Genomic DNA, 72089 nt, shown 5'->3' on the forward strand with positions numbered 1-72089 from the left:
AACTGCATATTTTAGAGTTGCTTTTTATTGCCCCCCAGCACAAGGTGCACCTCTGTAATGGTCATCCTGTTTAATCAGCTTCTTGATATGCCACACCTCTCAGTTGGATGGATGATCTTGGCAAAGGAGAAATGCTCACTGACAGGGATGTAAACAAATTTGTGCACAAAATTTGATTGAAATCAGCTTTTAGCGCATATGGAACATTTCTGTGATCTTTTATTTCAACTCATGAAACGTTGGACCAACACTTTACACACTGAACAAAAATATAAACACAACATGTAAAGTTATATATTGTATATTATATAATGTAGAGTTAGGACTTTATACTGTATATTATATTGTGTAAAGTAAGGCTCTGATATACTGTATATTATATAGTGTAAAGTTAGGCCCTGATATATTGTATATTATATAATGTTAAGTTAGGCCCTGATATACTGTATATGATATCATGTAAAGTTAGGCCTTTATACTGTATATTATATAGTGTAAAGTAAGGCCCTGATATATCATATAAGATATAGTGTAAAGTTAGGTCTTTATACTGTATACTATATAGTGTAAAGTAAGGCCCTGATGTACTGTATATTATATAGTGTAAAGTAAGGCCCTGATGTACTGTATATTATATAGTGTAAAGTTAGGCCCTGATATATTGTATATTATATAATGTAAAGTTAGGTCCTGATATACTGTATATGATATCATGTAAAGTTAGGCCTTTATACTGTATATTATATAGTGTAAAGTAAGGCCCTGATGTACTGTATATTATATAGTGTAAAATTAGGCCCTGATATACTGTATATTATATAGTGTAAAGTTAGGCCTTGATATATTTTATTGTGTAAAGTTAGGCCCTGTTAAGCAATAAGGCCCGAGGAGGGTGTGGTAAATGGCTAATATACCATGGCAAAGTGCTGTTCCAATGCACGACGCAACGCGGAGTGCCTGGATACAGCCCTTAGCAGTCGTATATTGGCCATATATCACAAACCCCAGAGGTGCCTTATTGCTAGTATAAACTGGTTACCAATGTAATTAGAGCAATAAAAATAAATGTTTTGTCAAATCCATGGTAAATGGTCTGATATACCACGGCTGTCAGCCAATCAGCATTTAGGGCTTGAACCACCAAGTGTATAATGTATATTGTAGCATGTAAAATTAGGCCCTTATATACTGTATATTATAAAATTGTAAGTTAGGTCTTTATACTGTATATTTTATAGTGTATATACTGTGTATTATATAGTGTAAAGTAAGGCCCTGATATACTGTATATTATATAGTGTAAAGTAAGGCCCTGATATACTGTATATTATATAGTGTAAAGTAAGGCCCAGATATACTGTATATTTTATAGTGTATATACTGTGTATTATATTGTGTAAAGTAAGGCCCTGATATACTGTATATTATATAGTGTAAAGTAAGGCCCTGATATACTGTATATTATATAGTGTAAAGTAAGGCCCTGATATACTGTATATTTTATAGTGTATATACTGTGTATTATATAGTGTAAAGTAAGGCCCTGATATACTGTATATTATATAGTGTAAAGTAAGGCCCTGATATACTGTATATTATATAGTGTAAAGTAAGGCCCAGATATACTGTATATTTTATAGTGTATATACTGTGTATTATATTGTGTAAAGTAAGGCCCTGATATACTGTATATTATATAGTGTAAAGTAAGGCCCTGATATACTGTATATTTTATAGTGTATATACTGTGTATCATATTGTGTAAAGTAAGGCCCTGATATACTGTATATTATATTGTGTAAAGTAAGGCCCTGATATACTGTATATTTTATAGTGTATATACTGTGTATTATATTGTGTAAAGTAAGGCCCTGATATACTGTATATTTTATAGTGTATATACTGTGTATTATATTGTGTAAAGTTAGGCCCTGATATACTGTATATTATATAGTGTAAAGTAAGGCCCTGATATACTGTATATTATATACTGTAAAGTAAGGCCCTGATATACTGTATATTTTATAGTCTATATACTGTGTATTATATTGTGTAAAGTAAGGCCCTGATATACTGTATATTTTATAGTGTATATACTGTGTATTATATTGTGTAAAGTAAGGCCCTGATATACTGTATATTTTATAGTGTATATACTGTGTATTATATTGTGTAAAGTAAGGCCTTGATATACTGTATATTTTATAGTGTATATACTGTGTATTATATTGTGTAAAGTAAGGCCCTGATATACTGTATATTTTATAGTGTATATACTGTGTATTATATTGTGTAAAGTAATTACATGGGTAACCAGTTTATAATAGCAATAAGGCACCTACCTCTGGGGTTTGTGGTATATGGCCAATATACCACAGCTAAGGGTTGTATCCGGGCTGTGCGGCGTTGCATCTTACATATGAGCAGCCTTTAGCCGTGGTATATTGGCCATATACCACTTCACCTCAAGCCTTATTCGTTAGTTATATAGGGTGCGTTTGTAAATTCACTCTGGCCATATACTCCGATTTCAGAGCACTCTTGTCTGAGTGTGCCAGAGCACAGAATAACTGAGGAGGAATTTCAGAATGTGCAACACCTGTTGAATATGACCTGAGTCAATAAACTTTGGCAAAAAAAAAAAAAACGTTATTAAATTCCTGCCAGCAGCACAATTACAGTCACCAGCGCTCTAGATCACATAAAAAATCTGCCTGACCAGCTCTGCTAGGTCGAGTAAAATAATCAGATTGAGGTATTCTCGTATTTGTGTCTAGAAGTAGCTAGCCAACTTTAGTCAAGTTAGCTTGAGTGCTTGTGAGATCAAACCTACTCCTCTATGCCAAAGAGAATTTGAGTGTTCTAGTTCCTGAAAAGCTATTGTATGGTTCTGGTCTACACGTGCAGTTAGCCTAGATGAGAGGGGGTTTGTTGTGTGTGTGTGTATTGTGTGTGTATGTATTGTAGCCTATTGTGCTGTGCTGTGGTTTTTTTCCCCCCATTGTGATGTCACTGTAGAACGTTGCGATGGACGGCCAACGGCCATTGTTGTTGGGAGGGTTCTTTCTGTAGAATGTTGTGTGAAGTGAGTTCCATTGTGAATGCTTCCGTAGAATGTTGCTCCATTGTGATGCTTCCGTAGAATGTTGTGTGAGATCCAACCCATTATGACGTCATAGTGGAGTAGAATGGTTGTGTGAGCTGGGCTGAGTTCTGTTGTCACGTGTCATAGTAGCCTTAGTGCCTATAGTCTACAGCTGCTCTGGAAAATATCATCATTCATTCATTCATTCATTCCAGAGTTTCCCTGGACTTCTAAGTTGTTGTGTGGATAAATGTGTTGAGTAGGCTAATGCTGCTATATTATGGATCAGGGCCTTACTTTACACTATATAGTATAAAGTATAAAGACCTAACTTTACACTATATCTTATATGATATATCAGGGCCTTACTTTACACTATATAATATACAGTATAAAGGCCTAATTTTACATTATATCATATACAGTATATCAGGGCCTAACTTAACATTATATAATCAATGAATCTGTGTTTCAACTTGGCAGTCATATATATATATATATACTATAAATACATGGATATTGCATTGATAAATAGACAATAAAAACATTCAAGTTAAAAATACAAGTGGAAAAACATGACAAAATGTACATTTATATTTGGGGATACTCAAACGAGTTGTGGTGAATAAGTGGCTAAAGTAAGTAATGGGTGAATGTTTGTATTGTTCAGTCCTGGCCTTTGACATATTTCATGTAAAGTGATAACATAGACAGTGTGTGAGAAATAACACCGCTTTATTGACTTTTGATCATACTGTGGAAGATGTGGCAATATTGATTGTTGAATATAGCTGCTCTATCAATGTTTGCCTTATTGATTGATAATGATTGATATTGTGTTTATAACACAGCCCTTATTGATTGATAATGATTGATAGTGTTTGAACTTCCATTTAGACTGCTATAAGTCTCATTCTTCTGGCCTGTTCCCTGCCAGCTGGAAAAAAGTTGGACTCGAAACCCGAGGACAGTCAGACCCGACCCGAATGGACTCAATATTATTATTATTTTTAAATGGAAACTCGAAAGGACCCTGAGAAAAACCAGACCCGAACCCAAATGGACCCGAAGACTACTCAACCTAGACCCAACCCATATCCTAATAGGTCCAGGTCCAGACCAGACCTGATTAGACCCGAGTGACAAAAAAAATATATAGATCAGCCAAGTTGCTCTTCTGGTTAACAAATGGGTCCTTATATGTTGGCTAGGACTTCTATAAGTCAATAAATTCATCTTATTAGCTTAAAATAAATATCTGGTCTGGTCCATTTAGGTCCTAACTGTAGTTATATAGACTCGATGACAATCAAACAGAACCCAACCCGGACCTGAGGGTCAAATTACAATTTCAGACCCGAAAGCAAATTGTGCCCAGGTCGGGCCTCGAGTATACTGGGTCCACGCAGACCCGTAAAGACCTTTACTTTCAGCATAGACCCAGAACAACTTAAAACCCTATCACCTTTCTATTGGTCTCTCTTCCCTTCTCTTCTCTTCTCTTCTCTTCTCTTCTCTTCTCTTCTCTTCTCTTCTCTTCTCTTCTCTTCTCTTCTCTTCTCTTCTCTTCTCTTCCTCCCTTCCCTTCTCTTCTCTCCTCTTCTCTTCTCTTCTCTTCTCTTCTCTTCTCTTCTCTTCTCTTCTCTTCTCTTCTCTTCTCTTCTCTTCCTCCCTTCCCTTCTCTTCTCTTCTCTTCTCTTCTCTTCTCTTCTCTTCTCTTCTCTTCCTCCCTTCTCCTCTCTTCTCTTCTCTTCTCTCCTCTCCTCTTCTCTTCTCTTCTCTTCTCTTCTCTTCTCTTCTCTTCTCTTCTCTTCTCTTCTCTTCTCTTCTCTTCTCTTCTCTTCTCTTCTCTTCTCTGTTCTCTCTTTCTTTCAACCTACACATCTGGCCATCACCATGGAGAGAGGCCATGATTTGCTTACAAAGAGTGCGTAGCCAATCAGACGAGCCATAGGATCCCTATTCTCAAGCTTCAACCAATGTGCATAGCGGTGATATTTGCATACAGGGGGCTTGACCAATCCCTTGTCACTACAGGAGCTGGGTTTTGCGTGTTCTGGCCAATGGGCGTGCGGGATGCAGAGATAAAGGTCTGCATATGATTACCATGTGGTTATAGAAGGTGTTTAGTATCGATCCAGTATCTGCTGGGTAGGTTACTTCTAAACTCGCGCTGTGGACCTGCAGGGTGGACTATCTGATCCTTTGTGACGGGAATAGTATCTCTGTAACAACATGCCTAAAAGGAAGGTGAGTCGCTCTGTTTTAAAAAAATATATAAAGATCTAAACCCGTCGTATCTGTGAGAGGAGACAGGATAAACGGTGCGTGTCTCCTAGCAGGTGAGCTGATGCGAAAGTTTCCAAACCGGAGCACCGCCTGTTAGAACGGTTCAGCTGGGACCTTTTCGGTCTGATGGGAGTCTAGAGGGGATGTACGGGACATGTCAGCGGTCCTGCATGTTATTCGGTGTGTTTTCTGTCGAAGCCCCTGCTCTCTCTCTCTCTCTCTCTCTGTGTGTCTCTTCATGGCCGGTGTGTCTTCCCTGTTCACCCATACCGGACTGTCTGTCACCACGCAGTGCACAGATCGCGCTCCGGAATGCCGCCCGGTAAGATTACCGCCCGCTGGCGGTTTGAAGTGGCCGCTTTATCCCCGTCGTGACTGCTTGGAGATTATTGTGCCTTTGGTGTATTTTAACGTGTTAGTGTGCCGACCTGTCTACCGGTAGGGATTTAAATCTGTCGATGGAAGAAGGATTTCAGATTTTTTTTCTCCCTCTAGAAGGACAGCCTCTTCCTCTTCCTCTCTCTCTCTCTCTCTCTCATTTTGTTTGCCCTAAAAATTAAAAAAGATCCGTTTGCAAACAATAAATAAATGTGATCCTTGAGTTGATAAAGATGCATAGAAGCCTGTTCTGTTGGGTAAGGCAGCAGGCGTTTGAGCCCCGCACAGTGCTTTCTGTGGTGGATGGGTGGAGGAGCAGCCAGCGAGGCAACAAGCATAGGCGTTGGTCATTCTCTCTTCCTATGTGGTGATTGGCTCAGTGTTCCGTCACTCATGGGGACACTGTCACCGCAGAATCTCCAGGGAGAGCAAGGCACTTCAAGCCCCTTTAGGGTGCTGCCATAGATTTACATTTTAGTCATTTAGCAGACGCTCTTATCCAGAGCGACGTACAGTAGTGAATGCATACATTTCATTTCATGCATTTATTTATTTTTTAAACACTGGCCCCTCTGTGGGAATCGAACCCACAACCCTGGCGTTGCAAACACCATGCTCTACCAACTGAGCCACAGGGAATACTACCTAAGAAGTACCTGTCCAAGAAGGCTCAAGATCATTGGCCACAGATAAAATTACCTTAAATCACGTTATTTCTACCGTAGCTTTAATTGGATTGATCATGTCAACAGCATACTTTAAAAAGCTTGGCTAACAAGCTAGCTAGCTAGACTAAACTGTCATTATCATGAATCACGTTAACGTTCTACTGGCAAATCCTTTTCAATCCTTGTCGTATTCAGAGAAATTAGAAATATAACGTATCGGTGCTCATCGACCATTGGACGTTACACAACAAGTCGGAAATCACAAATTGAACAATGAGTGGGTTTGGAAGGAATCAGTGGCTAACTGCGATGCAAAGCTATCGCGATTTAGCTTCCTCTGCCCGCTATTCGGGTAAACCACTTCTCCAATCTTTTTGGAACTATAACAAAGAACAAACAGCAAAAACGTGTTGATTGTATCCTCAATGAAATGATAAAATATACAAATACACAAATTCCAATAAGCTATACTTAAACTGATTAACATCATCCTCAGCTCTGGCATCTTCCCCAATATGAGGAACCAAGGACTGATCACCCCAATTCACAAAAGTGGAGACAAATTTGACCCCAATAACTACTGTGGGATATGAGTCAACAGCAACCTTGGGAAAATCCTCTGCATTATCATTAACAGCAGACTCGTACATTTCCTCTGTGAAAACAATGTACTGAGCAAATGTCAAATTAGCTTTTTAGCAAGTTACCGTACGACAGACCACGTATTCACCCTGCACACCCTAATTAACAAACAAACAAACCAAAACAAAGGCAAAGTCTTCTCATGCTTTGTTGATTTAAAAAAAAGCTTTTGACTCAATTTGGCCTGAGGGTCTGAGGGTCTGAGGGTCTGCTATACACATTGATGGAAAGTGCTGTTGGGGGGAAAACATATGACATTATTAAATCCATGTACACAAACAACAGGTGTGCGGTTAAAATGGCCAAAAAACGCACACATTTCTTCCCACAGGGCCGTGGGGTCAGACAGGGATGCAGCTTGAGCCCCACCCTCTTCAACATATATATCAATGAATTGGCGAGGGCACTAGAGCAGTCCGCAGCACCCTGCCTCACCCTACTAGAATCTGAAGTCAAATGTCTACTGTTTGCTGATGATCTGGTGCTTCTGTCCCCAACCAAGGAGGACCTACAGCAGCACCTAGATCTTCTGCACAGATTCTGTCAGACCTGGACCCTGACAGACCTGGGCCCTGACAGACCTGGGCCCTGACAGACCTGGGCCCTGACAGTAAATCTCAGTAAGACAAAAATAATGGTGTTCCAAAAAAGGTCCAGTCGCCAGGACCACAAATACAAATTCCATCTAGACACCGTTGCCCTAGAGCACACAAAAAACTATACATACCTCGGCCTAAACATCAGCTCTATAGGTAACTTCCACAAAGCTGTGAACGAGCTGAGAGACAAGGCAAGAAGGGCCTTCTATGCCATCAAAAGGAACATAAAATCTGACATCCCAATTAGGATCTGGCTAAAAATACTCTAATCAGCTATATAACCCATTGCCCTTTATGGTTGTGAGGTCTGGGGTCCGCTCACCAACCAAGAAGACACTAAATGGGACAAACACCAAACTGAAGCTCCGCATGGTGATTTCTGCAACAATATCCTCTGTGTACAACGTAAAACACCAAATAATCCATACTGAGCATAATTAGGCCGATACCCGCTAATTATCAAAATCCAGAAAAGAGCTGTTAAATTCTATAACCACCTAAAAGGAAGCGATTCCCAAACCTTCCATAACAAAGCCATCACCTACAGAGAGATGAACCTGGAGAAGAGTCCCCTAAGCAAGCTGGTCCTGGGGCTCTGTTCACAAACACAAACAGACCCCACAGAGCCCCAGGACAGCAACACAAACAGACCCCACAGAGACCCAGGACAGCAACACAATTAGACCCAACCAAATCATGAGAAAACAAAAAAGATAATTACTTGACACATTGGAAAGAATTAACAAAAAAAACAGAGCAAACTAGAATACTATTTGTCCCTAAACAGAGAGGACACAGTGGCAGAATAGCAGACCACTGTGACTGACCCAAACTTAAGGAAAGCTTTGACTATATACAGACTCAGTGAGCATAGCCTTGCTATTGAGAAAGGCCACCGTAGGCAGACCTGGCTCTCAAGAGAAGACAGGCTATGTGCAACACTGCCCACAATATGAGGTGGAAACTGAGCTGCACTTCCTAACCTCCTGCCCAATGTATGACCATATTAGAGACACATATTTCCCTCAGATTACACAGATACACAAAGAATTCAAAAACAAACCCAATTTTGATAAACTCCCATATCTACTGGGTGAAATACCACAGTGTTCCATCACAGCAGCAAGATGTGTGACCTGTTGCCACAAGAAAAGGGCAACCAGTGAAGAACAAACACCTTTATAAATACAACCCATATTTATGTTTATTTATTTTACCTTTTGTACTTTAACTATTTGCACATAATACAACATTTGTAATGTCTTTATTCTTTTGAAATTTTTGTGAGTGTAATGTTTACTGTTAATTTTATATTGTTTATTTCACTATAGTTTATTATCTACATCACTTGCTTTGGCAATGTAAACATGTAAAGCCCTTAAATTGAATTGAGAGGGAGGGGGCGTATGAAGAGAGAGGCAGAGAGAGAGGGGGCATGGAAAGTGAGGCAGAGAGAGAGAGGGCATGGAAAGTGAGGCAGAGAGAGAGGGGGCATGGAAAGTGAGGCAGAGAGAGAGAGAGAGAGAGAGAAAGGGGGGTCATGGAGAGAGAGGCAGAGATAGAGAGGGTGGGGGGCATGCAGAGAAGGGGGGATAGAGAGTGAGGCAGAGAGAGATAGGGGGCATGGAGAGAGAGGCAGAGAGGCAGAGAGAGGGGGGTCATGGAGAGAGAGGCAGAGAGAGAGAGAGAGGAGGGGGCATGGAGAGAGAGGCAGAGAGAGAGAGAGAGGAGGGGGCATGGAGAGAGAGGCAGAGAGAGAGAGAGAGGAGGGGGCATGGAGAGAGAGAGAGAGGAGTGGGCATGGAGAGTGAAGAGAGCGAGAGAGGAGGGGGCATGGAGAGAGAGAGAGAGGAGGGGGCATGGAGAGAGAGGCAGAGAGAGAGAGGGAAGGGGGCATGGAGAGAGAGGCAGAGAGAGAGAGAGAGGAGGGGGCATGGAGAGAGAGGCAGAGAGAGAGAGAGAGAGGAGGGGGCATGGAGAGAGGCAGAGAGAGGAGTGGGCATGGAGAGTGAAGAGAGCGAGAGAGGAGGGGGCATGGAGAGAGGCAGAGAGAGAGAGAGAGAGAGGAGGGGGCATGGAGAGTGAAGAGAGAGAGAGGTTGTTGCTATGTAAATTATGTCCTCTGGCTAAACCATCAGGGTGTTTGCCTGTTTTAGAGGAAGACCCTAGATAGGCTAGCTAAACACCCACCTATCTACCTGTCTACCTGTCTGCCTGTCTACCTGTCTACCTGTCTACCTACCAGCCTGTTTTAGAGGAAGACCCTAGATAGGCTAGCTAAACACCCACCTATCTACCTGTCTACCTGTCTACCTACCAGCCTGTTTTAGAGGAAGACCCTAGATAGGCTAGCTAAACACCCACCTATCTACCTGTCTACCTGTCTGCCTGTCTACCTGTCTACCTGTCTACCTACCAGCCTGTTTTAGAGGAAGACCCTAGATAGGCTAGCTAAACACCCACCTATCTACCTGTCTACCTGTCTACCTGTCTACCTACCAGCCTGTTTTAGAGGAAGACCCTAGATAGGCTAGCTAAACACCCACCTATCTACCTGTCTACCTGTCTACCTGTCTACCTACCAGCCTGTTTTAGAGGAAGACCCTAGATAGGCTAGCTAAACACCTACCTATCTACCTGTCTACCTGTCTACCTGCCTACCTGTCTACCTACCAGCCTGTTTTAGAGGAAGACCCTAGATAGGCTAGCTAAACACCCACCTATCTACCTGTCTACCTGTCTACCTGTCTACCTACCAGCCTGTTTTAGAGGAAGACCCTAGATAGGCTAGCTAAACACCCACCTATCTACCTGTCTACCTGTCTACCTACCAGCCTGTTTTAGAGGAAGACCCTAGATAGGCTAGCTAAACACCCACCTATCTACCTGTCTACCTGTTTACCTGCCTACCCGTCTACCTGCCTACCTGTCTACCTACCAGCCTGTCTACCTGCCTACTGTTTATTATGGATCCCTATTAGTTCCTGCCAAGGCAGCAGCTACTCTTCCTGGGGTTTATTATGGATCCCCATTAGTTCCTGCCAAGGCAGCGGCTACTCTTCCTGGGGTTTATTATGGATCCCCATTAGTTCCTGTCAAGGCAGCAGCTACTCTTCCTGGGGTTTATTATGGATCCCCATTAGTTCCTGTCAAGGCAGCAGCTACTCTTCCTGGGGTTTATTATGGATCCCCATTAGTTCCTGCCAAGGCAGCAGCTACTCTTCCTGGGGTTTATTATGGATCCCCGTTAGTTCCTGTCAAGGCAGCAGCTACTCTTCCTGGGGTTTATTATGGATCCCCATTAGTTCCTTCCAAGGCAGCAGCTACTCTTCCTGGGGTTTATTATGGATCCCCATTAGTTCCTGTCAAGGCAGCAGCTACTCTTCCTGGGGTTTATTATGGATCCCCATTAGTTCCTGCCAAGGCAGCAGCTACTCTTCCTGGGGTTTATTATGGATCCCCGTTAGTTCCTGTCAAGGCAGCAGCTACTCTTCCTGGGGTTTATTATGGATCCCCATTAGTTCCTGCCAAGGCAGCAGCTACTCTTCCTGGGGTTTATTATGGATCCCCATTAGTTCCTGTCAAGGCAGCAGCTACTCTTCCTGGGGTTTATTATGGATCCCCATTAGTTCCTGCCAAGGCAGCAGCTACTCTTCCTGGGGTTTATTATGGATCCCCATTAGTTCCTGCCAAGGCAGCAGCTACTCTTCCTGGGGTTTATTATGGATCCCCATTAGTTCCTGCCAAGGCAGCAGCTACTCTTCCTGGGGTTTATTATGGATCCCCATTAGTTCCTGCCAAGGCAGCAGCTACTCTTCCTGGGGTTTATTATGGATCCCCATTAGTTCCTGCCAAGGCAGCAGCTACTCTTCCTGGGGTCCAGCAAAATTAAGGCAGTTTATACAATTTTAAAAACATTACAATACATTCACAGATTTCACAACACACTGTGTGCCCTCAGGCCCCTACTCCACCACTACCACATATCTACAGTACTGAATACATGTGTGTATTGTGTGTATGTTATCTTGTGTGTGTTTGCATGTGTCTATGTGTGTGTCTCTTCACAGTCTCCGCTGATCCAGAAGGTGTATTTGTACCTGTTTTTTAAAATCTGATTCTCCTGCTGCATCAGTTACCTGATGTGGAATAGAGTTCCATGTAGTCATGGCTCTATGTAGTACTGTGCTCCTCCCATAGTCTGTTCTGGACTTGGGGACTGTGAAGAGACCTCTGGTGGCACTGTCCCTGAGGCTGAGAGATAGTATCTGCTGATTGTCATGATCTCTAGTCCACTCATCTCCTCTCCAGTCATAATTACTATTAGTCATGAAACTTCCTGATTCTTCAGGTCCACAGATTAAGTCCTGGAGTAAAAAAAAAAACTCCTGAGATTGTCCTTGTAAAGTGTTGTTTCGTCCAGGACGAGGTTTTATAGTAATCTGTGTCTGGTGTCTTAGTGAGGTGGTGTTTCTGAGAGATTTAATATTGCTAACTCTAAGATGGTAATATAAAGCCAAGATTCTGTTAGATTTTAGCAGTCCTTTTTAAACCTTTTAATCCTAAATATGAGGAACACATTAAGTACAGCGAATCAGTTAAACATTTTGCTTTAAGTCTTTGCCAGTGCACTCTAACCCCCCCACCCCCTCCTAAAATGTATATTTTCACAAAATGATGTGACTGCCAGGTAGTCTCAATCTTAAGAGTACATTTCTATATTTCAATAGCGTTGTATTGAGATTGTCCTTGTAAAGTGTTGTTTCGTCCAGGACGAGGTTTTATAGTATTCTGTGTCTGGTGTCTTAGTGAGGTTTGTGTTTCTGAGAGATTTCGTTCATTTTCATTAGTGTTCTATGATCAAATGGAGGTTTGGAGGTCCTTGAGCGATCTGGGGTCGACCGATTTAATCAACACACAAACACACTCATACACCGGTGGAGGCTCGTCAGAGGAAGAAGGGTAGGACCATCCTCCTCAGTAAATTTCAGAACAAATGTAAATAGTGAAACATTAAAAAAGTTATCCTTTTTTAGATAAAAACTATACTAAATATATTCACATGTAACCAAATAATTAATTAAAACACACTGTTTTGTAATGAAGGTTTACAGTAGCCTCAACATCACTCTGTAGGTTAGCACCATGGAGAAGCCGGAGGACAGCTTGCTTCCGTCTTCCTCTGGGTACATTGACTACAATACAAAACCTAGGAGGCTCATGGTTCTCACCCACTTCCATAGACTTACACAATAATTATGAGAACGTCCGGAGGACGTACTCTAACATATCAGAGGTCTTGCAGCGTGAACTGACATGTTGTCCAACCAAATCAAAGGATCAGAGAATGAATCTAGTACTGAAAGCATAAGCTACAGCTAGGATAGCACTGCAGTGTATAAAACGTGGTGAGTAGTTGATTAAAGAGAGAACGGCAATAGTTAAACAGTTTTCAACAACTTAATTTCTTCCAAAATTAAGGAGAAGCAGAGAGAGGGAGAGCTATCATAGAATATTTATATATTTACTTTCACTTACTTAGCTGGTGTCAAATGCAGCTAGCTAGTTTAGTCTACGCGGCAGGTTAGAGCGTTGGGCCAGTAACCGAAAGGTTGCTGGATCGAATCCCCGAGCGGACAAGGTAAAAATCTGTTGTTCTGCCCCTGAACAAGACAGTTAACCCCACTGTTCCCTGGTAGGCCGTCATTGTAAATAAAGGTTAAATCAAAAAGAAAAACACCTAGCTCAGAGAGAGATTCTATATTAGCTAGCTGGCTATGGCTGACTATCCAACACAGGAACTCTTCCAAGGTAGGCTTCTGGTTTTATTAATTTATTGCCACCGGGGCCCGCGAGTGTAACCGCTCAAATGTACTGCATGATTGTAGCGGGTTTAATAACGTGTTAGTTCTTTCTTGACTATGACTGACAATCGACGTAGGCTGTGATTCGCGGTCATGATATGAAGGTTTGGCTTGGAACGTTTTTTTTTATCCCTCTGGCCACAGTGTCACGTCCTGACCAGCAGAGGGAGTAATTGTATTACTATTTGGTCAGGACTTGGCAGAAGGGTATTTGTTTTATGTGGTCCGGGGGTTATGTGTAGTGTTAGAGGGGTGTTATATTTATGTGTTCCGGGGTTTGGGTGTATGTTCTGGTTTTTGGTTGTCTAGGGGTTTTCTAGTTTGTCTATTTCTGTGTGGCTCCCGATCAGGAACAGCTGTACGTCGTTGTTCCTGATTGGGAGTCATATATTAGTTGCGTGTTTTCACCTGGGGATTTGTGGGTAGTTGTATTTCGCACTGCTAGTGATTATTGTCACCTGTCGTTCTTTGTTTATTGTTTTTCCGTGTTCACATTTTAATAAATAATAATAATGATGAGCACGCAACCCGCTGCGCCTTGGTCCTCTCTCTCCTACGACAGCCGCGACACACAGACAGCTGTTGTGTTGTGCGCTGACGTCCACAAGCGAAGGGAAAAAGGTGAGAGTAGGAGAGCAGTACACTAGATAGATGCGAGAAGGAATTATATATATATACAACGAGCAAAGTGATCATGCTGTTTGTATGTGTCTGCTATGAAAGTGAACTGTTTGCCTGTGATTAGGAGTGTATTCATTGCGACGATTCTGTTGAAAAACGTTTCTTAAACGTAAGCAAAAAAAAAAAAACGAAACGAGGATAAACATGAATTCATTTTGTCCAATAGAAACTCTAATTTGTTGGGACTAATGATTTACACACTAGATCAGCTAGATGCTGTTTCGCTGTCTGTCACCTTGATTGTTCAATTCTCTCGACCTGTACACCTACTCCGTAAACTTCCATTCGTAGGCCAGGTTGTAGCAACCTCATGATGGGTATTAATGTGCCACCGACCTCCTGTGCCCAGCGGTTTTATTGTTATTATTAGCAGTTCGTCGTGTCTATTTAAATATAGAGGAATATTTCACTTTTCTCAGGTCATAAGGTACAACATGAATTTGTGCATGAGGGAGATGTGGTGCGACTCGAGTTTCGCCTCCCTCCCTCCCTCCCTCCCTCCCTCCCTCCCTCCCTCCCTCCCTCCCTCCCTCCCTCCCTCCCTCCCTCCCTCCCTCCCTCTCTCTCTCTCCCTCTCTCTCTCTCTCCCTCCCTCCCTCCCTCTCTCTCTCTCTCTCTCTCTCCCTCTCTCCCTCTCTCCCTCCCTCCCTCCCTCCATCCCTCCCTCCCTCCCTCCGCTGAGACTAATGCTGTGTTCAAAGCAACTGGGAACTCGGGAAATCTCAGACTTCAGTGCGTTCAAGAACTGGGAAACTAAGGAGAAAAAAAACGAGATCCTACTAGGAAAAATAGTTTTGAACGGTCATCTAACTCGGAAATACCAAGTCGGAAACTCTGACGTCATGATTTGACCTCGTTTTTTTCCCCCCAGAGTTCCCAGTTGTCTTGAAAGCACCATCATGCAGATGTCACATACCATCAGTCCAGTAAAATAAAAAATACAATTATTACCTCGATTTATGCTCAGCTGTGCCTCGCAATTGCTACACCAACTGATCTATTTTGTTATCAAAGCTTGAGTGTTGAAATATAATATTTTCTGAGTTTATTGATATTGGCAGACCAGGCATATAGCCAATATGAGTTAATAATGTATTAGGTCTACTGCACAAAACCTCATTTCTACACAACTGTTTATATTAGCTTCATGTTTTAAGTCGTGATTAAAATTAAATCTGAGCAATAGATCTCGGCTGGTTTTCTGACTGTGAAAGTGATCTTGACTGTATAAACAGACATCTCAGCCTTTCATTAGCCGTGGATTTACCAGGTGTGTTGTGTTTTCACTCTTCTCTCGGTTGCTTCTAGTCTGCCGAAGGGGCCGGTACCAAGGACGCCTCGAAAGTGACTAAGCAGGAGGTCGCTAAGCAGGAGGTCGCTAAGCAGGAGGTCGCTAAGCAGGAGGTCGCTAAGCAGGAGGTAGGTGCTCTGTGTGTGTGTGCAGTGTGTGTGAGTGTGCAGTGTGTGTGTGTGCAGTGTGTGTGTGCAGTGTGTGTGTGTTTTACACAACCGCAAACACGCTCATTATGTACCGCAGTCACCACACACACACACACACACACACACACACACACACACACACACACACACACACTCTATCCACACTACCCCTAGTACACTACCCCTAGTATACTACCCCTAGTACACTACCCCTAGTACACTACCCCTAGTACACTACCCCTAGTATAGTACCCCTAGTATACTACCCCTAGTACACTACCCCTAGTACACTACCCCTAGTACACTACCCCTAGTACAGTACCCCTAGTACACTACCCCTAGTATACTACCCCTAGTACACTACCCCTAGTACACTACCCCTAGTATACAACCCCTAGTATACAACCCCTAGTACACTACCCCTAGTATACTACCCCTAGTATACTACCCCTAGTACACTGCCCCTAGTACACTGCACCTAGTACACTACCCCTAGTACACTACCCCTAGTACACTACCCCTAGTATACTACAACTAGTACACTACCCCTAGTACACTACCCCTAGTACACTACCCCTAGTACACTACCCCTAGAACACTACCCCTAGTATACTACCCCTAGTACACTACCCCTAGTACACTACCCCTAATATACTACCCCTAGTACACTACCCCTAGTACACTACCCCTAGTACACTACCCCTAGTACACTACCCCTAGTACACTACTCCTAGTACAGTACCCCTAGTACACTACCCCTAGTACACTACCCCTAGTATACTTCCCCTAGTACACTACCCCTAGTACACTACCCCTAGTACAGTACCCCTAGTATACTACCCCTAGTACACTACCCCTAGTACACTACCCCTAGTATACTACCCCTAGTACACTACCCCTAGCACACTACCCCTAGTACACTACCCCTAGTACACTACCCCTAGTGCACTACCCCTAGTATTCTACCCCTAGTATACTACCCCTAGTACACTACCCCTAGTACACTACCCCTAGTACACTACCCCTAGTACACTACCCCTAATATACTACCCCTAGTAAACTACCCCTAGTACACTACCCCTAATATACTACCCCTAGTACACTACCCCTAGTACACTACCCCTAGTATACTACCCCTAGTACACTACCCCTAGTATACTACCCCTAGTACACTACCCCTAGTATACTACCCCTAGTATACTACCCCTAGTACACTGCCCCTAGTACACTGCACCTAGTACACTACCCCTAGTACACTACCCCTAGTACACTACCCCTAGTATACTACAACTAGTACACTACCCCTAGTACACTACCCCTAGTACACTACCCCTAGTACACTACCCCTAGAACACTACCCCTAGTATACTACCCCTAGTACACTACCCCTAGTACACTACCCCTAATATACTACCCCTAGTACACTACCCCTAGTACACTACCCCTAGTACACTACCCCTAGTACACTACCCCTAGTACACTACTCCTAGTACAGTACCCCTAGTACACTACCCCTAGTACACTACCCCTAGTATACTTCCCCTAGTACACTACCCCTAGTACACTACCCCTAGTACAGTACCCCTAGTATACTACCCCTAGTACACTACCCCTAGTACACTACCCCTAGTATACTACCCCTAGTACACTACCCCTAGCACACTACCCCTAGTACACTACCCCTAGTACACTACCCCTAGTGCACTACCCCTAGTATTCTACACCTAGTATACTACCCCTAGTACACTACCCCTAGTACAGTACCCCTAGTACACTACCCCTAGTACACTACCCCTAGTACACTACCCCTAGTACACTACCCCTAATATACTACCCCTAGTAAACTACCCCTAGTACACTACCCCTAATATACTACCCCTAGTACACTACCCCTAGTACACTACCCCTAGTATACTACCCCTAGTACACTACCCCTAGTATACTACCCCTAGTACACTACCCCTAGTATACTACCCCTAGTATACTACCCCTAATACACTACCCCTAGTACACTACCCCTAATATACTACCCCTAATATACTATCAGACCCTCAGCACACAACTGATATGCCCCCTGTCCCCTCTCCTCCTCTCCCCCCTCTCTCCCCTCTCTCTCTCCCCCGTCTCTCACTCTCTCTCTCTCCCCTGTCTCTCACTCTCTCTCTCTCTCCCCTCTCTCTCTCCCCCGTCTCTCACTCTCTCTCTCTCTCTCTCTCTCTCTCTCCCCTCTCTCTCTCCCCCGTCTCTCACTCTCTCTCTCCCCCTCTCTCTCTCCCCCGCTCTCTTTCTGTCTCTCTCTCTCCCTCTCTCTCTCCCCCTCTCTCTCTCCCCCTTTCTGTGTCTCTCTCTCCCCCTCCCTCTCTCCCCCTCTCTCTCTCTGTAGCCCACCAGACGGTCAGAGAGGTTGTCATCGGTAAGTTTAATCATCCCCTCTTCCTCCCTCCTCTCCTTCCTCCCTCCTCTCCTCTCCTCTCCTTCCTCCCTCTTCTCCTCTCCTTCCTCCCTCTCTCTCTCGTCGTTGCTCCACCAGAAGCAGTCTGTGGGTCATAGTTTCTCACTGCCACCAGATATGATATTAGGATCTGAAATCATAACTACTACAGTGTTATAGTCAGTAGATATTCAGACTGTTATAAAGGAGCGTTCTATTCAGACTGTTATAAAGGAGCGTTCTATTCAGACTGTTATAAAGGAGGGTTCTATTCAGACTGTTATAAAGGAGCGTTCTATTCAGACTGTTATAAAGGAGCGTTCTATTCAGACTGTTGTAAAGGAGCGTTCTATTCAGACTGTTATAAAGCAGCATTCTATTCAGACTGTTGTAAAGGAGCGTTCTATTCAGACTGTTATAAAGGAGCGTTCTATTCAGACTGTTGTAAAGGAGCGTTCTATTCAGACTGTTATAAAGCAGCATTCTATTCAGACTGTTGTAAAGGAGCGTTCTATTCAGACTGTTATAAAGGAGCGTTCTATTCAGACTGTTATAAAGGAGCGTTCTATTCAGACTGTTATAAAGGAGGGTTCTATTCAGACTGTTGTAAAGGAGCGTTCTATTCAGACTGTTATAAAGGAGCGTTCTATTCAGACTGTGTTATAAAGGAGCGTTCTATTCAGACTGTTGTAAAGGAGCGTTCTATTCAGACTGTTATAAAGGAGCGTTCTATTCAGACTGTGTTATAAAGGAGCGTTCTATTCAGACTGTTATAAAGGAGCGTTCTATTCAGACTGTGTTATAAAGGAGCGTTCTATTCAGACTGTTATAAAGGAGTGTTCTATTCAGACTGTTATAAAGGAGCGTTCTATTCAGACTGTTGTAAAGGAGCGTTCTATTCAGACTGTGTTATAAAGGAGCGTTCTATTCAGACTGTTATAAAGGAGCGTTCTATTCAGACTGTGTTATAAAGGAGCGTTCTATTCAGACTGTTGTAAAGGAGCGTTCTATTCAGACTGTGTTATAAAGGAGCGTTCTTTTCAGACTGTTATAAAGGAGCGTTCTATTCAGACTGTGTTATAAAGGAGCGTTCTATTCAGACTGTTGTAAAGGAGCGTTCTATTCAGACTGTGTTATAAAGGAGCGTTCTATTCAGACTGTTATAAAGGAGCGTTCTATTCAGACTGTGTTATAAAGGAGCGTTCTATTCAGACTGTTATAAAGGAGCGTTCTATTCAGACTGTTGTAAAGGAGCGTTCTATTCAGACTGTTGTAAAGGAGCGTTCTATTCAGACTGTGTTATAAAGGAGCGTTCTATTCAGACTGTTATAAAGGAGCGTTCTATTCAGACTGTGTTATAAAGGAGCGTTCTATTCAGACTGTTATAAAGGAGCGTTCTATTCAGACTGTGTTATAAAGGAGCATTCTAAAATAATAGGGAAAATCTTCTCGCTATAATTTATTCACCAAGGTTTGGACAGCAAGCTGTCTTCGTCAGGGTACCATGACAGAATTCAGTGTTCTAAAGGTGGTGGTGGGAAAAGGTCCCTGCAGGTTCCTTCTGGTCCTGCGCTTGCTTTTTTCTCTCTCTCGTCCTCATTTCCTTTACAAGACCTGATGTCTATTTGTTCTGTTCATCCTCTGTCTGTCGTGATTTCACTGTCTTCAAGCATGGCACACAAGGTCTGGATCTCAAACTGCACCATATTCCCTTAGTAGTGCACTATTTTTGACCCCATAATGAATAGTGTTTCATTTGGGACACATTGTCAAGGTAACTTCAGCTTGTTGTAAACGTTAGCACTTTATTATTATCATGTTTATATGCCTATAACACATTATTACAGCCATATTTATATAACACATTATTACAGTAATGTTTATATAACACATTATTACAGTAATGTTTATATGCCTATAACACATTATTACAGCCATATTTATATAACACATTATTACAGTAATGTTTATATAACACATTATTACAGTAATATTTATATAACACATTATTACAGTAATGTTTACATGCCTTTAACACATTTTTACAGTCATGTTTATATAACACATTATTACAGTAGTGTTTATATGCCAATAACACATTATTACAGTAATGTTTATATGCCTTTAACACATTATTACAGCCATGTTTATATAACACATTATTACAGTAATGTTTATATGCCTATAACACATTATTACAGTAATGTTTATATAACACATTATTACAGTAATGTTTATATAACACATTATTACAGTAATGTTTATATAACACATTATTACAGTAATGTTTATATAACACATTATTACAGTAATTTTTATATACCACATTATTACATTAATGTTTATATAACACATTATTACAGTCATGTTTATATAACACATTATTACAGTAATGTTTATATAACACATTATTACAGTCATGTTTATATAACACATTATTACAGTAATGTTTATATAACACATTATTACATGTTTATATAACACATTATTACAGTAATGTTTATATGCCTATAACACATTATTACAGTCATGTTTATATAACACATTATTACAGTAATGTTTATATAACACATTATTACAGTAATGTTTATATAACAGTAATGTTTATATAATACATTATTACAGTAATGTTTATATAACAGTAATGTTTATATAATACATTATTACAGTAATGTTTAAATAACACATTATTACAGTAATGTTTATATGCCTATAACACATTATTACAGTCATGTTTATATAACACATTATTACAGTAATGTTTATATAACACATTATTACAGTCATTGTTTATTTAACACATTATTACAGTAATGTTTATATAACACATTATTACAGTAATGTTTATATAACACATTATTACAGTAATGTTTATATAACAGTAATGTTTATATAACACATTATTACAGTAATGTTTATATAACACATTATTACAGTAATGTTTATATAACACATTATTACAGTAATGTTTATATAACACATTATTACAGTAATGTTTTATAACAGTAATGTTTATATAACACATTATTACAGTAATGTTTATATAACACATTATTACAGTAATGTTTATATAACACATTATTACAGTAATGTTTATAGAAAAGTAATGTTTATATAACACATTATTACAGTAATGTTTATAGAACAGTAATGTTTATATAACACATTATTACAGTAATGTTTATATAACACATTATTACAGTAATGTTTATATAACACATTATTACAGTAATGTTTATATAACACATTATTATGTGATTACGTTATTATTATTATTATTCTCATATTATTAACCCACAGGTTCTCACGGCTCTATTTCAGTCATTTTAATAAAGAATTTTAATAAAGAATGGATCCAGTGATTGCCTTCCCTGTTTACATAATGAGGATTTAAAGATACATGTTAAATATACTGTTAAGTTAAATATGTTAAATATACTTTTAAGTTTGCATTGATTAAGCTGTGTGTACGTCCGTTCAGCTGAGGTGTTGCCCTCTACTAGTGTGTGTGGCCTCACCTATAGCCCACAATACACTATTGTTCAGGTTATACATATATTCCTATGCTAAGCTATTTCTATGGTATTTTCCCATTGTCTTTGCTAAGCTAAGTTTATAGAAATGCCCCATTCACTCAGCTAAGCTAATTCCATTGAAATGTCCAATTCACTCAGCTAAGCTAATTCTATAGAAATGCCCCATTCTAAACTAAGATAATTGCATGGTGTTTCCCACTCTCTGTGCTAGGCTAAGCTAAACTAGTTCTATAGCGTTTCCCCACTCTTTAAGCTAGGCTAATGCTAAAGCTAATGGCTCTCTCTCTCTCTCTGACCTACAGAAACCAGCTCCTCCCAAACCGGTTGAGGTCAAGCCTAAGAAGGCTATCGCCAAGGTAATGCCATCGAGCATTCACACAAACTGTCCATAAATGCATATTGTGTTTGTTTTATTAAAGTCTCAACATTTTTGTCCATTTGAATGGTTCTCAGAGCTGGTTTTTATTGGTTGTTTCTTGTCCTCTGTTGGGATTGGTAGTCTCTGTTTTTTATGCTGTGTTCTGATTGGCTCTGTCTGCCTAGAAGCCGGTGGACAAGGACATGAAGGGAAAGAAAGGAGGAGCTAAGGTGAAGAGGGAAGATGGCCCCTCCCATAACCGACAGACCATGACAGAGGTACGTCAGGTCGCACCTCCGTCAGAGGATGGAGAGAATGTAGAAGGAGAGGAGGTACGTCAGGTCTCACCTCCGTCAGAGGATGGAGAGAATGTAGAAGGAGAGGAGGTCGCACCTCCATCAGAGGATGGAGAGAATGTAGAAGGAGAGGAGGTCGCACCTCCGTCAGGGGATGGAGAGAATGTAGAAGGAGAGGAGGTCGCACCTCCGTCAGAGGATGGAGAGAATGTAGAAGGAGAGGAGAGAAGGAGTAGGGGGGGCTGGTGGTGGGATTATAATCATCTAACATGTCTTCCTTCAATGTTCTCCCTGTCTCAATATCTGTCTCTCTCTCTCACACACACACACACACACACACACACACACACACACACACACACACACACACACACACACACACACACACACACACACACACACACACACACACACACACACACACACACACAGATCTGTGTGTCTCGTTCCAGTGTCAGTGTGACCTACTACAGAAGTCTTGCTCCCTACTCCATGTCTGTCAGAGGACAGAGTGAGACAGTCCGAGTGAACGGTATGACAGACCGACCGACAGAGTGCTGTGGATTTGAACCAGAGTTGTTAGGGGGTCTCCCAAATGGCACTCTATTCCCTCCGTGCATTACCCAGCCATAGACCTAGCCATAGACCTAGCCATAGACCTAGCCATAGACCCAGCCATAGACCCAGCCATAGACCCAGCCATAGACCCAGCCATAGACCCAGCCATAGACCCAGCCATAGACCCAGCCATAGACCCAGCCATAGACCTAGCCATAGACCCAGCCATAGACCCAGCCATAGACCTAGCCATAGACCCAGCCATAGACCCAGCCATAGACCTAGCCATAGACCCAGCCATAGACCCAGCCATAGACCCAGCCATAGACCCAGCCATAGACCCAGCCATAGACCCAGCCATAGACCTAGCCATAGACCCAGCCATAGACCTAGCCATAGACCCAGCCATAGACCCAGCCATAGACCTAGCCATAGACCTAGCCATAGACCTAGCCATAGACCCAGCCATAGACCCAGCCATAGACCTAGCCATAGACCCAGCCAAAGACCCAGCCATAGACCCAGCCATAGACCTAGCCATAGACCCAGCCATAGACCTAGCCATAGACCCAGCCATAGACCCAGCCATAGACCTAGGGAATAGAGTGCGATTTGGGATGCAGTTTGTGTGATTTAACCAGTGAGTGTGTGATTTAACCACTGAGTGTGTGGGTACTAACATTGTGTTACTACACAGTAATTGTATGAAATGTGTGTGTGTGTGTGCTCACCCCTTCAGTATGTACAGTGTGTTAACACATCAGGACTACTAGTGATACTGCTAACTAGCTAGCAGGACCACCCTTCAGTATATACAGTGTCAGGACTACTAGTGATACTACTAACTAGCTTGCAGGACCAGCCTTCAGTATGTTAACACATCAGGACTACTAGTGATACTGCTAACTAGCCAGTAGGACTAGCCGTCTATTCCTCGGCCTTGGAACTCGGTTGTCAATAGTTAATAAGAATGAATAATAATATAATAATAATAATAATAAATAATATCACAGTGTAATGTGATGTTTTACTGGGTCAGTCATACGGACAATATCGTAAAAATTCATGAAAAAAAAAATTTGCTTTTTGGTCTTAATTTAAGGTTAGTGTTAGGCATGCAGTTAGCAGTGTAGTTAGGGTTAGGTTTAAAATCAGATTTTAATTGGATAATTTGTATAAATAGGCGGGGTTTAGCCATAATGATGACTTTGTGGCTGTGGTAACTAGTGACGACCATGGAACCATGGATGGGTACTTCCTGGTCCCTTTGTGACATCATGGTGCGTTTATGCATAGAGATCCTATTAAATAACTAGAAGGTCTATGGCAGCCATATTGGTCAGGGAGAAATACAAGCCGGTCTAATTGGAATGAATGGGAGTAGAGTTATAATCTTGATTTTACTTAATAAAAGTAAGACATGTGATATATCAGAAATTATAAAACTGGGTGGTTTGAGCCCCGATTGCTGATTGGCTGACAGCCGTGGTATATCGAACGGTACACCCACGCGAATTGACAAAAACATTTATTTTATTACTTTTCTAATTACATTGGTAACCAGTTTATAATAGCAATAAAGCACCTCAGGGGGTTTTGTGGTATATTGCCAATATACCACGGCTAAGGGCTGTATCCAGACACTTTGCGTCGTGCACAAGAACAGCCCTTAGCCGTGGTATATTGGCCATATACCACACCTCCTCAGGCCTTATTTCTTAATTGTGTGAATTGTCAACCTAAAATATTGTCAGATAATTATGAATACAGTTGATACAGGTTTTATATAAATTTTTCTGTATAAATAGCCTCTAAAATATTTAAGTATAGTGTCGGTGGTAAGCCGGTGTTTGGAGGATATATTGGCACTGGTGTTTGGCCCGAGAAGGAAAACCTTGCCAAGATATATATATATATATAGTATATATACTCCAAACACTATCTTCGTGGGCCTTATCCCTTTTATACAATGGGTTACTAACATATTCAAATAATGATTGACATATTTTAATTAAAAAGTTATTTTGATGGAAGTTCTTCATAACATTTCATCCTGCCACCAGACATAGTCCCGACACGAATCTAGGGTTGCTACCCGAGCCGGCTGGACATTTGTTCTATCGGGTTCGGATGCCAGAGACGCGACCCAGTCGTTCAGTATCTGTGGACCCAGTCGTTCTGTATCTATGGACCCAGTCGTTCTGTATCTATGGACCCAGTCGTTCTGTATCTATGGACCCGACCCAGTCGTTCTGTATCTATGGACCCAGTCGTTCTGTATCTATGGACCCAGTCGTTCTGTATCTATGGACCTGACCCAGTCGTTCTGTATCTATGGACCCGACCCAGTCGTTCAGTATCTATGGACCCAGTCGTTCTGTATCTATGGACCCGACCCAGTCGTTCTGTATCTATGGACCCAGTCGTTCAGTATCTATGGACCCGACCCAGTCGTTCAGTATCTATGGACGCGACCCAGTCGTTCTGTATCTATGGACCCAGTCGTTCTGTATCTATGGACCCAGTCGTTCAGTATCTATGGACCTGACCCAGTCGTTCTGTATCTATGGACCCGACCCAGTCGTTCAGTATCTATGGACCCAGTCGTTCTGTATCTATGGACCCGACCCAGTCGTTCTGTATCTATGGACCCAGTCGTTCAGTATCTATGGACCCGACCCAGTCGTTCAGTATCTATGGACGCGACCCAGTCGTTCTGTATCTATGGACCCAGTCGTTCTGTATCTATGGACCCAGTCGTTCTGTATCTATGGACCCGACCCAGTCGTTCTGTATCTATGGACCCGACCCAGTCGTTCTGTATCTATGGACCCAGTCGTTCAGTATCTATGGACGCGACCCAGTCGTTCTGTATCTATGGACCCAGTCGTTCAGCATCTATGGACCCAACCCAGTCGTTCAGTATCTATGGACGCGACCCAGTCGTTCAGTATCTATGGACCCAGTCGTTCAGTATCTATGGACCCAGTCGTTCAGTATCTATGGACCCAGTCGTTCTGTATCTATGGACGCGACCCAGTCGTTCAGTATCTATGGACGCGACCCAGTCGTTCTGTATCTATGAACCCAGTCGTTCAGTATCTATGGACCCAGTCGTTCGGTATCTATGGACCCGACCCAGTCGTTCAGTATCTATGGACGCGACCCAGTCGTTCTGTATCTATGGACGCGACCCAGTCGTTCAGTATCTATGGACGCGACCCAGTCGTTCAGTATCTATGGACCCAGTCGTACTGTATCTATGGACCCGACCCAGTCGTTCTGTATCTATGGACCCGACCCAGTCGTTCTGTATCTATGGACGCGACCCAGTCGTTCAGTATCTATGGACCCAGTCGTTCTGTATCTATGGACCCAGTCGTTCTGTATCTATGGACCCAGTCGTTCTGTATCTATGGACCTGACCCAGTCGTTCTGTATCTATGGACCCGACCCAGTCGTTCAGTATCTATGGACCCAGTCGTTCTGTATCTATGGACCCGACCCAGTCGTTCTGTATCTATGGACCCAGTCGTTCAGTATCTATGGACCCGACCCAGTCGTTCAGTATCTATGGACGCGACCCAGTCGTTCTGTATCTATGGACCCAGTCGTTCTGTATCTATGGACCCAGTCGTTCTGTATCTATGGACCCGACCCAGTCGTTCTGTATCTATGGACCCGACCCAGTCGTTCTGTATCTATGGACCCAGTCGTTCTGTATCTATGGACGCGACCCAGTCGTTCTGTATCTATGGACGCGACCCAGTCGTTCTGTATCTATGGACCCAGTCGTTCTGTATCTATGGACGCCACCCAGTCGTTCTGTATCTATGGACCCAGTCGTTCAGTATCTATGGACGCGACCCAGTCGTTCTGTATCTATGGACCCGACCCAATCGTTCTGTATCTATGGAGGCGACCCAGTCGTTCTGTATCTATGGACCCGACCCAGTCGTTCTGTATCTATGGACGCGACCCAGTCATTCAGTATCTATGGACCCAGTCGTTCGGTATCTATGGACCCGACCCAGTCGTTCGGTATCTATGGACCCGACCCAGTCGTTCTGTATCTATGGACGCGACCCAGTCGTTCAGTATCTATGGACCCAGTCGTTCAGTATCTATGGACGCGACCCAGTCGTTCAGTATCTATAGACCCAGTCGTTCTGTATCTATGGACCCAGTCGTTCTGTATCTATGGACCCAGTCGTTCAGTATCTATGGACCCGACCCAGTCGTTCTGTATCTATGGACCCAGTCGTTCTGTATCTATGGACGCGACCCAGTCGTTCTGTATCTATGGACCCGACCCAGTCGTTCTGTATCTATGGACGCGACCCAGTCGTTCTGTATCTATGGACCCAGTCATTCAGTATCTATGGACGCGACCCAGCCGTTCTGGATCTATGGACGCGACCCAGTCGTTCAGTATCTATGGACCCAGTCGTTCTGTATCTATGGACGCGACCCAGTCGTTCTGTATCTATGGACGCGACCCAGTCGTTCAGTATCTATGGACCCAGTCGTTCAGTATCTATGGACGCGACCCAGTCGTTCAGTATCTATGGACCCAGTCGTTCAGCATCTATGGACCCAGTCGTTCAGTATCTATGGACCCAGTCGTTCTGTATCTATGGACGCGACCCAGTCGTTCTGTATCTATGGACCCAGTCGTTCAGCATCTATGGACCCAGTCGTTCAGTATCTATGGACCCAGTCGTTCAGTATCTATGGACCCAGTCGTTCAGCATCTATGGATGCGACCCAGTCGTTCAGCATCTATGGACGCGACCCAGTCGTTCTGTATCTCGGGACGCGACCCAGTCGTTCAGTATCTATGGACCCAGTCTTTCTGTATCTATGGACCCAGTCGTTCTGTATCTATGGACCCGACCCAGTCGTTCTGTATCTATGGACGCGACCCAGTCGTTCAGTATCTATGGACCCAGTCGTTCAGTATCTATGGACCCAGTCGTTCAGCATCTATGGACCCGACCCAGTCGTTCTGTATCTATGGACGCGACCCAGTCGTTCAGTATCTATGGACCCAGTCGTTCTGTATCTATGGACGCGACCCAGTCGTTCAGTATCTATGGACGCCACCCAGTCGTTCTGTATCTCGGGACGCGACCCAGTCGTTCAGTATCTATGGACCCAGTCGTTCAGTATCTATGGACGCGACCCAGTCGTTCTGTATCTATGGACGCGACCCAGTCATTCTGTATCTATGGACGCGACCCAGTCGTTCAGTATCTATGGACGCGACCCAGTCGTTCAGCATCTATGGACCCAGTCGTTCAGTATCTATGGACGCGACCCAGTCTTTCTGTATCTCGGGACGCGACCCAGTCGTTCTGTATCTATGGACCCGACCCAGTCGTTCTGTATCTATGGACGCGACCCAGTCGTTCAGCATCTATGGACCCAGTCGTTCAGTATCTATGGACGCGACCCAGTCTTTCTGTATCTCGGGACGCGACCCAGTCGTTCAGTATCTATGGACCCAGTCGTTCAGTATCTATGGACGCGACCCAGTCGTTCTGTATCTATGGACGCGACCCAGTCATTCTGTATCTATGGACGCGACCCAGTCGTTCAGTATCTATGGACGCGACCCAGTCGTTCAGCATCTATGGACCCAGTCGTTCAGTATCTATGGACGCGACCCAGTCTTTCTGTATCTCGGGACGCGACCCAGTCGTTCTGTATCTATGGACCCGACCCAGTCGTTCTGTATCTCGGGACGCGACCCAGTCGTTCAGTATCTATGGACCCAGTCGTTCATTATCTATGGACGCGACCCAGTCGTTCAGTATCTATGGACGCGACCCAGTCGTTCAGCATCTATGGACCCGACCCAGTCGTTCAGTATCTATGGATGCGACCCAGTCGTTCTGTATCTATGGACCCGACCCAGTCGTTCTGTATCTCGGGACGCGACCCAGTCGTTCTGTATCTATGGACGCGACCCAGTCGTTCAGTATCTATGGACGTGACCCAGTCGTTCAGTATCTATGGACGCGACCCAGTCGTTCAGTATCTATGGACGCGACCCAGTCGTTCAGTATCTATGGACGCGACCCAGTCGTTCTGTATCTATGGACCCGACCCAGTCGTTCTGTATCTATGGACGCGACCCAGTCGTTCAGTATCTATGGACCCAGTCGTTCAGTATCTATGGACCCAGTCGTTCAGTATCTATGGACGCGACCCAGTCGTTCAGTATCTATGGACCCAGTCGTTCAGCATCTATGGACCCGACCCAGTCGTTCTGTATCTCGGGATGCGACCCAGTCGTTCTGTATCTATGGACGCGACCCAGTCGTTCTGTATCTATGGACGCGACCCAGTCATTCAGTATCTATGGACCCAGTCGTTCTGTATCTATGGACCCAGTCGTTCAGTATCTATGGACGCGACCCAGTCGTTCAGTATCTATGGACCCGACCCAGTCGTTCTGTATCTGTGGACGCGACCCAGTCGTTCAGTATCTATGGACCCAGTCGTTCAGTATCTATGGACGCGACCCAGTCGTTCAGCATCTATGGACCCGACCCAGTTGTTCTGTATCTCTGGACGTGACCCAGTCGTTCTGTATCTATGGACGCGACCCAGCCGTTCGGTATCTATGGACCCAGTCATTCTGTATCTATGGACCCGACCCAGTCGTTCTGTATCTATGGACGCGACCCAGTCGTTCGGTATCTATGGACCCAGTCGTTCAGTATCTATGGACCCAGTTGTTCTGTATCTATGGACCCAGTCGTTCTGTATCTATTGACCCAGTCGTTCTGTATCTCGGGACGCGACCCAGTCGTTCAGCATCTATGGACCCGACCCAGTCGTTCTGTATCTCGGGACGCGACCCAGTCGTTCAGCATCTATGGACCCGACCCAGTCGTTCTGTATCTCGGGACGCGACCCAGTCGTTCAGTATCTATGGACGCAACCCAGTCTTTCAGTATCTATGGACCCAGTCGTTCAGCATCTATGGACCCGACCCAGTCGTTCAGTATCTATGGACCCAGTCGTTCTGTATCTATGGACCCGACCCAGTCGTTCTGTATCTATGGACGCGACCCAGTCGTTCTGTATCTATGGACGCGACCCAGTCGTTCTGTATCTATGGACCCAGTCGTTCTGTATCTATGGACCCGACCCAGTCGTTCTGTATCTATGGACCCGACCCATTCGTTCAGTATCTATGGACCCAGTCGTTCAGTATCTATCGACGCGACCCAGTCGTTCAGCATCTATGGACTCGACCCAGTCGTTCAGCATCTATGGACCCGACCCAGTCGTTCTGTATCTCGGGACGCGACCCAGTCGTTCTGTATCTATGGACCCAGTCGTTCTGTATCTATGGAGGCGACCCAGTCGTTCTGTATCTATGGACCCAGTCGTTCAGTATCTATGGACGCGACCCAGTCGTTCAGTATCTATGGACCCAGTCGTTCAGTATCTATGGACCCAGTCGTTCTGTATCTATTGACGCGACCCAGTCGTTCTGTATCTATGGACGCGACCCAGTCGTTCTGTATCTATGGACGCGACCCAGTCGTTCAGTATCTATGGACGCGACCCAGTCGTTCTGTATCTATGGACCCAGTCGTTCAGTATCTATGGACCCAGTCGTTCAGTATCTATGGACGCGACCCAGTCGTTCTGTATCTATGGACCCGACCCAGTCGTTCAGTATCTATGGACGCGACCCAGTTGTTCAGTATCTATGGACCCAGTCGTTCTGTATCTATGGACGTGACCCAGTTGTTCTGTATCTATGGACGCGACCCAGTCGTTCTGTATCTATGGACCCGACCCAGTCGTTCAGTATCTATGGACGCGACCCAGTTGTTCAGTATCTATGGACCCAGTCGTTCTGTATCTATGGACGCGACCCAGTTGTTCTGTATCTATGGACGCGACCCAGTCGTTCTGTATCTATGGACCCGACCCAGTCGTTCTGTATCTATGGACGCGACCCAGTCGTTCGTTCTAAATGTTCCACTGCCATACTGGATGGCAACGTTATTATCCCTTGCTAGCTAGCCAACTACAGCTAATTTACAGTCAAGAAGTCAAAAAGTGCAGCCAGAATAACAGAAAAGTAGCTGCATTTGCATTTGTTTAAGATGTTTTCTAGTGACGTTGATTTGGATACATCCATAACAAAGAGCTAATGAGGCGCGATTTCGCCTGGCAGAGGAAATGTGCTCTCTCAGAGGAGCTACAACACAGCTACAGTAACACACTTCAAAGTGAAGCTGGAAAGACTGCAAACTAGCTGCACTTCACATTTCTTTGTATATATCCATAAAACATGATGCCAGCTGATTCATGATTTCGACTGGCTGAGAAACGCTGCCTGTCTGTCTGTCTGTCTGTCTGTCTGTCTGTCTGTCTGTCTGTCTGTCTGTCTGTCTGTCTGTCTGTCTGTCTGTCTGTCTGTCTGTCTGTCTGTCTCTCTCGTCCCGACTCCAGACACGTTCATTACTATTGGACAGCTGGAGATCTAATTTGAATATTGAAACAATGTTGCAAGTGTCGGAGAGACAGACAGCAAGGTTTATACAAATCACCGCTGTTGGAAACTAAATGTTAGTCTAAAGGAAATGGTAGATAATGTCTAGATGCTTTTTACAGTGCGAGATCAAGTTTATAAATTGCCTGGCTGGGCTGAGACAGTGGATTGCGCGGTCAGATGGAACAGAGTAAATAGGCATTTCAACGTAATAGATTTAACCGGTGGTAACTTGTGGAATAGACACCGCCTGGAATGCGATTTTTAACCAATCAGCATACAGGATTAGAACAACTACCCACAAAACCCATGGAAAAACACCCCTACTAAATAGGACCTTCAATTAGAGGCAACGGTCAGCCCAATAAAAGGTCAGCCCAATAAACTAACATAGAAATATAAGAACTAGAACGAACATAGAAATATATTAACATAGAACATAACCCCCCCAAAAAAACGAAACACACAAAACAAAGTACAATAACAAAATTACCCCTTTTCTGGTCAGGACGTGACAGTTGTTATATGATACAATATCAGTACTTGTTATCAAAGTCTTATCATCAACTGGTATCAGCCAATGTATTGCTGTGGTTTGACTGCATATGAATGGGCTTGAATGGAATGTTGGCATATTTTTATATATTTTTTTTATTTAACCTTTTATTAACTAGGCAAGTCATTTAAGAACAAATTCTTATTTACAATGACGGCCTAACCCGGCCAAACCCGGACGAAGCTGGGCCAATTGTGCGCCGCCCTATGGGACTCCCCAATCACGGCCGGATGTGATACAGCCTGTATTCGAACGAGGGACTGTAGTGACGCCTCTTACACTGAGATGTAGTGCCTTATGACCACTGCGCCACTCGGGAGTCCTTTGGCATATTGGCAGTTAACCAAAAAATAAAATGTATTCATTCTTTTAAAACTGTCTGGCTAGCTAGCTAACAAACATACAGTACAGATACATTCTTCATTATCTTACATTCTTCATTATCTTACATTATCTTATCACAGCACTGGCAAACCATGCTTGACCAATTCCCTGACCTTTACTCCATCATAAGAAGGTTCATGTCCATTCTAGTATTCTGACTCCTAATTCTATGTGTTTGTGTCTGTCTGCAGGAGACTGATGCCGTGGGGGCGGGGTCTGACGAGGAGAAGGAATGAGGAAATTGGGGGTGTGTCTTTCTCTGACTTCTCCCAAACCGGTACCATGGAAACGAAGAAAGGATCTTTTTTTACGAGGATTTTGTAAAATGCAGAATTGTTTTTTTTTTGGGGGGGGGGGGTCCTGTGATATTAACGAAGATAAACTTAATACCCCACGTCCACACTCCTTGCAGTTCTATCACTCTCTCTCTCTCTCTCTCTCTCTCTCTCTCTCTCTCTCTCTCTCTCTCTCTCTCTCTCTCTGTCTCTCTCTCTCTCTGTCTCTCTCTCTCTCTCTGTCTCTCTCTCTCTCTCTCTCTCTCTCTCTGTCTCTCTCTCTGTCTCTCTCTCTCTGTCTCTCTCTCTCTCTCTGTCTCTCTCTCTCTCTCTCTCTCTCTCTCTCTCCCTCTCTCTCCCTCTCTTCTCCTCTCTCTCTCTCTCTCTGTCTCTCTCTCTCCCTCTCTCTCCTCTCTATCTCTCTCTCTCTCTCTCTCTCTCTCTCTCTCTCTCCTCTCTCTCTCTGTCTCTCTCTCTCTCTCTGTCTCTTCTCTCTCTCTCTGTCTCCTCTCTCTCTCTCTGTCTCTCTCTCTCCTCTCTCTCTCTCGTCTCATCTCTCTCTCTCTCCCTCTCTCTCTCTCTCTCTCTCTCTCTGTCTCTCTGTCTCTCTGTCTCTCTCTCTGTCTCTCTCCCTCTCTCCTCCTCTCTCTCTCTCTCTCTGTCTCTCTCTCTCTCTCTCTCTCTCTCTCTCTCTCTCCCTCTCTTTCTCCTCTTCCTTTTCTTGAAAGACAGAATAAAGTGACATGTTTAAAAAAAATAAAAAATGTCTGCAACTATTCTTCCTCTGGCAGTGGGAGGAGCCTTCACAGGGTCACCACGGTCATGCGTCTCACGTCCTTTCTAAATTATGATGTCATATCCTCTCTGCTACGATAGCTCTTTTTGATGACATCACTGTAAATTAATTCGATCTCCCACCTATGACATCACGAGACCCGGGGGTCAAACGAGGCTCCTATGACATCACAGGGGACCTTTGACCCTGACCTGAGGCGTTGCCACGGAGAATAATTTGCGGCTTTTTTAATAAGCAGACGTAGAAAAGTTTGAGAATTGTCACTCCTGTGTTTGAAACTGTGGCATAGCAATAACAAGTGGGTGTTTCTGTTCTGGAACGCTGTGGCTTCCAGACAGAGTTCCAGCCTGCCTGGGGGAAAAACATTATTTTGAAATAAAAGCTGAAAGTTGAGGTCTTGTGAGTAGCGTTTGTTTTGTCTCTGTGTCCAGTACATCACCGGGGCCTCAAGCTTCCTGCAAACCGGGCACCTCTATACCAGGCGGTGTCAGAGGAAGGTCCAAAACATTGTCAAAGACTCCAGCCACCTTAGTCATAGACTGTTCTCTCTGCTACCGCACGGCAAGCGGTACCGGGAGCGCCGAGTCTAGGTCCAAAAATAGCTTCTACCCCAAAGCCCTAAAACTGCTGAACAATTACTCAAATGGCCACCGTGGCTATTTAAAATTGACCATCACCCCTGATTCTACAAGTACACCATCAACCCCTGATTCTACAACAACAACACCACCTGATTCTACAATACACCATCACCTGATTCTGCAATCACAACATCACCTGATTCTACAATACACCATCACCTGATTCTACAATACACCATCACCTGATTCTACAATACAACACCATCACCTGATTCTACAATACACCATCACCTGATTCTACAATACCACCATCACCTGATTCTACAATACAACACCATCACCTGATTCTACAATACACCATCACCTGATTCTACAATACAACACCATCACCTGATTCTACAATACACCATCACCTGATTCTACAATACACCATCACCTGATTCTACAATACACCATCACCTGATTCTACAATATACCACCATCACCTGATTCTACAATACACCATCACCTGATTCTACAATACACCATCACCTGATTCTACAATACACCATCACCTGATTCTACAATACACCATCACCTGATTCTACAATACACCATCACACCTGATTCTACAATACATCATCACCTGATTCTACAATACACCATCACCTGATTCTACAATACAACACCATCACCTGATTCTACAATACACCATCACCTGATTCTACAATACACCATCACCTGATTCTACAATACACCATCACCTGATTCTACAATACACCACCACCTGATTCTACAATACAACACCATCACCTGATTCTACAATACACCATCACCTGATTCTACAATACATCATCACCTGATTCTACAATACACCATCACCTGATTCTACAATACACCATCACCTGATTCTACAATACATCATCACCTGATTCTACAATACACCATCACCTGATTCTACAATACACCATCACCTGATTCTACAATACACCATCACCTGATTCTACAATACACCATCACCTGATTCTACAATACAACACCATCACCTGATTCTACAATACACCATCACCTGATTCTACAATACAACACCATCACCTGATTCTACAATACACCATCACCTGATTCTACAATACAACACCATCACCTGATTCTACAATACACCATCACCTGATTCTACAATACACCATCACCTGATTCTACAATACACCACCATCACCTGATTCTACAATACATCCATCACCTGATTCTACAATACACCATCACCTGATTCTACAATACACCATCACCTGATTCTACAATACACCATCACCTGATTCTACAATACACCACCATCACCTGATTCTACAATACACCATCACCTGATTCTACAATACATCATCACCTGATTCTACAATACACCATCAGCCTGATTCTACAATACAACACCATCACCTGATTCTACAATACACCAATCACCTGATTCTACAATACACCATCACCTGATTCTACAATACACCATCACCTGATTCTACAATACAACATCACCTGATTCTACAATACACTCATCACCTGATTCTACAATACACCATCACCTGATTCTACAATACACCATCACCTGATTCTACAATACACCATCACCTGATTCTACAATACACCATCACCTGATTCTACAATACATCATCACCTGATTCTACAATACACCATCACCTGATTCTACAATACACCATCACCTGATTCTACAATACACCATCACCTGATTCTACAATACACCACCATCACCTGATTCTACAATACACCATCACCTGATTCTACAATACAACACCATCACCTGATTCTACAATACACCATCACCTGATTCTACAATACAACACCATCACCTGATTCTACAATACAACACCATCACCTGATTCTACAATACACCATCACCTGATTCTACAATACACCATCACCTGATTCTACAATACATCATCACCTGATTCTACAATATACCACCATCACCTGATTCTACAATACACCATCACCTGATTCTACAATACACCATCACCTGATTCTACAATACACCATCACCTGATTCTACAATACACCATCACCTGATTCTACAATACACCATCACCTGATTCTACAATACATCATCACCTGATTCTACAATACACCATCACCTGATTCTACAATACAACACCATCACCTGATTCTACAATACACCATCACCTGATTCTACAATACACCATCACCTGATTCTACAATACACCATCACCTGATTCTACAATACACCATCACCTGATTCTACAATACACCATCACCTGATTCTACAATACACCATCACCTGATTCTACAATACACCATCACCTGATTCTACAATACACCATCACCTGATTCTACAATACACCATCACCTGATTCTACAATACATCATCACCTGATTCTACAATACACCATCACCTGATTCTACAATACACCATCACCTGATTCTACAATACACCATCACCTGATTCTACAATACACCATCACCTGATTCTACAATACAACACCATCACCTGATTCTACAATACAACCATCACCTGATTCTACAATACACCATCACCTGATTCTACAATACACCATCACCTGATTCTACAATACACCATCACCTGATTCTACAATACATCATCACCTGATTCTACAATACACCATCACCTGATTCTACAATACACCATCACCTGATTCTACAATACATCATCACCTGATTCTACAATACACCATCACCTGATTCTACAATACATCATCACCTGATTCTACAATACACCATCACCTGATTCTACAATACACCATCACCTGATTCTACAATACATCATCACCTGATTCTACAATACACCATCACCTGATTCTACAATACACCATCACCTGATTCTACAATACACCATCACCTGATTCTACAATACACCATCACCTGATTCTACAATACAACACCATCACCTGATTCTACAATACACCATCACCTGATTCTACAATACATCATCACCTGATTCTACAATACACCATCACCTGATTCTACAATACACCATCACCTGATTCTACAATACACCATCACCTGATTCTACAATACACCATCACCTGATTCTACAATACACCATCACCTGATTCTACAATACAACACCATCACCTGATTCTACAATACATCATCACCTGATTCTACAATACACCATCACCTGATTCTACAATACACCATCACCTGATTCTACAATACATCATCACCTGATTCTACAATACACCATCACCTGATTCTACAATACACCATCACCTGATTCTACAATACACCATCACCTGATTCTACAATACACCATCACCTGATTCTACAATACAACACCATCACCTGATTCTACAATACACCATCACCTGATTCTACAATACACCATCACCTGATTCTACAATACACCATCACCTGATTCTACAATACACCATCACCTGATTCTACAATACACCATCACCTGATTCTACAATACACCATCACCTGATTCTACAATACACCACCATCACCTGATTCTACAATACACCATCACCTGATTCTACAATACACCATCACCTGATTCTACAATACACCATCACCTGATTCTACAATACATCATCACCTGATTCTACAATACACCATCACCTGATTCTACAATACAACACATCACCTGATTCTACAATACACCATCACCTGATTCTACAATACACCATCACCTGATTCTACAATACATCATCACCTGATTCTACAATACACCATCACCTGATTCTACAATACACCATCACCTGATTCTACAATACATCATCACCTGATTCTACAATACACCATCACCTGATTCTACAATACACCATCACCTGATTCTACAATACACCATCACCTGATTCTACAATACACCATCACCTGATTCTACAATACATCATCACCTGATTCTACAATACACCATCACCTGATTCTACAATACACCATCACCTGATTCTACAATACACCATCACCTGATTCTACAATACACCATCACCTGATTCTACAATACACCACCACCTGATTCTACAATACAACACCATCACCTGATTCTACAATACACCATCACCTGATTCTACAATACATCATCACCTGATTCTACAATACACCATCACCTGATTCTACAATACACCATCACCTGATTCTACAATACACCATCACCTGATTCTACAATACACCATCACCTGATTCTACAATACACCACCACCTGATTCTACAATACATCATCACCTGATTCTACAATACACCATCACCTGATTCTACAATACACCATCACCTGATTCTACAATACATCATCACCTGATTCTACAATACACCATCACCTGATTCTACAATACACCATCACCTGATTCTACAATACACCATCACCTGATTCTACAATACACCATCACCTGATTCTACAATACAACACCATCACCTGATTCTACAATACACCATCACCTGATTCTACAATACAACACCATCACCTGATTCTACAATACACCATCACCTGATTCTACAATACAACACCATCACCTGATTCTACAATACACCATCACCTGATTCTACAATACACCATCACCTGATTCTACAATACACCACCATCACCTGATTCTACAATACATCATCACCTGATTCTACAATACACCATCAACTGATTCTACAATACACCATCACCTGATTCTACAATACACCATCACCTGATTCTACAATACACCACCATCACCTGATTCTACAATACACCATCACCTGATTCTACAATACATCATCACCTGATTCTACAATACACCATCACCTGATTCTACAATACAACACCATCACCTGATTCTACAATACACCATCACCTGATTCTACAATACACCATCACCTGATTCTACAATATACCATCACCTGATTCTACAATACAACATCACCTGATTCTACAATACATCATCACCTGATTCTACAATACACCATCACCTGATTCTACAATACATCATCACCTGATTCTACAATACACCATCACCTGATTCTACAATACACCATCACCTGATTCTACAATACATCATCACCTGATTCTACAATACACCATCACCTGATTCTACAATACACCATCACCTGATTCTACAATACACCATCACCTGATTCTACAATACACCACCATCACCTGATTCTACAATACACCATCACCTGATTCTACAATACAACACCATCACCTGATTCTACAATACACCATCACCTGATTCTACAATACACCACCATCACCTGATTCTACAATACACCATCACCTGATTCTACAATACACCATCACCTGATTCTACAATACACCATCACCTGATTCTACAATACACCATCACCTGATTCTACAATACACCATCACCTGATTCTACAATATACCACCATCACCTGATTCTACAATACACCATCACCTGATTCTACAATACACCATCACCTGAGTCTACAATACACCATCACCTGATTCTACAATACATCATCACCTGATTCTACAATACACCATCACCTGATTCTACAATACATCATCACCTGATTCTACAATACACCATCACCTGATTCTACAATACACCATCACCTGATTCTACAATACATCATCACCTGATTCTACAATACACCATCACCTGATTCTACAATACACCATCACCTGATTCTACAATACACCATCACCTGATTCTACAATACACCATCACCTGATTCTACAATACACCATCACCTGATTCTACAATACACCATCACCTGATTCTACAATACACCATCACCTGATTCTACAATACACCATCACCTGATTCTACAATACATCATCACCTGATTCTACAATACAACACCATCACCTGATTCTACAATACATCATCACCTGATTCTACAATACACCATCACCTGATTCTACAATACACCATCACCTGATTCTACAATACACCATCACCTGATTCTACAATACACCATCACCTGATTCTACAATACAACATCACCTGATTCTACAATACACCATCACCTGATTCTACAGCTCAGGCATGTGTCCGTACCTGTTTGTGTGTGTGTGTGTGTGTGTATGTGTGTTTGTGTGTATGTGTATGTGTGTGTGTGTATGTGTGTGTGTGTGTGTGTGTGTGTGTGTATGTGTGTGTGTGTGTGTGTGTGTGCGTGCGTGCGTGCGCGTGCGTGTGTGTGTGTGTGCGTGCGTGTGTGTGTGTGAGAGAGAGTGAGAGAGAGAGTGAGGTCGTGGAGGGGGGCACGTGGCTGTGTTAAATACAACTGCTGCGTCAGGAAGTGAAAGGTCAGCATTTGCCAGAGAGGCGGGGACAGCCGAGGCTAGAGAGGCCCTTATTGGCCAACCCAGGTGTCACTCAGAGCCTGGGGCCAATGATAGGCTGTGTATGTGGAAGTATTTCCCCATTGAATCCGACCTGCTATAGACACAGAGTCCCCCTCAGATCACTGGTGTTAGAGATTCATTAAATATGGTTGAGTAATTGTTGTCGCGGCTGTCGAAAGGAGTAGAAGACCAGAGTGCTGCATGTGTGTAGTTCCACATTTTATTTAATCTGTGAAAACTTTGCAATAAATATAAATAAACTGAATCGACAAAACAACAAACCGTGAAGCAGAGGAGAAACAAAACACTACTCAAAAATAATCACCCATAAAACCCAGGAAGAAAAAAACCCTACTTAAGTATGATCTCCAATTAGAGACAACGAGGACCAGCTGCCTCTAATTGGAGATCATCCCCAAACAAACCAACATAGAAATACAAAAACTAGACTCTAAGAACATAGAAATAGAACACATAGAATAAACCCCTCCCCCCCGTCACGCCCTGACCTACTCTACAATAGAAAATAACAGCTTACCATGGTCATGACGTGACAATAGTGATACCATTGTTAAGTATCGAGCACTGAGAAAAGGTTCACAACATAGATCCAAGCATAGATCCAACATTCCATATGGTCATGGGCACACTGGACGAGAGCTGGTCGAGAGCTTCAACTTCCTCGGTGTCCAAATCACTAAGGACTTTAAAATGGTCCACACACGCGCACACAGTCGTGAAGAAGGCGCAACAGTGCCTCTCACCCCTTTCAGGAGGTTGAAAAAAGTTTGTCATGGGCACTCAAATCTTCAAAAAGTTGCTTGGTATGGCAACAGCACCGACCTCGATTGCATAGCGCTACAAAGGGTAGTGCGTACGGCGCAGTACATCACTGGGGTTACCTTCCCTGTGGCTCAGTTGGTAGAGCATGGTGTTTGCAACGCCAGGGTTGTGGGTTCGACTCCCACGGGGGGGCCAGCACAGAAAAAAAATAAAAAATGTATGAAATGTATGCATTCACTACTGTAAGTCACTCTGGATAAGAGCGTCTGCTAAATGACTAAAATGTAATGTAAAAATGGGTTGAGCTCCTTGCCATCCAGGACCTCTATATCAGGCAAGGAAGGCCTGGAAAAATCATTAGAATCCAGCCACCAAAACCATAGACTATAGATTGTTCTCTGTGCTTCCGCACGGCAAGCGGTACCGGTGCACAAAGTCTCCTGAACAGCTTCTCTACACACTGACAGGACTCTACATGCCAAAGCATAGACCCCACACCACTAGAGGGATATCAACAGACCAGGCTGAGTATAGACCCCACACCACTAGAGGGATATCAACAGACCACCAGGCTGAGTATAGACCCCACACCACTAGAGGGATATCAACAGACCAGGCTGAGTATAGACCCCACACCACTAGAGGGATAACAACAGACCACCAGGCTGAGTATAGACCCCACACCACTAGAGGGATATCAACAGACCAGGCTGAGTATAGACCCCACACCACTAGAGGGATAACAACAGACCACCAGGCTGAGTATAGACCCCACACCACTAGAGGGATATCAACAGACCAGGCTGAGTATAGACCCCACACCACTAGAGGGATATCAACAGACCAGGCTGAGTATAGACCCCACACCACTAGAGGGATAACAACAGACCACCAGGCTGAGTATAGACCCCACACCACTAGAGGGATATCAACAGACCACCAGGCTGAGTATAGACCCCACACCACTAGAGGGATATCAACAGACCAGGCTGAGTATAGACCCCACACCACTAGAGGGATATCAACAGACCAGGCTGAGTATAGACCCCACACCACTAGAGGGATATCAACAGACCAGGCTGAGTATAGACCCCACACCACTAGAGGGATATCAACAGACCAGGCTGAGTATAGACCCCACACCACTAGAGGGATATCAACAGACCAGGCTGAGTATAGACCCCACACCACTAGAGGGATATCAACAGACCACCAGGCTGAGTATAGACCCCACACCACTAGAGGGATATCAACAGACCAGGCTGAGTATAGACCCCACACCACTAGAGGGATATCAACAGACCAGGCTGAGTATAGACCCCACACCACTAGAGGGATATCAACAGACCAGGCTGAGTATAGACCCCACACCACTAGAGGGATATCAACAGACCAGGCTGAGTATAGACCCCACACCACTAGAGGGATATCAACAGACCAGGCTGAGTATAGACCCCACACCACTAGAGGGATATCAACAGACCAGGCTGAGTATAGACCCCACACCACTAGAGGGATATCAACAGACCAGGCTGAGTATAGACCCCACACCACTAGAGGGATATCAACAGACCACCAGGCTGAGTATAGACCCCACACCACTAGAGGGATATCAACAGACCAGGCTGAGCATAGACCCCACACCACTAGAGGGATATCAACAGACCAGGCTGAGTATAGACCCCACACCACTAGAGGGATATCAACAGACCACCAGGCTGAGTATAGACCCCACACCACTAGAGGGATATCAACAGACCAGGCTGAGCATAGACCCCACACCACTAGAGGGATATCAACAGACCAGGCTGAGCATAGACCCCACACCACTAGAGGGATATCAACAGACCACCAGGCTGAGTATAGACCCCACACCACTAGAGGGATATCAACAGACCAGGCTGAGTATAGACCCCACACCACTAGAGGGATATCAACAGACCAGGCTGAGTATAGACCCCACACCACTAGAGGGATATCAGCAGACCAGGCTGAGTATAGACCCCACACCACTAGAGGGATATCAACAGACCAGGCTGAGTATAGACCCCACACCACTAGAGGGATATCAACAGACCAGGCTGAGTATAGACCCCACACCACTAGAGGGATATCAACAGACCACCAGGCTGAGTATAGACCCCACACCACTAGAGGGATATCAACAGACCAGGCTGAGTATAGACCCCACACCACTAGAGGGATATCAACAGACCAGGCTGAGTATAGACCCCACACCGCTAGAGGGATATCAACAGACCAGGCTGAGTATAGACCCCACACCACTAGAGGGATATCAACAGACCAGGCTGAGTATAGACCCCACACCACTAGAGGGATATCAACAGACCACCAGGCTGAGTATAGACCCCACACCACTAGAGGGATATCAACAGACCACCAGGCTGAGTATAGACCCCACACCACTAGAGGGATATCAACAGACCAGGCTGAGTATAGACCCCACACCACTAGAGGGTTATCAACAGACCAGGCTGAGTATAGACCCCACACCACTAGAGGGATATCAACAGACCACCAGGCTGAGTATAGACCCCACACCACTAGAGGGATATCAACAGACCAGGCTGAGTATAGACCCCACACCACTAGAGGGATATCAACAGACCAGGCTGAGTATAGACCCCACACCACTAGAGGGATATCAACAGACCACCAGGCTGAGTATAGACCCCACACCACTAGAGGGATATCAACAGACCACCAGGCTGAGTATAGACCCCACACCGCTAGAGGGATATCAACAGACCACCAGGCTGAGTATAGACCCCACACCACTAGAGGGATATCAACAGACCACCAGGCTGAGTATAGACCCCACACCACTAGAGGGATATCAACAGACCAGGCTGAGTATAGACCCCACACCACTAGAGGGATATCAACAGACCACCAGGCTGAGTATAGACCCCACACCACTAGAGGGATATCAACAGACCACCAGGCTGAGTATAGACCCCACACCACTAGAGGGATCTCAACAGACCAGGCTGAGTATAGACCCCACACTGCTAGAGGAATATCAACAGACCAGGCTGAGTATAGACCCCACACCACTAGAGGGATGTCAACAGACCAGGCTGAGTATAGACCCCACACCACTAGAGGGATATCAACAGACAACCAGGCTGAGTATAGACCCCACACCACTAGAGGAATATCAACAGACCAGGCTGAGTATAGACCCCACACCACTAGAGGGATATCAACAGACCAGGCTGAGTATAGACCCCACACCACTAGAGGGATATCAACAGACCACCAGGCTGAGTATAGACCCCACACCACTAGAGGGATATCAACAGACCAGGCTGAGTATAGACCCCACACCACTAGAGGAATATCAACAGACCAGGCTGAGTATAGACCCCACACCACTAGAGGGATATCAACAGACAACCAGGCTGAGTATAGACCCCACACCACTAGAGGGATATCAACAGACCAGGCTGAGTATAGACCCCACACCACTAGAGGGATATCAACAGACCAGGCTGAGTATAGACCCCACACCACTAGAGGGATATCAACAGACCACCATCTTACTACCTTGAGACAAGGCTGAGTATAGCCCACAAAGATCTCCTCCACCGAAACGAGCCCGAGGATGGGAATAGATGGAAGATCACTAGTAAGCCAGCGACTCAACCCCCATAATTGGGTCAGAGGCAGAGAATCCCAGTGGAGAGAGGGGAAACCGGTCAGACAGAGACAGCAATTGTGGTTCGTCACTCCAGTGCCTTGTCGTTCACATTCCCACCCCTGGGCCAGACTACACTCAATCATAGGACCTACTGAAGAGATGAGACTTAAAGGTTGAGACCGAGTCCGCATCTCTCACGAGGATTGGCACACACACACACACACTCACATACAATCATCATACAAGCTGCTGCTACTCTGTCTATCTTATATTCTGTTGCCTAGTCACTGTACCCCTATACATATCTACCTCCATCACTCCAGTATCCCTGTCCCCTTCCCCCTATACATATCTACCTCCATCACTCCAGTATCCCTGTCCCTTATACATATCTACCTCCATCACTCCAGTATCCCTGTCCCCTTCCCCCTATACATATCTACCTCCATCACTCCAGTATCCCTGTCTCCTTCCCCCTATACATATCTACCTCCATCACTCCAGTATCCCTGTCCCCTTCCCCCTATACATATCTACCTCCATCACTCCAGTATCCCTGTCCCCTATACATATCTACCTCCATCACTCCAGTATCCCTGTCCCCTATACATATCTTCCTCCATCACTCCAGTATCCCTGTCTCCTTCCCCCTATACATATCTACCTCCATCACTCCAGTATCCCTGTCCCCTTCCCCCTATACATATCTACCTCCATCACTCCAGTATCCCTGTCTCCTTCCCCCTATACATATCTTCCTCCATCAATCCAGTATCCCTGTCCCCTATACATATCTACCTCCATCACTCCAGTATCCCTGTCCCCTTCCCCCTATACATATCTACCTCCATCACTCCAGTATCCCTGTCCCCTTCCCCCTATACATATCTACCTCCATCACTCCAGTATCCCTGTCTCCTTCCCCTCATACATATCTACCTCCATCACTCCAGTATCCCTGTCCCCTTCCCCCTATACATATCTACCTCCATCACTCCAGTATCCCTGTCCCCTATACATATCTACCTCCATCACTCCAGTATCCCTGTCCCCTTCCCCCTATACATATCTACCTCCATCACTCCAGTATCCCTGTCCCCTATACATATCTACCTCCATCACTCCAGTATCCCTGTCCCCTATACACATCTACCTCCATCACTCCAGTATCCCTGTACATTGTTAATATGGTATTGAACTGACCCTGTATATAGCTACTGACCCTGTATATAACTACTGTCCCTGTATATAGCTACTGACCCTGTATATAGCTACTGACCCTGGAACTGACCCTGTATATAACTACTGACCCTGTATATAGCTACTGACCCTGGAACTGACCCTGTATATAGCTACTGTCCCTGTATATAGCTACTGACCCTGTATATAGCTACTGACCCTGGAACTGACCCTGTATATAGCTACTGACCCTGTATATAGCTACTGACCCTGGAACAGACCCTGTATATAGCTACTGACCCTGTATATAGCTACTGACCCTGTATATAGCTACTGACCCTGGAACTGTCCCTGTATATAGCTACTGACCCTGTATATAGCTACTGACCCTGTAACTGACCCTGTATATAGCTACTGACCCTGTATATAGCTACTGACCCTGTATATAGCTACTGACCCTGTATATAGCTACTGACCCTGTATATAACTACTGACCCTGTATATAGCTACTGACCCTGTATATAGCTACTGACCCTGTATATAGCTACTGTCCCTGTATATAGCTACTGACCCTGTATATAGCTACTGTCCCTGTATATAGCTACTGTCCCTGTATATAGCTACTGTCCCTGTATATAGCTACTGACCCTGTATATAGCTACTGACCCTGTATATAGCTACTGACCCTGTATATAGCTACTGACCCTGTATATAGCTACTGTCCCTGTATATAGCTACTGACCCTGTATATAGCTACTGACCCTGTATATAGCTACTGACCCTGTATATAGCTACTGACCCTGTATATAGCTACTGTCCCTGTATATAGCTACTGACCCAGTATATAGCTACTGACCCTGTATATAGCTACTGTCCCTTTATATAGCTACTGACCCTGTATATAGCTACTGACCCTGGAACTGACCCTGTATATAGCTACTGTCCCTGTATATAGCTACTGACCCTGTATATAACTACTGACCCTGTATATAACTACTGTCCCTGTATATAGCTACTGACCCTGTATATAGCTATTGTCCCTGTATATAGCTACTGACCCTGGAACTGTCCCTGTATATAGCTACTGACCCTGGAACTGTCCCTGTATATAGCTACTGACCCTGTATATAGCTACTGACCCTGTATATAGCTACTGACCCTGTATATAGCTACTGACCCTGTATATAGATACTGACCCTGTATATAGCTACTGACCCTGTATATAGCTACTGACCCTGTATATAGCTACTGACCCTGTATATAGATACTGACCCTGTATATAGCTACTGACCCTGTATATAGCTACTGACCCTGTATATAGCTACTGACCCTGTATATAGCTACTGACCCTGTATATAGCTACTGACCCTGGAACTGACCCTGTATATAACTACTGACCCTGTATATAGCTACTGACCCTGTAACTGACCCTGTATATAGCTACTGACCCTGTATATAGCTACTGACCCTGTATATAGCTACTGACCCTGTATATAACTACTGACCCTGTATATAGCTACTGACCCTGTATATAGCTACTGACCCTGTATATAGCTACTGTCCCTGTATATAGCTACTGTCCCTGTATATAGCTACTGTCCCTGTATATAGCTACTGTCCCTGTATATAGCACTGACCCTGTATATAGCTACTGACCCTGTATATAGCTACTGACCCTGTATATAGCTACTGACCCTGGAACTGACCCTGTATATAGCTACTGTCCCTGTATATAGCTACTGACCCTGTATATAACTACTGACCCTGTATATAACTACTGACCCTGTATATGACTACTGACCCTGGAACTGACCCTGTATATAGCTACTGTCCCTGTATATAGCTACTGACCCTGTATATAACTACTGACCCTGTATATAACTACTGTCCCTGTATATAGCTACTGACCATGTATATAGCTACTGTCCCTGTATATAGCTACTGACCCTGGAACTGTCCCTGTATATAGCTACTGACCCTGTATATAGCTACTGACCCTGTATATAGCTACTGACCCTGTATATATCTACTGTCCCTGTATATAGCTACTGACCCTGTATATAGCTACTGACCCTGTATATAGCTACTGACCCTGTATATAGCTACTGTCCCTGTATATAGCTACTGACCCTGTATATAGCTACTGACCCTGTATATGGCTACTGACCCTGTATATAGCTACTGACCCTGTATATAGCTACTGACCCTGTATATAGCTACTGACCCTGTATATAGCTACTGTCCCTGTATATAGCTACTGACCCTGGAACTGTCCCTGTATATAGCTACTGACCCTGGAACTGTCCCTGTATATAGCTACTGACCCTGGAACTGTCCCTGTATATAGCTACTCTCCCTGTATATAGCTACTGACCCTGGAACTGACCCTGTATATAGCTACTGACCCTGTATATAGCTACTGACCCTGTATATAGCTACTGACCCTGTATATAGCTACTGTCCCTGTATATAGCTACTGTCCCTGTATATAGCTACTGACCCTGGAACTGCCCCTGTATATAGCTACTGACCCTGTATATAGCTACTGACCCTGTATATAGCTACTGACCCTGTATATAGCTACTGACCCTGTATATAGCTACTGTCCCTGTATATAGCTACTGTCCCTGTATATAGCTACTGACACTGGAACTGTCCCTGTATATAGCTACTGACCCTGTATATAGCTACTGACCCTGTATATAACTACTGACCCTGTATATAGCTACTGACCCTGTATATAGCTACTGACCCTGTATATAGCTACTGACCCTGTATATAGCTACTGACCCTGGAACTGTCCCTGTATATAGCTACTAACCCTGTATATAGCTACTGACCCTGTATATAACTACTGACCCTGTATATAGCTACTGACCCTGTATATAGCTACTGACCCTGTATATAGCTACTGACCCTGTATATAGCTACTGACCCTGGAACTGTCCCTGTATATAGCTACTGACCCTGTATATAGCTACTGACCCTGGAACTGTCCCTGTATATAGCTACTGTCCCTGTATATAGCTACTGACCCTGTATATAGCTACTGTCCCTGTATATAGCTACTGACCCTGTATATAGCTACTGACCCTGTATATAGCTACTGACCCTGGAACTGTCCCTGTATATAGCTACTGTCCCTGTATATAGCTACTGACCCTGTATATAGCTACTGACCCTGGAACTGTCCCTGTATATAGCTACTGTCCCTGTATATAGCTACTGACCCTGGAACTGTCCCTGTATATAGCTACTGACCCTGGAACTGTCCCTGTATATAGCTACTGACCCTGGAACTGTCCCTGTATATAGCTACTGACCCTGGAACCCTATATATAGCTACTGACCCTGTATATAGCTACTGACCCTGTATATAGCTACTGACCCTGTATATAGCTACTGACCCTGTATATAGCTACTGACCCTGGAACTGTCCCTGTATATAGCTACTGACCCTGTATATAGCTACTGACCCTGGAACTGACCCTGTATATAGCTACTGACCCTGTATATAGCTACTGACCCTGTATATAGCTACTGACCCTGTATATAGCTACTGACCCTGGAACTGTCCCTGTATATAGCTACTGACCCTGTATATAGCTACTGACCCTGGAACTGTCCCTGTATATAACTACTGACCCTGTATATAGCTACTGACCCTGGAACCCTGTATATAGCTACTGACCCTGTATATAGCTACTGACCCTGGAACTGTCCCTGTATATAGCTACTGACCCTGGAACTGTCCCTGTATATAGCTACTGACCCTGTATATAGCTACTGACCCTGTATATAGCTACTGACCCTGTATATAGCTACTGACCCTGTATATAGCTACTGTCCCTGTATATAGCTACTGACCCTGTATATAGCTACTGACCCTGTATATAGCTACTGACCCTGTATATAGCTACTGACCCTGTATATAGCTACTGTCCCTGTATATAGCTACTGACCCTGGAACTGTCCCTGTATATAGCTACTGACCCTGGAACTGACCCTGTATATAGCTACTGACCCTGTATATAGCTACTGACCCTGTATATAGCTACTGACCCTGGAACTGTCCCTGTATATAGCTACTGACCCTGGAACTGTCCCTGTATATAGCTACTGACCCTGGAACTGTCCATGTATATAGCTACTGACCCTGGAACTGTCCCTGTATATAGCTACTGACCCTGGAACTGTCCCTGTATATAGCTACTGACCCTGGAACTGTCCCTGCATATAGCTACTGACCCTGGAACCCTATATATAGCTACTGACCCTGTATATAGCTACTGACCCTGTATATAGCTACTGACCCTGTATATAGCTACTGACCCTGTATATAGCTACTGACCCTGTATATAGCTACTGACCCTGGAACTGTCCCTGTATATAGCTACTGACCCTGTATATAGCTACTGACCCTGGAACTGACCCTGTATATAGCTACTGACCCTGTATATAGCTACTGTCCCTGTATATAGCTACTGACCCTGGAACTGTCCCTGTGAAGCTGTTTCCTGTTTCCGGTCACAACTTGCAGACTTGTTTACGCTGCTGTGCGTTTTTGTTGCCGATCTTACTTTGATACCTGACGGTTTTTTACTTTTTCATTACCGTATATTTTTACTTTTTCCCTCACTCAACTTTTTTCATTCAACTTTTTCACCCCGGAGGTTTTATCTGGACATGGTTCGTCAGGACTTCAAACAGCCGAAGCTAAGTAACATTAACATGATGCCTTCTAATTGCAGTCGTTGTACTTATAATATACAGGAGAACGATCGCCTTACGGCGAGGATAGCTGTGCTGCAAGCCCAGCTTCAGACGCGATCGTTAGGCAAGGGTAATTTCAGTGTAGGAAAGGATGAAACAGCGTCTGTGCCACCAGTAAGTACAGATAGTAACGTTAGTATAAACCCCCTCGCACGGTCCCCGCAGCCGGACATCTTTCTCATGGCTTCTGGAGGGAAACGCTGTAGGAATGCTCAACCGGTGTCGCTTATTCAGCCGACAGAAACTTTCAACCGGTTCTCCCCATTAAGCGAGTCGGAGTCGGAGGCCGAGACTTCTCTGGTCTCTACTCCTCCCGTTGTGGGGTCTGAGACGCCGACGGCTCCCACCATTAGCTCTGACAAATTGAAAACCCTAGTCATTGGCGACTCCATTACCCGCAGTATTAGACTTAAAACTAATCATCCAGCGATCATACACTGTTTACCAGGGGGCAGGGCTACCGACGTTAAGGCTAATCTAAAGACGGTGCTGGCTAAAGCTAAAACTGGCGAGTGTAGAGAGTATAGAGATATTGTTATCCACGTCGGCACCAACGATGTTAGGATGAAACAGTCAGAGGTCACCAAGCGCAACATAGCTTCAGCGTGTAAATCAGCTAGAAAGATGTGTCGGCATCGATTAATTGTCTCTGGCCCCCTCCCAGTTAGGGGGAGTGATGAGCTCTACAGCAGAGTCTCACAACTCAATCGCTGGTTGAAAACTGTTTTCTGCCCCTCCCAAAAGATAGAATTTGTAGATAATTGGCCCTCTTTCTGGGACTCACCAACAAACAGGACCAAGCCTGGCCTGTTGAGGAGTGACGGACTCCATCCTAGCTGGAGGGGTGCTCTCATCTTATCTACGAACATAGACAGGGCTCTAACTCCTCTAGCTCCACAATGAAATAGGGTGCAGGCCAGGCAGCAGGCTGTTAGCCAGCCTGCCAGCTTAGTGGAGTCTGCCACTAGCACAGTCAGCGTAGTCAGCTCAGCTTTCCCCATTGAGACTGTGTCTGTGCCTCGATCTAGGTTGGGCAAAATTAAAAATGGCGGTGTTCGCTTTAGCAATCTCACTAGTATAAAGACCTCCTCCATTCCTGCCATTATTGAAAGAGATTGTGATACCTCACATCTCAAAATTGGGTTACTTAATGTTAGATCCCTCACTTCCAAGGCAGTTATAGTCAATGAACTAATCACTGATAATAATCTTGATGTGATTGGCCTGACTGAAACATGGCTTAAGCCTGATGAATTTACTGTGTTAAATGAGGCCTCACCCCCAGGTTACATTAGTGACCATACCCCCCGTGCATCCGGCAAAGGCGGAGGTGTTGCTAACATTTACGATAGCAAATTTCAATTTACAAAAAAAAAAACAACAATGACGTTTTCGTCTTTTGAGCTTCTAGTCATGAAATCTATGCAGCCTACTCACTCACTTTTTATAGCTACTGTTTATAGGCCTCCTGGGCCATATGCAGTGTTCCTCACTGAGTTCCCTGAATTCCTATCGGATCTTGTAGTCATAGCAGATAATATTCTAATTTTTGGTGACTTTAACATTCACATGGAAAAGTCCACAGACCCACTCCAAAAGGCTTTCGGAGCCATCATCGACTCAGTGGGTTTTGTCCAACATGTCTCTGGACCTACTCACTGCCACAGTCATACTCTGGACCTAGTTTTGTCCCATGGAATAAATGTTGTGGATCTAAATGTTTTTCCTCATAATCCTGGACTATCGGACCACCATTTTATTACGTTTGCAATTGCAACAAATAATCTGCTCAGACCCCAACCAAGGAGCATTAAAAGTCGTGCTATAAATTCTCAGACAACCCAAAGATTCCTTGATGCCCTTCCAGACTGCCTCTGCCTACCCAAGGACGTCAGAGGACAAAAATCAGTTAACCACCTAACCGAGGAACTCAATTTAACCTTGCGCAATACCCTAGATGCAGTTGCACCCCTAAAAACTAAAAACATCTGTCATAAGAAACTAGCTCCCTGGTATACAGAAAATACACGAGCTCTGAAGCAAGCTTCCAGAAAATTGGAACGGAAATGGCGCCACACCAAACTGGAAGTCTTCCGACTAGCTTGGAAAGACAGTACCGTGCAGTATCGAAGAGCCCTTACTGCTGCTCGATCATCCTATTTTTCCAACTTAATTGAGGAAAATAAGAACAATCCGAAATTTCTTTTTGATACTGTCGCAAAGCTAACTAAAAAGCAGCCTTCGCAAATGGAGGATGGCTTTCACTTCAGCAGTAATAAATTTATGAACTTCTTTGAGGAAAAGATCATGATCATTAGAAAGCAAATTACAGACTCCTCTTTAAATCTGGGTATTCCTCCAAAGCTCCATTGTCCTGAGTCTGCACAACTCTGCCAGGACCTAGGATCAAGGGAGATACTAAAGTGTTTTAGTACTATATCTCTTGACGCAATGATGAAAATAATCATGGCCTCCAAACCCTCAAGCTGCATACTGGACCCTATTCCAACTAAACTACTGAAAGAGCTGCTTCCTGTGCTTGGCCCTCCTATGTTGAACATAATAAACGGCTCTCTATCCACCGGATGTGTACCAAGCTCACTAAAAGTGGCAGTAATAAAGCCTCTCTTGAAAAAGCCGAATCTTGATCCAGAAATTATAAAAAACTATCGGCCTATATCGAATCTTCCATTCCTCTCCAAAATTTTAGAAAAAGCTGTTGCACAGCAACTGACTGCCTTCCTGAAGACAAACAATGTATACGAAACGCTTCAGTCTGGTTTTAGACCCCATCATAGCACTGAGACTGCACTTGTGAAGGTGGTAAATGACCTTTTAATGACGTCAGACCGAGGCTCTGCATCTGTCCTCGTGCTCCTAGATCTTAGTGCTGCTTTTGATACCATCGATCACCACATTCTTTTGGAGAGATTGGAAACCCAAATTGATCTCCACGGACAAGTTCTGGCCTGGTTTAGATCTTATCTGTCGGAAAGATATCAGTTTGTCTCTGTGAATGGTTTGTCCTCTGACAAATCAATTGCAAATTTCGGTGTTCCTCAAGGTTCCGTTTTAGGACCACTATTGTTTTCACTATATATTTTACCTCTTGGGGATGTCATTCGAAAACATAATGTTAAATTTCACTGCTATGCGGACGACACACAGCTGTACATTTCAATGAAACATGGTGAAGCCCCAAAATTGCCCTCGCTAGAAGCCTGTGTTTCAGACATAAAGAAGTGGATGGCTGCAAACTTTCTACTTTTAAACTCGGACAAAACAGAGATGCTTGTTCTAGGTCCCAAGAAACAAAGAGATCTTCTGTTGAATCTGACAATTAATCTGGATGGTTGTACAGTCGTCTCAAATAAAACTGTGAAGGACCTCGGCGTTACTCTGGACCCTGATCTCTCTTTTGAAGAACATATCAAGACTGTTTCAAGGACAGCTTTTTTCCATCTACGTAACATTGCAAAAATCAGAAATTTTCTGTCCAAAAATGACGCAGAAAAATTAATCCATGCTTTTGTTACTTCTAGGCTGGACTACTGCAATGCTCTACTTTCCGGCTACCCGGATAAAGCACTAAATAAACTTCAGTTAGTGCTAAATACGGCTGCTAGAATCCTGACTAGAACCAAAAAATTTGATCATATTACTCCAGTGTTAGCCTCCCTACACTGGCTTCCTGTTAAGGCAAGGGCTGATTTCAAGGTTTTACTGCTAACCTACAAAGCATTACATGGGCTTGCTCCTACCTATCTTTCCGATTTGGTCCTGCCGTACATACCTACACGTACGCTACGGTCACAAGACGCAGGCCTCCTAATTGTCCCTAGAATTTCTAAGCAAACGGCTGGAGGTAGGGCTTTCTCCTATAGAGCTCAATTTTTATGGAATGGTCTGCCTACCAATGTGAGAGACGCAGACTCAGTCTCAACCTTTAAGTCTTTACTGAAGACTTATCTCTTCAGTAGGTCCTATGATTAAGTATAGTCTGGCCCAGGAGTGTGAAGGTGAACGGAAAGGCTGGAGCAACGAACCGCCCTTGCTGTCTCTGCCTTGCCGGTTCCCCTCTTTCCACTGGGATTCTCTGCCTCTAACCCTTTTACAGAGGCTGAGTCACTGGCCTACTGGTGTTCTTCCATGCCGTCCATGGGAGGGGTGCGTCACTTGAGTGGGTTGAGTCACTGACGTGGTCTTCCTGTCTGGGTTGGCGCCCCCCCCCCCCCCCCCCTTGGGTTGTGCCATGGCGGAGATCGTTGTGGGCTATACTCGGCCTTGTCTTAGGACGGTAAGTTGGTGGTTGGAGACATCCCTCTAGTGGTGTGGGGGCTGTGCTTTGGCAAAGTGGGTGGGGTTATATCCTGCCTGTTTGGCCCTGTCCGGGGGTATCATCGGATGGGGCCACAGTGTCTTCTGATCCCTCCTGTCTCAGCCTCCAGTATTTATGCTGCAGTAGTTTATGTGTCGGGGGGCTAGGGTCAGTCTGTTACATCTGGAGTATTTCTCTTGTCTTATCCGGTGTCCTGTGTGTATTTAAATATGCTCTCTCTAATTCTCTCTTTCTCTCTTTCTGTCTTTCTCACTGAGGACCTGAGCCCTAGGACCATGCCTCAGGACTACCTGGTATGATGACTCCTTGCTGTCCCCAGTCCACCTGGCCGTGCTGCTGCTCCAGTTTCAACTGTTCTGCCTGCGGCTATGGAACCCTGACCTGTTCACCGGACGTGCTTGTTGCACCCTCGACAACTACTATGATTATTATTATTTGACCATGCTGGTCATTTATGAACATTTTAACATTTTAACATTTTGACCATGTTCTGTTATAATATCCACCCTGCACAGCCAGAAGAGGACTGGCCACCCCTCATAGCCTGGTTCCTCTCTAGGTTTCTTCCTAGGTTTTTGGCCTTTCTAGGGAGTTTTTCCTAGGGAGTTTTTCCTAGCCACCGTGCTTCTTTCACATGCTTTGCTTGCTGTTTGGGGTTTTAGGCTGGGTTTCTGTACAGCACTTTGAGAATATCAGCTGATGTACGAAGGGCTATATAAAAATAAATTTGATTTGATTTTGATTTGATTTGATATAGCTACTGACCCTGTATATAGCTACTGACCCTGGAACTGTCCCTGTATATAACTACTGACCCTGTATATAGCTACTGACCCTGGAACCCTGTATATAGCTACTGACCCTGTATATAGCTACTGAACCTGGAACTGTCCCTGTATATAACTACTGACCCTGTATATAGCTACTGACCCTGGAACCCTGTATATAGCTACTGACCCTGTATATAGCTACTGACCCTGGAACTGTCCCTGTATATAGCTACTGACCCTGTATATAGCTACTGACCCTGTATATAGCTACTGACCCTGTATATAGCTACTGACCCTGTATATAGCTACTTTCCCTGTATATAGCTACTGACCCTGGAACTATCCCTGTATATAGCTACTGACCCTGGAACTGACCCTGTATATAGCTACTGACCCTGTATATAGCTACTGACCCTGTATATAGCTACTGACCCTGTATATAGCTACTATCCCTGTATATAGCTACTGACCCTGTATATAGCTACTGACCCTGTATATAGCTACTGACCCTGTATATAGCTACTGTCCCTGTATATAGCTACTGTCCCTGTATATAGCTACTGTCCCTGTATATAGCTACTGACCCTGGAACTGTCCCTGTATATAGCTACTGACCCTGGAACTGACCCTGTATATAGCTACTGACCCTGTATATAGCTACTGACCCTGTATATAGCTACTGACCCTGTATATAGCTACTGACCCTGGAACTGTCCCTGTATATAGCTACTGACCCTGGAACTGTCCCTGTATATAGCTACTGACCCTGGAACTGTCCCTGTATATAGCTACTGACCCTGGAACTGTCCCTGTATATAGCTACTGACCCTGGAACTGTCCCTGTATATAGCTACTGACCCTGGAACTGTCCCTGTATATAGCTACTGACCCTGGAACTGTCCCTGTATATATCTACTAACCCTGGAACTGTCCCTGTATATAGCTACTGACCCTGTATATAGCTACTGACCCTGTATATAGCTACTGACCCTGTATATAGCTACTGTCCCTGTATATAGCTACTGACCCTGTATATAGCTACTGTCCCTGTATATAGCTACTGTCCCTGTATATAGCTACTGTCCCTGTATATAGCTACTGACCCTGTATATAGCTACTGACCCTGTATATAGCTACTGACCCTGTATATAGCTACTGACCCTGTATATAGCTACTGTTCCTGTATATAGCTACTGACCCTGTATATAGCTACTGACCCTTTATATAGCTACTGTCCCTGTATATAGCTACTGACCCTGTATATAGCTACTGACCCTGTATATAGCTACTGACCCTGTATATAGCTACTGACCCTGTATATAGCTACTGTCCCTGTATATAGCTACTGTCCCTGTATATAGCTACTGACCCTGGAACTGACCCTGTATATAACTACTGACCCTGTATATAGCTACTGACCCTGTAACTGACCCTGTATATAGCTACTGACCCTGTATATAGCTACTGACCCTGTATATAGCTACTGACCCTGTATATAGCTACTGACCCTGTATATAACTACTGACCCTGTATATAGCTACTGACCCTGTATATAGCTACTGACCCTGTATATAGCTACTGTCCCTGTATATAGCTACTGACCCTGTATATAGCTACTGTCCCTGTATATAGCTACTGTCCCTGTATATAGCTACTGACCCTGTATATAGCTACTGATCCTGTATATAGCTACTGACCCTGTATATAGCTACTGTCCCTGTATATAGCTACTGACCCTGTATATAGCTACTGACCCTGTATATAGCTACTGTCCCTGTATATAGCTACTGACCCTGTATATAGCTACTGACCCTGTATATAGCTACTGACCCTGTATATAGCTACTGTCCCTGTATATAGCTACTGACCCTGGAACTGACCCTGTATATAACTACTGACCCTGTATATAGCTACTGACCCTGTAACTGACCCTGTATATAGCTACTGACCCTGTATATAGCTACTGACCCTGTATATAGCTACTGACCCTGTATATAGCTACTGACCCTGTATATAACTACTGACCCTGTATATAGCTACTGACCCTGTATATAGCTACTGACCCTGTATATAGCTACTGTCCCTGTATATAGCTACTGACCCTGTATATAGCTACTGTCCCTGTATATAGCTACTGTCCCTGTATATAGCTACTGTCCCTGTATATAGCTACTGACCCTGTATATAGCTACTGACCCTGTATATAACTACTGACCCTGTATATAACTACTGACCCTGTATATAACTACTGACCCTGGAACTGACCCTGTATATAGCTACTGTCCCTGTATATAGCTACTGACCCTCTATATAACTACTGACCCTGTATATAACTACTGTCCCTGTATATAGCTACTGACCCTGTATATAGCTACTGTCCCTGTATATAGCTACTTACCCTGGAACTGTCCCTGTATATAGCTACTGACCCTGTATATATCTACTGTCCCTGTATATAGCTACTGACCCTGTATATAGCTACTGACCCTGTATATAGCTACTGACCCTGTATATAGCTACTGACCCTGTATATAGCTACTGACCCTGTATATAGCTACTGTCCCTGTATATAGCTACTGACCCTGTATATAGCTACTGACCCTGTATATAGCTACTGACCCTGTATATAGCTACTGTCCCTGTATATAGCTACTGACCCTGGAACTGTCCCTGTATATAGCTACTGACCCTGGAACTGTCCCTGTATATAGCTACTGTCCCTGTATATAGCTACTGACCCTGGAACTGACCCTGTATATAGCTACTGACCCTGTATATAGCTACTGACCCTGTATATAGCTACTGACCCTGTATATAGCTACTGTCCCTGTATATAGCTACTGTCCCTGTATATAGCTACTGACCCTGGAACTGTCCCTGTATATAGCTACTGACCCTGTATATAGCTACTGACCCTGTATATAACTACTGACCCTGTATATAACTACTGACCCTGTATATAGCTACTGACCCTGTATATAGCTACTGACCCTGTATATAGCTACTGACCCTGTATATAGCTACTGACCCTGGAACTGTCCCTGTATATAGCTACTGACCCTGTATATAGCTACTGACCCTGGAACTGTCCCTGTATATAGCTACTGTCCCTGTATATAGCTACTGACCCTGTATATAGCTACTGTCCCTGTATATAGCTACTGACCCTGTATATAGCTACTGACCCTGTATATAGCTACTGACCCTGGAACTGTCCCTGTATATAGCTACTGTCCCTGTATATAGCTACTGACCCTGTATATAGCTACTGACCCTGTAACTGTCCCTGTATATAGCTACTGACCCTGTATATAGCTACTGACCCTGGAACTGTCCCTGTATATAGCTACTGACCCTGGAACTGTCCCTGTATATAGCTACTGACCCTGGAACCCTATATATAGCTACTGACCCTGTATATAGCTACTGACCCTGTATATAGCTACTGACCCTGTATATAGCTACTGACCCTGGAACTGTCCCTGTATATAGCTACTGACCCTGTATATAGCTACTGACCCTGGAACTGACCCTGTATATAGCTACTGACCCTGTATATAGCTACTGACCCTGTATATAGCTACTGACCCTGTATATAGCTACTGACCCTGGAACTGTCCCTGTATATAGCTACTGACCCTGTATATAGCTACTGACCCTGGAACTGTCCCTGTATATAACTACTGACCCTGTATATAGCTACTGACCCTGGAACCCTGTATATAGCTACTGACCCTGTATATAGCTACTGACCCTGGAACTGTCCCTGTATATAGCTACTGACCCTGGAACTGTCCCTGTATATAGCTACTGACCCTGTATATAGCTACTGACCCTGTATATAGCTACTGACCCTGTATATAGCTACTTTCCCTGTATATAGCTACTGACCCTGGAACTGTCCCTGTATATAGCTACTGACCCTGGAACTGACCCTGTATATAGCTACTGACCCTGTATATAGCTACTGACCCTGTATATAGCTACTGACCCTTTATATAGCTACTGTCCCTGTATATAGCTACTGACCCTGTATATAGCTACTGACCCTGTATATAGCTACTGACCCTGTATATAGCTACTGACCCTGTATATAGCTACTGACCCTGTATATAGCTACTGACCCTGGAACTGTCCCTGTATATAGCTACTGACCCTGTATATAGCTACTGACCCTGGAACTGTCCCTGTATATAACTACTGACCCTGTATATAGCTACTGACCCTGGAACCCTGTATATAGCTACTGACCCTGTATATAGCTACTGACCCTGGAACTGTCCCTGTATATAGCTACTGACCCTGTATATAGCTACTGACCCTGTATATAGCTACTGACCCTGTATATAGCTACTTTCCCTGTATATAGCTACTGACCCTGGAACTGTCCCTGTATATAGCTACTGACCCTGGAACTGACCCTGTATATAGCTACTGACCCTGTATATAGCTACTGACCCTGTATATAGCTACTGACCCTTTATATAGCTACTGTCCCTGTATATAGCTACTGACCCTGTATATAGCTACTGACCCTGTATATAGCTACTGACCCTGTATATAGCTACTGTCCCTGTATATAGCTACTGTCCCTGTATATAGCTACTGTCCCTGTATATAGCTACTGACCCTGGAACTGTCCCTGTATATAGCTACTGACCCTGGAACTGACCCTGTATATAGCTACTGACCCTGTATATAGCTACTGACCCTGTATATAGCTACTGTCCCTGTATATAACTACTGACCCTGGAACTGTCCCTGTATATAGCTACTGACCCTGGAACTGACCCTGTATATAGCTACTGACCCTGGAACTGTCCCTGTATATATCTACTGACCCTGGAACTGTCCCTGTATATAGCTACTGACCCTGGAACTGACCCTGTATATATCTACTGACCCTGGAACTGTCCCTGTATATAGCTACTGACCCTGTATATAGCTACTGACCCTGGAACTGTCCCTGTATATAGCTACTGACCCTGTATATAGCTACTGACCCTGTATATAGCTACTGTCCCTGTATATAACTACTGACCCTGGAACTGTCCCTGTATATAGCTACTGACCCTGGAACTGACCCTGTATATAGCTACTGACCCTGGAACTGTCCCTGTATATAGCTACTGACCCTGGAACTGTCCCTGTATATAGCTACTGACCCTGGAACTGACCCTGTATATATCTATTGACCCTGGAACTGTCCCTGTATATAGCTTACTTACTTTCTTATTTGTAGTCATTGTGTGTTTTTTGTTCTACCTTGTTATACTACATTGTTATTTATTAGTGAGTTGTTGGGGTTAGAACTGAAAGGCATTTCGCTGCACGTGACATTAAAACTGAGGAACTTGAAACATGGCTGCCAGAACCTCCTCAGAACAGCCTCTACAGAACAGCCTCTACAGAACAGCCTCTACAGAACAGCCTCTACAGAACAGCCTCTACAGAACAGCCTCTACAGAACAGCCTCTACAGAACAGCCTCTACAGAACAGCCTCTACATAACAGACTCTACAGAACAGCCTCTACAGAACATCCTCTACAGAACAGCCTCTACAGAACAGCCTCTACAGAACAGCCTCTACAGAACCTCCTCAGAACAGCCTCTACAGAACAGCCTCTACAGAACAGCCTCTACAGAACAGCCTCTACAGAACAGCCTCTACATAACAGCCTCTACAGAACAGCGTCTACAGAACAGCCTCTACAGAACAGCCTCTACAGAACAGCCCTCTCAGAACAGCCTCTACAGAACAGCCTCTACAGAACAGCCTCTACAGAACAGCCTCTACAGAACCTCCTCAGAACAGCCTCTACAGAACAGCCTCTACAGAACAGCCTCTACAGAACAGCGTCTACAGAACAGCCTCTACAGAACAGCCTCTACAGAACAGCCTCCTCAGAACAGCCTCTACAGAACAGTCTCTACATAACAGCCTCTACAGAACAGCGTCTACAGAACAGCCTCCTCAGAACAGCCTCTACAGAACAGCCTCTACAGAACAGCCTCTACAGAACAGCCTCTACAGAACAGCCTCTACAGAACCTCCTCAGAACAGCCTCTACAGAACATCCTCTACAGAACAGCCTCTACAGAACAGCCTCTACAGAACAGCGTCTACAGAACAGCCTCTACAGAACAGCCTCTACAGAACAGCCTCTACAGAACAGCCTCCTCAGAACAGCCTCTACAGAACAGCCTCTACAGAACAGCCTCTACAGAACAGCCTCTACAGAACAGCCTCTACAGAACAGCCTCTACAGAACAATCTCTACAGAACAGCCTCCTCAGAACAGCCTCTACAGAACAGCCTCTACAGAACAGCCTCTACATAACAGCCTCTACAGAACAGCGTCTACAGAACAGCCTCTACAGAACAGCGTCTACAGAACAGCCTCTACATAACAGCCTCTACAGAACAGCCTCTACAGAACAGCCTCTACAGAACAATCTCTACAGAACAGCCTCTACAGAACAGCGTCTACAGAACAGACTCTACATAACAGCCTCTACAGAACAGCCTCTACAGAACAGCGTCTACAGAACAGCCTCTACAGAACAGCCTCTACAGAACAGCCTCTACAGAACAGCCTCTACAGAACAGCCTCTACAGAACAGCCTCTACATAACAGCCTCTACAGAACAGCGTCTACAGAACAGCCTCTACAGAACAGCCTCTACAGAACAGCCTCTACAGAACAGCCTCTACAGAACAGCCTCTACATAACAGCCTCTACAGAACAGCGTCTACAGAACAGCCTCTACAGAACAGCCTCTACAGAACAGCCTCTACAGAACAGCGTCTACAGAACAGCCTCTACAGAACAGCCTCTACAGAACAGCCTCTACAGAACAGCCTCTACAGAACAGCCTCTACAGAACAGCGTCTACAGAACAGCGTCTACAGAACAGCCTCTACAGAACAGCCTCTACAGAACAGCCTCTACAGAACAGCCTCTACATAACAGCCTTTAGCGATTGTTCCTGTCTCGTGCTGAGTTTCACCTCTGAGTTTACTAAACCACGAGATACACTTCATCATATAGCACTAAGTATATGTCGCCGTGGAGTGTCTGACCAAAATGTAAACGTGAACAGTAATGTATGTATTATACCGACCACAATGATGATGATCAGAGCAAATACCTCACTGATACAAGTCCTTCATCCTTCCAGACCAGCAGCTCAGATATATTATACCTGGAACAAACAGATTCACATTATTATGAAGGTTATAAACAGTTAGACTAGTTAATATGAAGGTTATAAACAGTTAGACTAGTTAATATGAAGGTTATAAACAGTTAGACCAGTTATTATGAAGGTTATAAACAGTCAGACTAGTTATTATGAAGGTTATAAACAGTTAGACTAGTTAATATGAAGGTTATAAACAGTTAGACTAGTTAATATGAAGGTTATAAACAGTTAGACCAGTTATTATGAAGGTTATAAACAGTTAGACTAGTTATTATGAAGGTTATAAACAGTTAGACTAGTTATTATGAAGGTTATAAACAGTCAGACTAGTTATTATGAAGGTTATAAACAGTTAGACTAGTTATTATGAAGGTTATAAACAGTTAGACTAGTTATTATGAAGGTAATAAACAGTTAGACTAGTTATTATGAAGGTTATAAACAGTTAGACTAGTTATTACGAAGGTTATAAACAGTTAGACTAGTTATTATGAAGGTTATACACAGACTAGTTATTATGAAGGTTATACACAGTTAGACCAGTTATTATGAAGGTTATAAACAGTTAGACTAGTTATTATGAAGGTTATAAACAGTTAGACTAGTTATTATGAAGGTTATACACAGACTGGTTATTATGAAGGTTATAAACAGTTAGACTAGTTAATATGAAGGTTATAAACAGTTAGACTAGTTATTATGAAGGTTATACACAGACTAGTTATTATGAAGGTTATAAACAGTTAGACTAGTTAATATGAAGGTTATAAACAGTTAGACTAGTTATTATGAAGGTTATAAACAGTTAGACTAGTTATTATGAAGGTTATAAACAGTTAGACTAGTTATTATGAAGGTTATAAACAGTTAGACTAGTTATTATGAAGGTTATAAACAGTTAGACCAGTTATTATGAAGGTTATACACAGACTGGTTATTATGAAGGTTATAAACAGTTAGACTAGTTAATATGAAGGTTATAAACAGTTAGACTAGTTAATATGAAGGTTATACACAGACTGGTTATTATGAAGGTTATAAACAGTTAGACTAGTTAATATGAAGGTTATACACAGACTAGTTATTATGAAGGTTATAAACAGTTAGACTAGTTAATATGAAGGTTATAAACAGTTAGACTAGTTAATATGAAGGTTATACACAGACTGGTTATTATGAAGGTTATAAACAGTTAGACTAGTTATTATGAAGGTTATAAACAGTTAGACTAGTTAATATGAAGGTTATAAACAGTTAGACTAGTTAATATGAAGGTTATACACAGACTAGTTATTATGAAGGTTATAAACAGTTAGACTAGTTATTATGAAGGTTATAAACAGTTAGACTAGCTATTATGAAGGTTATACACAGACTAGTTATTATGAAGGTTATAAACAGTTAGACTAGTTATTATGAAGGTTATAAACAGTTAGACTAGTTAATATGAAGGTTATACACAGACTAGTTATTATGAAGGTTATAAACAGTTAGACTAGTTAATATGAAGGTTATAAACAGTTAGACTAGTTAATATGAAGGTTATACACAGACTGGTTATTATGAAGGTTATAAACAGTTAGACTAGCTATTATGAAGGTTATAAACAGTTAGACTAGCTATTATGAAGGTTATAAACAGTTCTAACTGTAACGTAAGAGCAGTACAGAACAAATGAAAGCCTGTAACTGTTCTCAGTCAATGTATTTGTCATCGCAATAAACAGATGATTTATTAAAGAGTGAGACTCTCCTTCCTCTTGGTTGCTCCTCATCCAGTACCCTATTGGCTCCCTATTCTGTAGGGCACTACTTTTAACCAGGGCCTATATGGCTCTGTAGGGCACTACTTTTAACCAGGACCTATATGGGTCTGTAGGGCACTACTTTTGACCAGGGCCTATATGGGTCTGTAGGGCACTACTTTTGACCAGGGCCTATATGGCTCTGTAGGGCACTACTTTTAACCAGGACTTATATGGCTCTGTAGGGCACTACTTTTAACCAGGACCTATATGGGTCTGTAGGGCACTACTTTTGACCAGGGCCTATATGGCTCTGTAGGGCACTACTTTTAACCAGGACCTATATGGGTCTGTAGGGCACTACTTTTGACCAGGGCCTATATGGGTCTGTAGGGCACTACTTTTGACCAGGGCCTATATGGCTCTGTAGGGCACTACTTTTAACCAGGGCCTATATGGCTCTGTAGGGCACTACTTTTGACCAGGGCCTATATGGCTCTGTAGGGCACTACTTTTAACCAGGGCCTATATGGCTCTGTAGGGCACTACTTTTGACCAGGGCCTATATGGGTCTGTAGGGCACTACTTTTAACCAGGGCCTATATGGGTCTGTAGGGCACTACTTTTGACCAGGGCCTATATGGCTCTGTAGGGCACTACTTTTAACCAGGGCCTATATGGGTCTGTAGGGCACTACTTTTGACCAGGGCCTATATGGCTCTGTAGGGCACTACTTTTAACCAGGGCCTATATGGGTCTGTTGGGCACTACTTTTGACCAGGGCCTATATGGGTCTGTAGGGCACTACTTTTAACCAGGACCTATATGGGTCTGTAGGGCACTACTTTTGACCATGGCCTATATGGGTCTAAGGCAGTGGTTCTCAATTTGGTTTTGCCTCAGGACCCAAATTGAACCAGGTTGTCTCAGTCACGATCCAATATTCGCATTGCGAAAAAGAATAGCCAAAATACAATCTTGAAAACAATTTTTTTATGCTATATTGATAGTAAATGTAGCAATTACATAACAAGGGAACCATATTCCCACCTCTTTCATAGTCAATAATAACATTTTGCTCATATTCTTGATGAAGAATGTTAATTAATAAACTCACTGGTTTGAGACACTAAACCAACCAAGACAGTGCTGCTAATAGAATGCTAATAAACTCACTGGTTTGAGACACTAAACCAACCAAAACAGTGCTGCTAATAGAATGCTAATAAACTCACTGGTTTGAGACACTAAACCAACCAAGACAGTGCTGCTAATAGAATGCAAATAAACTCACTGGTTTGAGACACTAAACCAACCATAACAGTGCTGATAATAGAATGCTAATAATCTCACTGGTTTGATACACTAAACCAACCAAAACAGTGCTGCTAATAGAATGCTAATAAACTCACTGGTTTCATACACTAAACCAACCATAACAGTGCTGCTAATAGAATGCTAATAAACTCACTGGTTTGATACACTAAATCAACCAAAACAGTGCTGCTTATAGCTCTTTTTGAAATTAGTGTGATAGAATCTTAGCATGTAAGTTCATTATCATTTCTACACACTTTCGTCACGTCCTGACCCTTGTAAGATGTCATTTTCTATAGTAGAGTAGGTCAGGGCGTGACAGGCGGTGTTTTTGGTTGGTTTTCTTGTTATCTGTTTCTATGTGGTTTTTCTAGGTTTCTATTTCTATATTGGGGTTGTTTGATGATCTCCAATTAGAGGCAGCCGGTCCTCGTTGTCTCTAATTGGAGATCATATTTAAGTAGGGGGTTTTCCCACTTGTGTTTGTGGGTTGTTAATTTTTTGAGTAGTGTGTATTTCTCTCTGCGTCATGGTTTTGTTATTTTGTTGTTTCAAGTATTTGGTGTATTGCAACGTTTCACGGTAATAATAAATATGTGGAAATACAACCATCCTGCGCTTTGGTCCGATCCTTTCTACCTGGTTTCAGTCGTTTCAGTTCAGACCGGAGAATTTTTCATTGTAAAAAAAAACGAAACTACCTCAAACACACAAAAAAAACATTAAAAAAACAAATGTTTTGGAATATTTTTATTCTGTACAGGCTTCCTTCTTTTCATTCTGTCCTTTAGGTTAGTATTGTGGAGTAACTACAATGTTGTTGATCCATCCTCAGCGTTCTCCTATCACAGCCATTAAACTCTGTAACTGTTTTAAAGTCACCATTGGCCTCATGGTGAAATCCCTGAGGTTTCCTTCCTCTCTGGCAACTGAGTTAGGAAGGACACCTGTATTATTGTAGTGACTGGGTGTATTGATACGCCATCCAAAGTGTAATTAATAACTTCACTATGCTCAAAGTGATATTCAATGTCTGCTTCTTTATTTTTCCCATCTACCAATAGGTGCCCTTCTTTGCAAGGCACTGGAAAACCTCCCTGGTCTTTGTGGTTGAATCGGTGTTTGAAATTCACTGCTGGACTGAGGGACCTTACAGATAATTGTATGTGTGGGGTACAGAGATGAGGTAGTCATTCAAAAATCATGTTAACCTGTTTAGGATAGGGGGCAGTATTTTCACGGCCGGATAAAAAACATACCCGATTTAATCTGGTTATTACTCCTGCCCAGAAACTAGAATATGCATAAAATTAGTAGATTTGGATAGAAAACACCCTAAAGTTTCTAAAACTGTTTGAATGGTGTCTGTGAGTCTAACAGAACTCATATGGCAGGCCAAAACCTGAGAAGATTATATATGGGAAGTGCCCTGTCTGACCATTTCTTGGCCTTCTGTAGCCTCTTTATCGAAAGTATAGGATCTCTGCTGTAACGTGACATTTTCTAAGGCTCCCATTGGCTCTCAGAAGGCGCCAGAACGTGGAATGATAACTCTGCAGTCTCTGGGCGAAAAACAGTAGGGGTTTTGGAAATTGGTCGTTCTGAGAACAATGACACTGGTGCGCGTGTGCATGTGACGACTCCATTTTATTATTTCAGTGTTTGAACGGATACAACGTCTCCCGGTTGGAATATTATCGCTATTTTACGAGAAAAATAGCATACAAATTGATTTTAAACAGCGTTTGACATGCTTCGAAGTACGGTAATGGAATATTTTGAATTTTTTTGTCACGATATGCGCTGGCGCATCACCCTTCGGATAGTGATTTGAACGCACAAACAAAACTCAGCTATTTGGATATAACTATGGATTATTTGGAACCAAAACAACATTGGGTGTTGAAGTAGAAGTCCTGGGAGTGCAGTCTGATGAAGAACAGCAAAGGTAATCCAATTTTTCTTATAGTAAATCTGAGTTTTGTGAGTGCCAAACTTGGTGGGTGTCAAATTAGCTAGCCGTGATGGCTGAGCTATGTACTCAGAATATTGCATAATGTGCTTTCACCGAAAAGCTATTTTAAAATCGGACATAGCGATTGCATAAAGAAGTTCTGTATCTATAATTCTTAAAATAATTGTTATGTTTTTCGTGAACGTTTATCGTGAGTAGTTTAGTAAATTCACCGGAAGTTTTCGGTGGGTATGCTAGTTCTGAACAAAACATGCTAATGTAAAAAGCTGATTTTTGATATAAATATGAACTTGACTGAACAAAACATGCATGTATTGTATAACATAATGTCCTAGGAGTGTCATCTGATGAAGATCATCAAAGGTTAGTGCTGCATTTAGCTGTGTTTGGGTTTATGTGACATTATATACTAGCTTGAAAAATGGGTGTCTGATTATTTCTGGCTGGGTACTCTCCTGACATAATCTAATGTTTTGCTTTCGTTGAAAAGCCTTTTAAAAATCGGACAATGTGGTTAGATTAACGAGAGTCTTGTCTTTAAAATGGTGTAAAATAGTCATATGTTTGAAAAATAAAAGTTTTTGCATTTTTGAGGTATTTGTATTTCGCGCCACGCTCTACCATTGGATATTGGTGAGGCGTTCCGCTAGCGGAACATCTGTCCCTAACAGGTTTAAAAACTATTATTACACAGAGTGAGTCTATGCAACTAATTATGTGACTTGTTGAGCACATTTGTACTCCTGAACTTATTTAGTCTCCTTTCCATAACAAAGGGGTTGAATACTTATCGACTCAAGACATTTCAGCTTTTCATTTTTGATTAATTTGTAAACATTTCTAAAAACGTAATTCCACTTTTGACATTATGGGATGTTGTGTATTTATATTTATGATGGATCCCCATTAGCTGCTGCCAAGGAAGTAGCTATTCTTCCTGGGGTCCAGCCAATCTCAGGTACTTTCCGAAGGCACTGTGTCTGTTGAATATATTTTCCTTTTTTTTTTTTACTGCAACCGCCAACCACAGGAAGACTCAGGAGTCCCCTCTCAATGAGACAGCCTGCTGCTGCTGCTCTGCTAACCATCCGAGGGGGGGAGGAGAGGAGGTACGGGGCCCATGTGGGTAACTGGGGCCCTGCCTTGATTGGGTAACTGTTTAATAAAATAAATAAACTGCATAATAAATACATTTGCTATCTGCTAACCATGTGACCAATAACATCTGCTAACCATGTGACCAATAACATCTGCTAACCATGTGACCAGTAACATCTGCTAACCATGTGACAATGTGACCAATAACATCTGCTAACCATGTGACCAATAACATCTGCTAACCATGTGACCAGTAACATCTGCTAACCATGTGACCAATAACATCTGCAAACCATGTGACCAATAACATCAGCTAACCATGTGAACTTGACCAATAACATTTGATGATTTGATGTAATGTTTTATTCAACCACAGAAGCTCGCCGTACCGTCCGGTCACAGAGGATCACTAGTTAATTAAAAATAACTGTGGATGTATTTATTTTTAAATCACATACACGTACAGGTATCTGCCAAAATAAAAGAAACACTAACATAAAGTGTCTTAAAAAGGGCGTCGAGCCACAACGAGCCAGAACAATGAGCCTTGGCATCGATTCTACAAGTGGACCTAAACCATGCCAGAAAAAACACACCCCGTCACCATAACATATACTTTGTATCCCTAGTTTACTGAAGTGTTTCCTTTATTTTGGCAGTTACCTGTATGTCTACAGTCGGGAAGAGTGCATATTGGGCAGCATGCATTGTGGCCATATACATACAATTCAGGATGTACCGGTGTCCTGGTTTTATACCAGTGGTCCCACTATGTCCATGGCGATGCGTTCAAAGGGCACCCCGATGACGGAAAGGGGGACCAGCTGGTTCCCGGAAGTGTGATTTAGCCTCCTAGGTTTTGTATTGTAGTCAATATACCCAGAGGAGGATGGAAGCTAGCTGTCCTCCGGCTACTACCGTGGTGCTAACCTACAGAGTGCTGTTGAAGCAACTGTAGACCTTCCACTGCAAAACAGTGTGTTTTAATCAATTATTTGGTTACATGTGAATATATTTAGTATAGTTGTATCTAAAAATGATAACTATATAATGTTTCACTTTTTATTTTGATGAAATCCACTGAGGAGGATGGTAATCCTATTTTCTTCATCTGAGGATCCTCCACTGACACAGTTGTAACGGCTGCCAGTCCTGACCTGAATGGGAACGACCATCTATGGGTTATATTTCTATGGCTGCCAGTCCTGACCTGAATGGGAACGGCCATCTATGGGTTATATTTCTACGGCTGCCAGTCCTGATCTGAATGGGAACGGCCATCTATGGGTTATATTTCTACGGCTGCCAGTCCTGACCTGGATGGGAACGGCCATCTATGGGTTATATTTCTATGGCTGCCAGTCCTGATCTGAATGGGAACGGCCATCTATGGGTTATATTTCTATGGCTGCCAGTCCTGATCTGGATGGGAACGGCCATCTATGGGTTATATTTCTATGGCTGCCAGTCCTGATCTGAATGGGAACGGCCATCTATGGGTTATATTTCTATGGCTGCCAGTCCTGACCTGAATGGGAACGGCCATCTATGGGTTATATTTCTATGGCTGCCAGTCCTGACCTGGATGGGAACGGCCATCTATGGGTTATATTTCTATGGCTGCCAGTCCTGATCTGAATGGGAACGGCCATCTATGGGTTATATTTCTATGGCTGCCAGTCCTGACCTGAATGGGAACGGCCATCTATGGGTTATATTTCTATGGCTGCCAGTCCTGACCTGATGGGAACGGCCATCTATGGGTTATATTTCTATGGCTGCCAGTCCTGACCTGAATGGGAACGGCCATCTATGGGTTATATTTCTATGGCTGCCAGTCCTGATCTGAATGGGAACGGCCATCTATGGGTTATATTTCTATGGCTGCCAGTCCTGATCTGAATGGGAACGGCCATCTATGGGTTATATTTCTATGGGTTGGTTGCAGTTGTCAGTTTGACCTTTTTTGCAGATTTTCAAAATACAATTGCGGGAAAAATGTTTGAAAAGCAAATAACTACTGCTTTAAAGAGAAGACTCCCCTGTCTGTAGAACCAATAGAATAAAACATTTCTCAACCACTCACCATTTTTTGGGGGCGAACAGCAGCATTGTTTTTCAAAGTATCTCATCTTGAGATGCGCTTGTCGTGGCAGTAGCCAATCGGCCATCACCGTGGATACTAGCCTATGGCTTCATCTTCATCTTCATCATTAGGTGAGCCAGTGTTCCACTGGGCATGTTATTTAGTAGCCTACCGTAGCATATGATATATAAACTATATATATATATTTAAATAACACTACCGTTAAAAAGTCTGGGATCACTTAGAAATGTCCTAGTTTTTTTTTAAAGAGAAGCACATTTTTTGTCCATTAAAATAACATCAAAATTGATCAGAAATACAGTGTAGACATTGTTAATGTTGTAAATGACTATTGTAGCTGGAAATGGCTGATTTTTAATGGAATATCTACATAGGCGTACAGAGGCCCATTATCAGCAACCATCACTCCTGTGTTCCAATGGCACGTTGTGTTAGCTAATCCAAGTTTATCATTTTAAAAGGCTAATTGATCATTAGAAAACCCTTTTGCAATTATGCTAGCACAGCTGAAAACTGTTGTTCTCATTAAAGAAGCAATACATCTGTCCTTCTTTAGACTAGTTGAGAATCTGGAGCATCAGCATTTGTGGGTTCGATTACAGGCTCAAAATGGCCAGAAACAAATAACTTTCTTCTGAAACTCGTCAGTCTATTCTTGTTCTGAGAAATGAAGGCTATTCCATGTGAGAAATTGCCAATTGAATTGTTAGATTACTTGTTAGATATTACTGCACTGTCAGAACTAGAAGCACAAGCATTACGCTAAACTCGCATTAACACCTGCTGACCATGTGTATGTGAGTCATAAGCGTCGTAAGGATGGGACCAAGGCGCAGCGGGTATAGTGCTCATCTTCTTCATTTATTTAAATTAAAGTGAACACTTAAACAAAAATACTAACAAATGACAATAACAGTTCCGTAAGGCTCCCAGGCTATACAGAAAATA

The 72089-nt window shown here is 43.3% G+C and overlaps 1 protein-coding gene across 6 annotated transcripts; it reads left to right on the top strand.

The window, feature by feature from the left end:
- Positions 1–5154: 5154 nt before the first annotated feature.
- On the top strand, positions 5155–32883 carry LOC106608381 (uncharacterized). 6 transcript variants are annotated; one of them, XM_045721233.2, is made up of 7 exons: positions 5170–5335; positions 15515–15625; positions 18030–18059; positions 21916–21969; positions 22157–22249; positions 22700–22799; positions 32481–32876. In XM_045721233.2, exons 1-7 carry the CDS (start codon positions 5321–5323, stop codon positions 32486–32488), a joined length of 411 nt encoding a protein of 136 aa, XP_045577189.2. In that variant the 5' UTR covers positions 5170–5320; the 3' UTR covers positions 32489–32876. The 6 variants fall into 6 exon arrangements, with proteins under 6 accessions (XP_045577199.2, XP_045577200.2, XP_045577189.2 ...); XM_045721234.2 differs by having other exon boundaries at positions 5172–5335; positions 22160–22249; positions 32481–32874; XM_045721243.2 differs by lacking the exon at positions 22700–22799 and having other exon boundaries at positions 5155–5335; positions 32481–32883.
- Positions 32884–72089: the final 39206 nt, after the last annotated feature.

Source organism: Salmo salar, chromosome 06 (assembly GCF_965601325.2).
Source record: "Salmo salar chromosome 06, fSalSal1, whole genome shotgun sequence".
Taxonomy (NCBI): domain Eukaryota; kingdom Metazoa; phylum Chordata; class Actinopteri; order Salmoniformes; family Salmonidae; genus Salmo; species Salmo salar.

What these genes read in the sequence shown, in the direction of transcription:
- LOC106608381 (XM_045721233.2), top strand. An exon ending in GGTCAGAGAGGTTGTCATCG is followed by an intron (nt 18,060 to 21,915) that starts GTAAGTTTAATC and finishes TCTGACCTACAG; the next exon opens with AAACCAGCTCCTCCCAAACC. An exon ending in ACCGACAGACCATGACAGAG is followed by an intron (nt 22,250 to 22,699) that starts GTACGTCAGGTC and finishes ACACACACACAG; the next exon opens with ATCTGTGTGTCTCGTTCCAG.